Genomic DNA, 72,089 nt, shown 5'->3' with positions numbered 1-72,089 from the left:
TCTTCTATAGTACTCACAGTGAGTCCATCTGTCTTTTTGCAGGACATGATCTCCCACAACAGAAGGGAGAGAGTGAAAACTGGAGAGGGGACCTCTGACCTGCAGGACACTGAGGAGCAGGTGACAGAGCTGGCTGGTGAGGATAGAGATCGTTCCTGAGTGAAAGGCGAGATCACCTCCCCAACAAGCCACTGAGGGTCCATGCAATATACATCGGTCACATGCAGACAATGACTATGTGACCTATAATGTTGGAGCCAGCCTAGTCCATCACTAATTCTCTCTTCTCCTTATTCCAGCTACCAGCAAGAAAAGATGGAGGAAGAGCTCCAGCAAGTGCCTCAGCCCCTGCTTCCAGACCACCTCAGATGAGACAGGGGAATCATCAGATGAAGACCCGTCACTGCATTCACCTGCAGCTTCCACCAGTGTAGATACACGCACCTCGGTGGGTCCTAGTTCTAGACTAGGTTCGGATTCACAATCTTGTGATCACCTCACCGATATGTGTCCACAGCAGGCAGAGACATTGGCAGCCAAAGTCTCTGACACTCAGAGGATTGCCGGAGTCCGATGACAAGCCTCTGGAATCTCACCTGAGAGAAATGTTTTAGATGAGAGAAATATTGGAGATGCATTGTGAGGCTGGGGAGCATCAAGCAGATTTGTTAGAAGCCGTCACCAAACTGGAACTAAGGATGGAGGAGTCTGTCCAGGTTCTGTTTGATGTCGTGGATCCGGCATGACAGCGCATCAAAGGCTGCCTTGGAAGGTCCAGCAGTTTCTGCCGGATTTGTGCTTGGACCTACACACTATCACTGTGGCCATGGGTGTGTTCCAGCAGTGGCTAGATGAGAGGGGTATTGGGCACCTCGACCTCCCTCCAAGTGTCCCTTCTCCTCAAGGAATAAGGGAGGAGGCCTAAGGCACCCAAAGAGAGGAAGAGCACCGGCCAGATACCCAGGGAGCATCCACCCAGGACACTCCGTGCATGTCCTGCTGCTCCAAATCCCCTCTGCCTGTGACCCCATCAACTCCAGCAGGTCAGAGCAAGGAGGGTGCACCTGTTGCAGAGGAGGAGACCCTTAGCAGGCTGGGGCCTCCAGGACTCAGGCCATCAGAAGACACCTACCAAAATTTGTTTTATTTGTTTTTATTCATCTCAGACAACAGGGCATAGCATTCAGCAAGCTGCCCCCAGCTCTCTTGTGGATGTCAGGGCAGCACCTAGAGGTAGCAGTCAGGTTAGAAAAATTAAGAAGTTTGAATGCACAATGGTGGCACGGGTGTTCATTCACTGTATATAATCTGCACTATTGTAAATATAGTTCACATTTATCCATCTCTAAGTCTCAGGTATTGAATGGCTAATTGATGTGATACAAGGTCCCTCGTTCATTCAAGGGTACAAAATGAACCTCCCACCCTCAATGATCTCTCATCTGGTTCCTCAGTTCCATTAAGTCTCTCTCAATCATGAACAAAGGCACTTCATATGTGAAAATGATGTCTGGACAAAATCACATGTGACCCTTGCATTTCAGGCTGGCATTATTTGGCCACATGAGAATTGGTCATCAAGGTTAATGATTATCCTGATGCTGTCGCACTGAAAACTGTAGTTTGTAGATGTAACAAGTATTTGTCTTTTCTCCAAAGTGTGCTTTGCAATGGTGTTTATTTAATGACTGTGAGATTTTGGGAAAAGTAATATTCATCATTGAGCACCATAGCCTTTCATGCCTCCCTGCAACGTGTTTTAGTCTCTGTGTTTAAGGCTGAATGTTGTTCCTTTCTTAATTCCCATTCTCCCCGTGCATGATACTGTATGGTGGAAGTTGATTTCACTCGGTGATATTGGAAATGTCTGCTGGAGGGGAATGAGTTTGTGATGTCAGAGGTGTGTGCTCACCCTGATGAAGCCATTTACTTACCTATGAGGATCATACTTTGGTCTTGAATGGCTGCCTAGGGGTGCTTTATAGAATCCTTCAAAGGCACAGTATGCATATTGATATAGAATTCATTGCATGACTAAGCACACATTGACTTAGGGTATATAGAAAGTATTGGCCTTCGTGATATGGACAATGTAATGCTATGAAAGCCTTGCTTTGGCACATCTCCTGAGAGCTCAGCAGGACCTATGGAGGGAAGAAATTGTCATTCACAGCTGTGTCCGTACTGAATAGGCCACATCTCTCCCAAATGCCAAGGCAATGCAGGACGTAGACTTGGCAGGCTTCCGACGAATGCAGGGTTATGAGTGTTTGTCAATAATGAAAAAATGGTCCTGCTAAGCCACTCCCTGTGTGGACAATGCGAACATAATTCACAACTTTGGGTGCATGCTGTCAAATTGAAAAAGAGCACGGAGATTGAAAATAAAAGGAGGGGAAGCTGAAGAGGAGCGGCCAGCCTGTGAGCGGCCAGTGGGCGAGTGGCCCAGTGAAGGAGTGGAGCTTTGAGGCTTTGGCACGAGAGGCTTCGGCGAGCAGAAGCTGAGGACGAGCTTGCTCCCAGTGGGGTAGGGCCAGGTAAAGTCCTTTTAAGTAAATTAGGAGTAGGTAATGGAGACAGCAGTTAGTGCAGTCAATTGCTCCGAATGCAGCATGTGGGAAGTCAGGGTCAGCACAATTGTCCCTGATGACTACACCTGCAAAAGGTGCATCCAGCTGCAGCTCCTGAGAAGCCGAGTTAGGGAACTGGAGCTGGAGCTGGATGAACTTCGGATCATACGGGAGGCAGAGGCAGTAATAGACAGGAGTTTCAAGGAGACAGACACCCCTAAAAGTCAGGAGGCAGGCAGCTGGGTGAATGTCAGGAGAGGGAAGGGGAATAGACGGAAAGAGCAGAGCACCCCTGTGGCCGTTCCCATCAACAATAGGAATATTGTTTTGGATACTGTTGGTGGGGACGACCTACCAGGGACAAATTGTAGTGGTCGCGTCTCTGGCACCGAGGCTGGACCCTCAGCTCAGAAAGGAGGGAGGGAAAAGAGGAGAGCAGTAGTGATAGGGGATTCGATAGTTAGGGGGACAGATAGGAGGTTCTGTGGGAGAGATCGAGAATCCTGGATGGTCTGTTGCCTCCCTGGTGCCAGGGTCCGCGATATCTCGGATCGAGTTCTCAATATTCTGAGGAGGGAGGGTGAGCAGCCAGATGTCGTGGTCCATGTAGGGACCAATGACGTGGATAGGAAGGAGGAGGAGGTCCTGCAAAGAGAGTTTAGGGAGTTAGGTGCAAAGTTGAAGGACAGGACCTCCAGGCTTACGATCTCAGGAGTGCTACCCGTGCCACGTGCTAGTGAGGCTAGAAATAGGAGGATAATGCAGCTAAATACATGGCTAAGGAGATGGTGCAGGAGGGAGGGCTTCATGTTTCTGGACAATTGGGCTCTGTTCCAGGGAAGGTGGGACCTGTTCCGACGGGACGGTTTGCATCTGAACTGGAGGGGGACTAACATCCTTGCGGGTAGGTTTGCTAGTGCTGCTCCAGGGCGTTTAAACTAGATTTGCAAGGGGAGGGGAACCAGAGTGCTAGAGCAGATAGTGAGGTGGAGGAGGATAAAGGTCAAGCGAGGAATGCATGTATAGACAGAAATCAAGGGTCCGTACGTGATAGAAATGTTCTCAGGTGCATCTATTTCAATGCAAGGAGTATTGTCGGAAAGGCAGATGAGCTTAGGGCGTGGATTGGCATGTGGGATTACGACATTATTGCTATTAGTGAGACTTGGTTGCAGGTGGGGCAGGACTGGCAGCTCAATGTTCTGGGGTTCCGTTGTTTCAGATGTGATAGAGGGGGAGGGATGAAAGGGGGAGGAGTGGCAGTACTAGTCAGGGAAAATATCACAGCTGTGCATAAGCAGGACAGCCCGGAGGGCTCGTCTACAGAGGCCATATGGGTGGAGCTGAGGAACGGGAAAAGTGTGACCACACTAATAGGATTGTATTATAGACCGCCCAATAGTCAGAGAGAATTGGAGGAGCAAATCTGTAGAGAGATAGCAGACCGATGTAAGAAACAGACAGTTGTGATAGTAGGAGATTTTAACTTTCCACATATTGACTGGGACTCCCATACTGTAAAAGGGCTGGATGGCTTGGAGTTTGTCAAATGTGTTCAGGAAAGTTTTCTAAATCAATATATAGAAGTACCAACGAGAGAGGATGCAATACTTGATCTCCTATTAGGGAACCAGACAGGTCAGGTGACAGAAGTATGTGTAACTCTTTCGAGTTATCAACAGTCACAGATTATAACTCTTTCGAGTACATTCACAGTTTTTGGTTTCCGGGAGTGGGACATGAACCCACAACCTTCTGATTCAAAGGCGAGGGTGCTATGAACTGAGCCACAGCTGACACCTCCAGAAGTATGTATAGGCGAACATTTTGGGTCCAGTGACCACAATGTCATTAGTTTTAAGCTAATTATGGATAAGGATAGGTCTGGTCCTCGAGATTCTAAATTGGAGAAAGGCCAATTTTGCGGAAATGAGAAAGGATCTAGGAAGAGTAGATTGGCATAAGTTGTTTTCTGGCAAGGATGTGTTCAGTAAGTGGAAGGCATTCAAAGGCGAAATTTTGAGAGTGCAGAGTTTGCATGTTCCTGTCAGGATTAAAGGCAAAGTTAACAGGCATAGGGAACCTTGGTTTTCAAGGGATATTGGCGATCTGGTTAAGAAGAAGAGAGAGGTGTATAGCAGGTATAGGCAACAAGAAGCAAATGAGGTACTTGTAGAGTATAGAAAATGTAAGAAAATACTAAAAAAGGAAATCAGGAAGGAAAAAAGAAGACATGAGGTTGCTTTGGCAGATAATGTGAAGGTAAACCCGAAAGGTTTCTACAAGTATATTAAGAGTAAAAGGATAGTAAGGGATACAATTGGTCCCCTTGAAGATCAGAGTGGCCGTCTATGTGTGGAGCCTCATGAGATGTGGGAGATCTTAAACAGTTTTTTTGCATCAATATTTACTCAGGAAACGGGCATAGTGTATAAGGAAGGAAGGGAAACAAGCAGTAGTTTCATGGAACATATAGAGATTAAAGAGGAGTTGCTGCTTGCTGCCTTACAGTGAATAAAGGTAGATAAATCCCCCGGGCCTGACATGATATTCCCTCGGACCTTGAGGGAGACTAGTGTAGAAATTGCAGGGGCCCTGGCAGAAATATTTAAAATGTCCTTAGCCACGGGTGAGGTGCCGGAGGATTGGAGGGTAGCTCATGTTGTTCCGTTGTTTAAAAAAGGCTCCAAAAGTAGACCAGGTAATTACAGGCCAGTGAGCCTGACGTCAGTAGTAGGTAAATTATTGGAAGGTGTTCTGAGAGATCGGATATATAATTATTTGGACAGCCAAGGGCTGATTAAGGATAGTCAGCATGGCTTTGTGCGTGGTAGGTCATGTTTAACGAACCTTGTAGAGTTTTTCGAGGAGGTTACCAAGAAAGTAGATGAAGGAAAGGCTGTGGATGTTGTCTACATGGACTTTAGTAAGGCCTTTGACAGGGTCCCACATGGGAGGTTAGTTCAGAATGTTCAGACACTTGGTATCCATGGAGAGGTTGTCAACTGGATTCGAAATTGGCTGTGTGGGAGAAGACAGAGAGTGGTAGTGGATGATTGCTTCTCAGACTGGAGGTCTGTGACTAGTGGTGTGCCTCAGGGATCTGTACTGGGACCATTGTTGTTTGTTGTCTATATCAATGATTTGGATGATAATGTGGTGAATTGGATCAACAAGTTTGCTGATGACACTAAGATTGGAGGCATTGTGGACAGCAAGGAAGGCTTTCAAAGCTTGCAGAGAGATCTGGACCAACTGGAAAAATGGGCCAGAAAATGGCGGATGGAATTTAATGCGGAAAAGTGTGAGGTGTTACATTTTGGAAGGTCAAACCAAGGTAGGACATATACAGTAAATGGTAGGACACTGAGGAGTGTGGAGGAACAAAGGGATCTGGAAGTTCAGATACATAATTCCCTGAAAGTGGCGTCACAGGTAGACAAGGTTGTAAAGAAAGCTTTTGGCATACTAGCCTTCATAAATCAAAGTATTGAGTATAGGAGTTGGGATGTTATGGTGAGGTTGTATAAGACATTGGTGAGGCCAACTTTGGAGTATTGTGTGCAGTTCTGGTCACCTAAGTACAGGAAGGATATCAGTAAGATTGAGAGAGTGCAGAGAAGATTTACTAGGATGTTGCCTGGTCTTAAGGAGTTGAGTTACAGGGAAAGATTAAACAGGTTAGGACTTTATTCCTTGGAGCGTAGAAGAATGAGGGGAGATTTGATAGAAGTTTACAAAATTGTGAGGGGTATAGACAGAGTAAATGCGAGTAGGCTCTTTCCACTTAGATTAGGAGAAATAAACACGAGAGGACATGGCTTTAGGGTGAAAGGGGAAAGGTTTAGGGGGAACATTAGGGGGAACTTCTTCACTCAGAGTGGTGAGAGTGTGGAACGAGCTACAATCTGACGTGGTAAATGTGGGCTCACTCTTAAGTTTTAGGAATAAATTAGATAGATACATGGATGGGAGAGGTCTGGAGGGTTATGGACTAGGTGCAGGTCAATGGGACTAGCGGAATAATATTTCGGCACAGACTAGAAGGGCCGAATGGCCTGTTTTCTGTGCTGTAGTGTTCTATGGTTCTAAGTAGGAGGTCACTGCGTCCTGATGTTCGATGGCATCTTGGGGCTCAGTAGCAAGATGAGGCCTCTGCATTTTTCACGCATGAGAACTGACGTTTGGAGAGATGGTGCTGTCCAGATGCTGCTCCCTCTTGAGACAGCCAATGCTAATCATTAACAAGTGTTTTTTCCTGTTAACACCACCTTGCTAAGCTGCTACTCATACTGACGTGAGCCATCCATGTGTGCAATGGCATTTTAGCTGCTTGAAGGATGCCATGCTCATTGACTCGTTGACAACATGGTTGAAAGGACTGCACTATGTGAAGTTTTTAAGGAGGTGTGCTAGGGATTGCCGATCACATTTCACAGCAGCCACATGTTTCCTAGGCTACTGCGCCTTTCTTGTATGACCCCATCATTAGGGTTGACGGTGACTTATACTGCCTCTGTGATCATTGTGATTGATAACCTTTTGTGATATGTTGATGCTGACAGTGAAGGCTTTGTTGTGTCCCCTGCATCGAAGCCTAAATGGAACTTCGATTATGGAAACTTGTCTTCACCATATTCCTCTCGAAATCTTGTAGCTATGGGGTTGACACAGGCAGGTCTGTCGCATCATGCCTGTGCAATGGTATCCTCATGTAACTCGCCTGAATCATGGCCCTCTTCGGATTCATTCGCTTCCAAGTCCTCCTAGTCCGAGGAGACATCGAGCTCCTCCATGTCTCGTTCTGGCAACACCCCTCCTTTTGCAACGCTAGGTTGTGCAGGACATAGCAAACAACAATGATGTGAGACACACTCCACCTGAGTATTGATGAGCCCAGCCTGATCAGTCCAAACATCAAAAACACATCATTAAGAGGCCAATAGCATTCTTGTGCCTTGCGGCTGAATGTGCAGCGTTGTATCTCACCTATGATGCACTCTGTGGCCAATGAACAGGAGTCATTCGTCATGTCTTCTGGAGATAGCCCTTATCTCCGAGGAGCCAACCCTCTAAGTGCCAAGCCTCTCAAAGTCTCTGGCACCTGGCAGTGACTCAAAATGCACGAGTCACATGAGCTCCCTGGGTACCTGGCACAAACATGCTTGGACCTGCTTTCTGTGATCATAAATTAGCTGAACATTCAGAGAGTAAAATCCTTTTCTATTAATGAATCTCACAGGCTGCTATCAGGGAGCTCTCAAGGCCCCATGTAAGTTGCTCATGGAGAATGTGGCAAATATGAGCTACCACACCCCTAAACAAACAAAGGCGCCTGCAGCATTGTCTTTCACTTATCTCCACGTATGAGCTGCATTTTCTGTAGACCCTTGGTTGCACCAAATGTGGATTTGGCCTCTCCTTGTCAGCATCTGGGACTTCCTGGGACCCCACTAGCTCGTGTTCCTCAGGGTGATGGTTTTCCCTGAGCTGTGCCAATCAGCGACGGGCCATTCTTCTCATCATTCTAATCATGGTTATCAACAAGGAGGCATTGCCTTCAGCCTGAATTCTCCACTCCTGCTTGTCTCTGTGAACAGATACAGATAAGCAATCAATGGTAAGACCTGTTGAATGGGCTCCCTCCATATACAAGGCTGGAATGCTGTCTCTAGCCCTTGACTTGCCTTCAGTCTGTACATGGCATACCAAGGGCCACCCCTTGCAGGATGATATCATCCTGGAGTATGACAGGTGGCTGAGCTTTTCCCTCAGACGTGATTGCATATTCATTATGAAGGTATTAATTAGGGTCAAAAGACCCAAGTCCTAGGATCCCTTGTCAGGCTTCTGGTGGTTGACCTCCAGTGGCCTTGACAATAACTGTTGATGCCCAATCCTTGCATTTATGTCATGACTGCAAGCATGGTGCTTTGAGCCATGACAAGTGCACTGGGAACATGGATGCTTGGAGGGTTCATGCTGCCCCTGCGCCGCTAATGTGGCTTTTGATTGTTTGACCCTACATCCATTCTGATATGCCTCTGTAAGGATCGGATGCTAATTAAGACCATATTCACCACAGCACCTAAACTTAATGGATTCTCACCTGAATGCACACCATTAGTAAAGGGACCAAACTTGATCATTGTGCATTAGACTTCCGAGCCCAGAACTATGCTGAACCATGCTGTCCATGTTTGAGCAGGTCATTTATAGAGTGCCCCTTCAACCTGCCAAAAATTGCTGCGTTGAACTTCTCCCACACACCCAGAGAACCCTCTCTGATCATTTTTTTTTCTAGCTTGTTTTTCAGATTGCATTATTCTTAGGTGAGATTTAAAATGGTGCTGATGACTTTTGACCCTGATATATTAGCCTCCAACCTCTCCCTATCACCCACCAAGTTCCTCCCATCCTCCTCCCTTACTTACCGCCTGCTAATTCTTCTTCCTCCTGTCACTATCCAGCCTCCCCCGTTACACTTGACCCCATCATTGTCCATGTATATATTCCTGTCCTCCCCACTGAACCCTTTAATGTTGATGTCCCATGCCCTTTGTCAACCTGACCCTCCCCATCTCGAGGTCATATGCACCCTTGCTTTTTGGGACCCTCCACCCCACCATGAGACCATCCAATTTCACCCCCCCTCCCCCAATGACTTTTTCAGCTACTGACTTATAGGACCCAGTTGCCTCCCCTGGACATTACTGTGCCTTCTGCCTCACAATATCATGATTCGAACCCCCGGGACCAAATTCCTTAGGTGACTGTCCATGCCCTGCACACTATACTGTGCACGACCTTCACTGCCCAGGGAGGCCTTCCCCTGCCCAAGACTGGGTCCAAGACACGGGTGCCATGCAGAGACCTCTAACATGGCCCATACACCCCCAGGACAGTCTCTTCAATATGCCCCCGACAACAAGGCCTCAGCCCCAGGAAAATCTCTTCAATACGCCCCTGACAGCATGGCCTCAGCCCTGGCACAGTTTCTGACTCTTCCTTGGACAGCCTAGTAACTCTTGCCCCAGGACAGTCTCTCATTACTTCACCCTGTTCCATGACTACCCCCAGTCCTGCCTCTGTCTCCCCCCTCCACTGTCGTGTTCCACACCAACAGCCCCCACCCCTTGCCGTTGGTCTTGCCTCCCTTTGATGCAGCTTGTGCTTCAGGCTTCTGATACCTCGCAGCAGTGCTGTTAAAGGTAGGCGAAAGCAGGGCCTACTGACCTCCAAGTCATTGGTGAACTTAAGCTCACCAGGTGCATGCCACTTACATACAGTCAGGAAACAGACCATTCTCTTTATCCACTAGTGAGGCACTTAATTTGGAGGGGTGTTGGCCTTTTCATGAGCATTGACAAGATGCAAATGAATGTGAATTTGGTTCCCGACATAGATCAGCAGGGAACTTGACTCGCCATCAAAGTCAGGAGAACCAAATTTGAAACTAATTTCCCACCAGCGAATCCCACCATAATGAACACTGAATTCCCCCAGCCAGAGTACATTTTGTGCCTTTGCTACTCTCTCTGCTTTTTCTAAGTGATGTTCAACATGGAGGAGCTGTGACTCATTTATTGAGGGAGGTCAGTTTGTGGTAATTAATGGGGGGGGTTTCATTTCGATGTTTGACCTTATACCATGAGAAATCATGGGGTCTGGGGTCAGTGTTGAGGACTCTCAAGACCACACCCTCACATCTGTATAACATTGTGCCACCACTTCTGCCGGGTCTGTCCTGCCAGTGGGGCAGGACACACCCAGGGATGTGGATGAAATAGTCCGGCACTTTGGCTGTAAGGTATCCCTGTCAGGCTGTTGCTTGACAGCTCTTCCAGTTTTGGTATAAGTTCCTAGATGGTAAGTGAGAAGGATTTTGCAGGGTCAACTGGGCAGCGATTGCTTTTGTCATTTTCGATGCCCAGGCCAATGCCAATTGGTTTGTCCAGTTTTATTCTTCTTTGACTTTTCTGTAGCAATTCAATACAACTGAATGGATTCCTAGACTATTTCAATTTAAGAGTCAGCCAAATTGCTTTGGCTCTGGAGTCACATGTAGGCCTAACTGGTTAAGGACATTAGTGAACTAGATAGGTTTTCACAACAAACCCTAGTTTCATGATCATAATTACTGATACTAGTTTTTTAATTTCAGATTTATTAATTGAATTGAATTTAAATTGATAAATTTTTAAATTGAATTTAAATTCCCCAACTGCTTTGGTGGGATTTGAACTTGACTCCAGAGTAGTCCTGACCTCTGGATTGCTAGTTTAGTGACATCACTGTGCTATTCCTAACAGCTTGCAGAGCAGGGAGAGGGGGAGAATGTGATGTTGGGTATTCAGGAGTTGTGGGAAGGAATTGTGGTAGCAGTAGGTGGGTCTTGGGTGAGATGAATTTTGAAATGGGAAGAAACTAGAGAGAGACGGCAGGGTTTAACATTAAGGTGGATGGGGAAAGCTAGAATTGGAATTAAAAGGAAGGGGTAGAGTAATTGCATCAATAGTTTTGGACTTGGGCCATTGAGCATTGAGTCATAAGAAACATAATAATGATGCATAAGCACTTGGTGGTTTAGGTGAGGGTAGCTGAGAAGGATTGGAGGAGGAGGCTGATTGTAGAAAATAGCTTGGATGGAATGACCTAAAGAGCAGAGGATTGGACAACAACAGATGGCATAGTATAGTAGTCCCAGTGAAGAACGCTGAGCAGAGCAAGAGAATAGCTAAGTGTTAATTTTATGAATTCAAGCCTGGGATGGCATTAAGAGACAACCTAAGAATAATTTACATTTACACAGTCTTAATGTAGAAAAATGACCCAAGGAGCTTTCTAGAAGCAGAAAAATGGAGGCTGAAGAAAGAATTAAGGAGTTAAGGGTATTAAAGAAGGAGAGGAAGGTGGGATGTGGAAAGGATTTTTAGAATTTCGGGTCTAGGTGACTGATAACATTGCTGTACGTTGGGGGGGGAGGTTTACAAACAGGCCAATTTGGTAGTGAGTTGGGGTGTAGATTAGAGAGATGGGGTGGCTATGAGGCCATGAGGGGATTTAAGTACTATTGAGAATTTTAGGGTTGAGGGATTGTGTGGGACCAAGAGCCACTGTAGGTCAGCAAAGGCCAAAGTCTGAACTCAGTAGGACTTGGTATGAGATAAGTTTTGGACAGTAGAGTTTAGGATGAGATGAAGTTTATGGAGGATGGAAGGTCACCCAGGAAAGGTTTGAAATAGCTGAGGCTGCAGGTAAAAAAAATGAATGAGTGTTTCAACAGCAGATGCACTGAGACAGAGGCAGATGATGATACAGGGTAGAAGTAAATGGTCTTTATGATGGAGAGGATTTGTGATCAGAAACCCAACATATTACAAATATGCTGCCAAGATTATGAACAGTCTGGTTCAGTTGAGAAAATGGCTAGGGAGAGAGATGATATCAGTGGTGAGGATACAGGATTGGTGGCAAAGATGTTTGTTCATCATTGTTGGATGGTGGATCTACCTGGTTTTAAGAAGGAATTTGATAACATCATAAACTGATTTGTAAAGTGTGTGTCTATTGGATAGATGACAAAGTATTAGGCTGGATCGTTTCATACCTGAAAGATGGGGACAGAAAAATCGGTGCATGGGGAGGTGTCAGTGGAAATGCTTTTTATTTGAAAAGAATATATTACTTGGAATAATTATAGAAGTTACAAAAGTAAGTTAATACCGTACAAAGTTGAGAGTTTGCATCAGAATCCATTATTATATATGCTTCCTTGAGAATGCCAAATGCATCCGGCTTCAGGTAGGATGGTTTTCCATAATTCAGCAAGAATGTAGAAATACATGTATAAGCCCTTCTATCACTAAATCAAATCCAACTTTTTCAACAGAGGATGAAACAGGTGACAATATTAAAAATTACATCAGTAACAACTAAGTGAGTCAAACAAGAAGTGTTTAACCTTTGACAAAAGTTCTATTCTAGGGAATTGGAATGATAATGGACTTCCTTTTGTTTTTTTAAATTCTCAACTGTCCATGATCCCACATGTATACGTTAAATAGCAATTTACTGTTAGAACCCAACAAGGGCCCATAAATAATGGAAACAGCAAGGCAATGAGTAGATGTATGTTTCTAAGATTAACTTTTAAAAGGTTGTTATTTTGTTATGTGAAAATATGGGAAATCCCCAAAAGAAACAGTCCAAATAAATACATAGTTTACAATCTTCACAGGTGAGTAGCTCATTGCTTTCTAAATTTTTAAAGGGAATACCATATCCAAAAAATTAACAAATCAAAACAACTCATGCCTGTTATGGATAAGCCTATTTCATTAATTAAATGCATAATTGATAGCATATCCTCAAATTTTTTGATGTAATATATCCTGAATCCAAGATATGGAACAAAAAACACAAACATTATCAATATAAATGTTAGCGACTTTAGTTGGGCCCGAAAGACTTGATGGGCATGTGTCTGTGAGCCATGCTTGATGGCCAGATTTAACATTATACTTATCTGCCAGATAAGCATAATAGTAACTGTACATATTGTTGTACAGATTAAAATGTAGTTAACTATCCTTACAGGTTCTGATGAAATTTCAGCCTCAAAGTGAAAACACTGAGTTTCATTATATCCCGGCTTAACACCATAATTAGTTAGAAATATTGGAAAAATAATCACAGTTGCCACAACCCAAAGGACTACACTGAGCACTAAAGCAATCCATGGTCTGCGAGTCTTTAGATTCTCCCTCTTTTGAAAGACATTACGAAATCTTGTGATGATGATGATCACATAAAGTACAAAGGTTAAGTACATATGAATGTGTATAACAGCACTGACCAGCTTACAGAAAACTAACCCAAACATCCATTGTTTAATTATATAGTAAGAAATGCGAAATGGCACAGTTATAAGAAAAATCACATGTGCTACTGAGAGATTGATAATGATAAATGACTGAATTCTTGTCATTCTTCAGTATCCGATATAGCATAGCACTGGCTCCAATAACTCCTCCCACAAACATAATAGAGTACAATGCTATTAAAACAGACTTCTGCTCTTCATGTGAATCGTGCTGTGTTTGATTCATGCCTGTAGAGTTAGAAGGGCCTTCAATGGACATTGCAAGTTGTTCTGTCGTTTCTGTAGCTGATGAATTTAGTTTGTTGTCCAGCCTTCATTAAAACAAAAGTTCTTAAGTTTAGCAACATAGTAATAATTTCGCAATTTACTTCCTCATACCAAGAAAAATTCAGTCATAACCCAAATGTGTAGTTTCAATAGAGGTTTTAATTCACCATCATGCCTCAATCTAATTGTAACACCTGAACACATCTTTTGGGAACATCTCAAAGCATTCTACATGTATTAGAATACTTTGAAATGCAGTCACTGTTATTTAGCACTTCCAGCAGCCATTTTGTACAAGTTAAGATCTTACGGTTTTTTTAAAAATTGGTTATTCATCTCCAGTGTTTACTTGTAAATGCTGAAAACACTCAGCAGGTTAGTCAGCGGCAGGAGTGAGAAAATAAGTTAGCATCTGAAAGTTTAACTTTGCAGAATTTTCTCTATTTGTTTAGAATGGCCAAGTTGTGTTGAAACTGGAAGCACTCCCTGTTCTTAGGTGTAATGGGATTCTTGCCATCCACCTGAATTAATGGAGTAGGCAGGTAGGCTTTGCTTTTAGAGCCCCATGAATGACATTCCAGCATTCCCAGGGTATTGCCCTGGAGTTTCAGCATAGATTGTGTACTAATTTACTGGATTAGGGTATTTACAACTATCTTAAGTCAGAAGTGATGAGTTATTGATCCATCTTAGCCTCCTCTTGATGTCCTTAGCATCATAGCTACCAGACTTCAGCTAATTCGATTTACTCCATGTGATATAAAGAAACGGCTGAACACATTAGATATCACAAAGGTTTTGGGTCCTGACAACATGCTGGCTGTACTGAAGACTTGTGCTCCAGAACTAGCTGTGCCCCTAATCAAGTTGTTCCAATATAGCTACCATACTGGCATCTTAGTAACAATGCTGAAAATTGCCCAGGTATATCCTGTCCACAAAAAGCAAGACAAACCCAATCCAGCCAATTACTGCCCCATCAGTCCACTCTTATTCATTAGCAAAGTAATGGAAGGTGTCATCGACAATGCCAGCAAGTGACACTTAGCAATAATCTGCTCACTGATGCTCAGTTTGAGTTCTGTCAGGACTACTTGGCTCTGGACCTCATTACAGCTTTGGTCCAAATAAGGACAAAAAATTCAGGGGAGAGTGACTGCCCTTGACATCAAGCTGGTTTGAGATATTTTTCACCTTGGTGCAGGGTAGGCAACAAACCATGCGGGACTCTTGATCCTACTTAAAAATGATGCCATCCTCCCCCTTAAATATTGAACCCCCTACCCTTACTACTTTAGGCCTTCCAAATTTGGGAGCCTCCTGCTTCAAGGTCTCATGTCTGCATTCTGGCTGTCTTCCCAACAGTCTTTATACTTATCCTTACAGGTAGCAAGTATATTGTGCCTGTTGGATAGGACTAGTTTCTGGATGATTGACATTTTTATTAGCTTGCAGTCCAGACTTTTTTCAAGCATAGGAGAAAATTAATGATGGATTACTTATATTCAAAGCTTTTATCTACAAATCCCACTATACACAATGGGGTTCATTGGTCCTTGAAAGTGTACAGTGGGTCAGTGGGCATGGAAGTGCCATAGCTTGGTATGGTGGTTAGAGGGGCATAGGGAGCATAAGGGGACAAACAGGGTGGGTGGAAGAGCAGAGCTTGGCATAGGGGGTATGAGGGAACATAGGGGGTGGGTGGAAGGGCAGAGCATGGCATGGGGGCAAGAGGGGCCTGAGGGGGTGTGTGGAAGGGCAGAGCTTGGCATAGGGGTGTGACGAGTCTGAGGAAGTTGGGGGGGGGCATAGCTTGTCATGGGGGCATGAGGGGGACTTTCCAAACTTACCTTTCAAAAGGTCCCCATATGCATACTAGGGCTCACAACTCTTCTTGAGGGGCCGTGAACCATGACTCCTCAAAAAACTGGTCCGACTCCATGAAAATTGTGGAGGAATGGGACATGCCTATCTCCGCAGCACAGCAGGTCAGGTCAGGAGTGCTGGATGTGGACTTTCAACAGGATTCAGCCCGCACCCTTTAAAGACACTCCCTAAAATTAGATAGCCTGGGAATGTGGTTGGGAATCCCGGAATCAGGACCCGTCTGCCATTTTTAAAGGGCTTCCAAGTCAACCAGACTTGGTGAAAATCCAGGCCCTAGAATCAGACTCCGGGAACCCAAACTTCTGATAGCCACTAAAATCGGAAATGAAAGAATGAGCGAGGGTTGGGCACAGGATGGGTACAGAGCTAGGAAGAAGTGGGGTTTGGCCTAATCAGGTGAAATGCATCTGTACCCCAGGTCTGATCCCTGTTATGTGCGCTGGATTCAGAGGTAATCACTCTCATTGGAGCCCAGTATCTGTGACCTTCTGAGGCCTCAACAAACTAGCCATCCATCACTTATGAGCAGAGACAACCACTGACCAATTCATCATAATAGGCATCCTGCTGCCTACACATGCACATTTCTAGCAAGGAGGGGCACTGGCCATTTTCTCTCTTTCCCTAGCCTAAGGATGCTTGTTACAGCCCACCCCCCCACCCATCACCAGTCTCACTGGGATCAATTAATGAAGCTTACTGAGATCACATGCACCTTGTAATGTTTTATCTTTGTAGTAGAACATTACTAGCAATATTCTGTAAAATTATTTTGTTTTAATGAATCTGTTTAAAAAGTTGGGTATGTTTTTGTACAAAGTTATTTCTTTAATCATGACCTTTATCAATACAGCTTACAGATGAGAACACGGAATGAAGGACTTCAAAAAGGTCTAAAATTTCTAAAGCATTAGATGTTGAATTTATAGTTATCCAAAAACATGAAATTCAAATATCAATCAAGCTAAACACAGAGAAAAAACATTTTGACAACTTATTCACATAGTGCAGCTTCTTACCTCAGCCCCTGTCATGAAGATATTAATGTATATAATGTTATTGGAAATTATTTTAAATTGGACTTGTAGTAGGGTCTGTGTCTGTGGGTGTGAGTGTGTGTGTCTTAATTGGATTAAAACCAGCTAGTCTGGGTGCTTTGATGTATAGTAGTTTTGAGATGTTAAACAGTAAGGTAGAGGGTACATTTGCATTTTGTTGAATAAACCATTCAAAGACTGGGAGTGAAATCTTGCATCTAGCTAGGGGACACTAAACAATATGTTTATATCACTAATAAAATTGGTACTGTGAAAGGGGTTTTATTGTTAGAAGAAGTGGAGTTCAAAGGGCCTGGTGATACAATGAGAATTTACATTCAAAGGGAAGACTAGGTATATACAGAAGAGATTTGTGTGTGGAAATCATAGGCATGTAAGATCTAAGCCTGTAAGCCTACCACTGTGTCTCGAAAGGAACCAAATTGAAAGAAACCTCATTTTGAATTTGAAAGATAAAATGTGCTTTGCCTGGTGTCTGTTTAAGCCTATGGGTTGTTGTTGCCTTGGGGAAGATTACCTGAGAATGGTTAAATTGGGGATTCATATAATAGTTATTATGGTAGTAATTTGTAGACATGTATATGTGTTTAAAACCTTGTTAAATTAATAAATGTTTAATTTAATTTATATAAAAAAACCTCTTGAGGCCTGTTGGTTTTATTCCTGAATTAAGAGCTGCATCTCAAACATATCAATTGAAAATATAGGTTATGACCGTTGTTTAGAGTTTCCCTCTGGGGTTTTAAGTAACTCAGCCTTCACCAACTGTTGTGTCATAACAATTGGGGGCTCTTGGCAGGATAATATTTATAATTCCTCGATTGGTTTGGAATTGGTGAATCATAAGGTTACAAGTAGGAGAAACACTTTGAATTCAAGAGTTGGTGAGGTTTTTTAGAAGTGATGAGACTGCAAGATGGCTTTGGCAATTACTAAGAATTGACTAGGATTGGAAGATATAACTCTGATTGGGTTGCCGAAAATAACCAAGAGTAAGTTAACAGAGTTATCTGCGGGGGCTAGGAAATCGGATATAATTAAAAGTATAGTACAGCATCTACAGTTGGAAGTGATCCCTGACACTAGTGAGTCACAGCTGGAGGTAATGAGACTTCAGTTTGAAATGAAGAAGCTTGAATTTGAACAAGCGAAAGAACTGAAAAACCTTGAATTAGAATTAGAGGAAACAGAGAAAAAGAATACCTGCTTAAAAGGCTGGAAGTTAAAAAAGAGATCTCAGATTCTGGGGAGAGTTCTGATGATGAAAAAACCTTTAACCTAAAACCCAGTGGGGAGATGTTTAGATTTGTACAAGCTCTTCCAAAGTTTGAGGAAAAAGATGTTGAAGCCTTCTTTATTTCATTTGGGAAGATAGCTAAACAGATGAAATGGCCACAGGAGTACTGATGTTATTATTAGTCTAAGTTGCTGGGTAGAGCACATGAGGTACATGCTTCGCTGTCTGAAGAGGTATTGGTGAATTATGATGTGGTGAAAAAGGTTATTTTGAGTGCATATGAGTTTGTTCTTGAAGCATACAGGCAGAAATTTAGGAATATGAGAAAACAGCCTGGGCAAATTTCTATTGAGTTTGAGAGAGTAAAACAAAGTAATTTTGACGGTGGATATGGGCGTTAAAAATAGAGACAACATGTGCAGCTCTTAGGAAAGTAATTCTTTTGGAAGAATTTAAAGACTTAATAATAATGAGAACTCATGTGGAGGAATAGAGGGTTCAAACTGTAAGACAAGCAGCAGAGATAGCTGATGATTGAGTTAGTGCATTGGGCTAAACCTTTTTTCGTCACCCTTTCAATTTGGAAAAGGGTAGAAAGTGGGAAGGTGAAAGGAAGGTAGGTAGTCAGGGAAGAGAAGGAGTGGCTGGGAATTCTCAGGAAATCTTTTCTCAGAATAAAAAGGTGCTGAGTGTAGGAGTGACATTCGAAAATTGAGGTGTTTTCATTGAAATAAAGTGAGGCACACAAAGTCAGTGTGTTGTAAATTGCTGGAAAAATCTGTTGGAATTATTGGGATACAGAAAAGTTCTGGAAGTAAAAGTACTATTGGTTCTGAGATTCAGGCACAGGAAAAACCAGTGGTTTGTGCACAGGTAAAACAGGGAGAATCAATGAAAGGTAAAGAAGTGGGAATGTGTTCACAATTTACCCAAGAAAATTCGGAGGAGCAGGTTGCAGGAACGTTTAAAGACTTTGTGTGTGAAGGGAAAGTCTTTCCACGTGTACAGGATGGAGTAGGTAAACATGTTAAAATTTTAAGAGACACAGGATCTAGTCAATCTTCAGTGTTGCGGGATTGTGATATTTGTTGTTCAAAGGGAGTATTGCAGGAGCAGGTGATAAGTGGGGTTCATGGAGATGGTAAATCTAGTCCATTGTGGAAAGTAAATTTAAAGAGCAAATGGAGGACAGGTGAAGTTATTGTTGGAGTAGTGGAAAAATTGCCCATTGCAGGGGTTCAATTTATTCTGGGTAATGATATAGCTGGATCACAAATGTGTGTGATGTCTGTAATAGTTCAGCAGCTTGTAGAAGTGTTTTCAACAGTGGTGTTACAAAGGGAGCATCCTAGATTGTTTCCTGATTGTGTGATAACGAGATCAAAAGCTCATCAGCAAGAACAAGATTAACAAGAAGGGCAGGCTGTTCAAAGGCAAGAAGAAGCTGTCAAAATCCAATTAGCTGCCACTGTATTTGATAACTTTGTTCAGGAGGAAAGACTACAGGACAATTCAGCTGAAATGTTTAACTCAAGGAAATTAGTGGAGTTACAGAAAAATGATTTGCAATTAAAACAGTTATATCAGAAAGCTTATTCAGAAACAGAAGCAAACTGTATTCCAGTATGTTATTACCTTGAGGGAGATATTTTAATGAGAAAATGGAGGCCGGATCATGTCTCAGCAAATGAAAGCTGGAGTGAGGTGCATCAGATTGTTATCCCATTAGGGTATAGAAATCAGATTCTGAGGATTGCTCACAAAATTCCAATGGAGGGGGGAGATTTAGGAATTAGGAAAACACAGGAAAAGATACAGAGGTTTATTTTTGGCCAGGATTACATAGGGATGTAGTCAAATTCTGTAGAACCTGTCATACATGTCAAGTAACAGGAAAAAACCACAAGCAGTGATTAAGCCGGTGCCTTTAATCCTAATATCAGCATTTGAAGAACCTTTTACCAGGGTCATGATTGATTGTGTAGGACCCCCTCCCTAAGACGAAAAGTGAAAATCAGTATTTACTGACAATAATGGATCTGTCTGCCAGGCTTCCTGAAGCGATACCTTTAAGAAATATTACAACTAAGAAGATTGTGGAGGAGTTCATTAAATTTTTCACAATATATGGTTTTCCTAAGGAAATACAATCAGATCAGGGGTCAGATTTCATGTCACAGCTGTTTCAGGAAGTAATGAACAGTTTGGGGATATGACAGTTTAAGTCAACAGCTCATCATCCAGAGTCACAAGGAGCTTTGGAAAGATGGCATCAAACTTTAAATACTATGACGAGAGCGTACTGTCAGGATTATCCACAGGATTGGGATGGAGGAATTTCATTCTTGTTATTTGCTTATAGAGATGCTCCTATTGCATTGACTGGTTTCAGCCATTTTGAACTAGTTTATGGTTGTGAGATAAGGGGACCACTGAAATTAATTCATGAGAAATTGTTCAGTCAAAATTCAGAAACTATTCTCTTGGATTACGTAACAAATTTCAGGGAAAGATTGAACAGAGCATGGTAGTTGGCTAGGAAACATTTAAAGATATCACAGTAAGTGATGAAAGTGAAGGCAGATAAGAAAGCTAAAGCTCGCAGTTTTGTTTCTGGAAAGTATTAGTTTTGTTATCAGTAATAGGTGATTCATCAAATGCAAGATTTAGTGGGCCTTACAGGATTGAAAAAATCAGTGAAGCAAATTATTTAATAAATACTCCAGATAGAGGAAAGAAGCAGAGGGTATGTCATGTAAATATGCTTAAAAAATACTTTGACAGGGAAGAGGAACAAAAAGAGGTATTAGTGGTGGTAGATGATGAGAAAGAGGTAGAAGTGCAGGACTCTGAAATTGATTTTCCTCTAATCAAATTGGATAATGACCATGTGCTTGAAAATTTAAAAGAAATATTGAGTTACCTTCCAAGCAAGTGTTAAAGTGATTTGGAAAAGCTGTTGCAGTCACACAAACCTATTTGTGGAAATAAATTAGGAAAGACAGACTTAGCTGTACATGATGTCTCTGTACAAGTTTCATCTTCAATAAAGCAATACCCTTATAGATTAAATCCGGCAAAGTTATCACAAGTACAAAAAGAAATTGATTTCATGCTTCAAAATGATATAATTGAGTCAAGCTGCAGTAATTGTGCTGGTACCAAAACCGGATGGAACACAAAGACTGGGTGTGGACTATTGAAAGGTGAATGCGGTGACAAAAGCGGATTCATATCCTTTACCACGGTTGGAGGATTGCGTTGAGAAAGTGGGACAATCGAAATTTATCACAAAGATTGACTTGCTAAAAGGATGCTGGCAGGTACCGTTGTCAGACTGAGCAAAGGAGATATTGGCTTTTGTAATGCCAAGTGGACTATATCAGTTTAAAGTCATTCATTTGGCATGAAGAATGCACCTGCAACATTTCAAAGACTGACAATCAGTGTAATTGCAAGTCTGAGCAATTGTGCGGTTTATATTGATGATCTAATCATTTTCAGTCAGGCGTGGGAGGAGCATTTACAGCATCTGGTTTATTTTTTCGGTTACACAAAGCTAATTTGGTGATGAATTTGGCTAAAAGTGAATTTGCAAAAGCGCAAGTTACGTATGTAGGCCATACCATTGGACATGGTAAGGTGGCTCTGAGAGATGTGAAAGTCAAGTCTATCATGGATTTCCCAGTGCCTACAATAAAACGAGAAGTTTTGAGATTTCTGGGCATGAGTGAGTTTTACTGAAAATTTGTACTAAATTTTAGCCAAGTGGTTGCTCCACTGACTGAACTATTAAAAAAGAACAAGAAGTTTCAATGGACACTGGAGTGTCAGAAGTCATTTGATAGTTTGAAAACTATATTAACTGTGACACCAGTGTTGTCAGTACCCATTATGTCAAGCAGTTCAAGTTGGCTGTTGACACAAGTGACATAAGCATTGGGGCCGTACTGTTACAAGATGACGACACTGGAATTGAAAAACTGATAGGGTATTTTTCATGGAAGTTGAATGTACAACAGAGAAGATATTCAATGATCGACAAAGAGACCTAGGGTTTGGTGTTAGCATTGCAGCATTTTGAAATTTATGTTGCCAACAATTCATCGGAAACAATTGTTTATACAGACCACAATCCTTTGAAGTTTTCGTACAAATTTTGAGACAAAACTGCAAGACTTTACAGATAGAGTCTATTATTACAACCATTTAATCTGATTATACATGTTGCTGGTAGAGAGAATCTGTTCACAGATGCATTATCAAGAGTTTGAAGCTTAAAGGAACATTGGACATTAAAAAAGAACCTGGACACCGAATTGGAGTGATTTCTGTTGATACCAAGGACTTGTATGTATGCATCTGGTAATGTAATCGTGTGAGACGGGTTATTAAAAAATGAAGCCGTCTTTTAGAATTATTACGATTAATTTTTCGATAGGGAGGGAGATGCCGTGAAGATATTAATGTATATAATGTTATTAGAAATTATTTTAAATTGGACTTGTAGTAGGGTCTGTGGGTGTGAGTGTGTGTGTCTTAATTGGATTAAAACCAGCTAGTCTGGGTGCTTTGATGTATAGTAGTTTTGAGATGTTAACCAGTAAGGTAGAGGGTACGTTTGCATTTTGTTGAATAAACCATTCTAAGACTGTGGTGAAATCTTACACCCAGCTAGGAGACACTAAGCAATATGTTTATATTACTAGTAAAACTGGTACTATGAAAGGGGTTTTATTCTTAGAAGAGGTGGAGTTCAAAGGACCTGGTGATACAATGAGAATTTACATTCAAAGGGAAGATTAGGTATATACAAAAGAGTTTTGTGTGTGGAAGTCATAGGCATGTAAGATCTAAGCCTACCACTGTGTCTCCAAAGGAACCAAATTGAAAGGAACCTCATTTTGAATTTGAAAGATAAGATGTGCTTTGCCTGGTGTCTGTTTAAATCTATGGATTATTGTTGCCTTGGGAATGATTAATCACATGGGAATGATTAAATTGGGGATTTATTTAATAGTAGTTATGGTAGTAATTTGTAGAATTGTGTATGTGTTTAAAATCTTGTTAACTTAATAAATGGATGAGGTTTCACAAAAAATCAAAGGCCGCTTGGCATTTTCACCTGCCCGCCAACTGTAAGGTTGGACACGCAGCAAAAAGTTTAATTCAATAGCTTTTTAATGGCCTTAATAGGCCTGTTAATTGTCGGCTGGCGCGCTGCTGACTCCTGTGTGCGCCTGCCGACCGAAATATCCGTCAGGACACTCGCCCAATGTCATTGCGCACGCCTGCCCAACAAGCAGAAGATTCTGCCCCATGATGTAGCTGAATTCCCTCTCCCCACTCACAGTAGTCTAGGTATATCCCTTGGGGCTCTGTCAGTTAATCTAACCTCTATAATTGTAATAATGTAGTCATGACCATAGCAGAGAGGAATTTAACTCTGACAACACAGCATAATCTGTGGAGTGTATGCATAGTTCCATATGGTTTTGGCAGCAGTGAAACAATGTAAAGATCATGTCAGGAGCTCCACTCAGCACTAATAGAGCAAACATTGGAAAGCACATGTCCAACTGCACTGCTCATCACTGTGGATTCTGCTCAGAAACAATGGAAAGAATATTACAGCCCCTCGCTGGCGTATTTGCAGGTGGGGGCCACGTAAATAAAACTGGTGGATATTTCAGCCCCAGAACTTTACTCCAGAAACTCCTCGGGGTATTGTACTAGCTGCTTTATCAATGCCCCTTCTCCATCATATTTGTCAGAATTGGAAGTGTTCACTGCACATTGTTCAGATCCATTTGCAATTCCTCACATAATGAAGCAGCCACGTCCATATACAACAAGACCTGGACAACATTCAGGCTTGGGCTGATAAGTGGCAAGTAAAATGCACACTTCACAATTGCCAGACGATGACCATCTCCAAAAAGAGCCTAACCACCTTGCCTTGACATTCCATGACGTTACCATTGCTAAATCCCCCATCATCAATATTCTGGATGTCACCATGGGTCAGAAACCTAACTGACCTAGCTACAGAAATAGTGTGGTGATAAGCGCAGGTCAGAGATTGGGAATTCTGTGGGGAGTGACTCCACCTTCTGACTCCCAAAGCCTTTCTGTGCTCTACAAGGCACAAGTCAGGAATGTGATGGAATACTCTCCGCTTGCCTGAAAGAGTGCAGCTCCAACAACACTGAAGAAGCATAACACTTCAGGAGAAAGCAGCCCGTTAATTGACATCCCATCTAATACCTTAAAGGTCCCATGTGTCAAACTGGTTATATAAGTAAAAGCCTATGGTATCCAAGGGAAAGAGGCAAGTTAGATCCAAAATTGGCTCCGTGACAGGAAACAAAAGGTAATGATAGATGGGTATTTTTGTGACTAGATGATTGTTTACTGTGGGGTTCCAAAGAGCTCAGTACTATGTCCCTTGCTTTTCATGATTTAATTCAGTGATTTAGACTTTAATGTAGGAGGTATGAATTAAAAGATTACGGATGACAAAATATGGCCGTACAATTGATGTTGAGGAAGAAAGCTAAAGACTGCAGAAAGACATCAATGGACCGGTTAAGTGGTAGAAGGTGACAAATGGAATTCAACCTGGAGAAATGTGAGGTAATGCATTTGGCAAAGGAATACGCAGTAAATGACAGGATATAGAGAAGAGTAGAGGAACGGAGAGACACTGAAGTGCATTTAGAAACATAGAAAATAGGAGTAGCTCCACCATTCAGTATGCTCATGGCTGTTCCTCTATCTCAACTCCGTAATACCGCGCACTCCCCATACCCCTTGACGTCATCAGAGTCCAGAAATCTATTTCCTTCCTTACCTGCTAATTTCAGATCCATGAAGGTAGCAGGTGAGGTAAATAAGGTAGTTAAGAAGGTTACCAGCGGTCGGCCACCAAAGTCATCCCAGGCCATGGGGCAGCTAGGTAAGCAGCCTGCCTCTATGCAACTAACGGCGAAGGGAGAACACCACATGGGAGGACTTGTAAAATAATGAAGAAAACACACTCGATACACTTGGGCTCCACGGTTGAATAGATAGTTAAGGTGTCACTGCTGGTGTATGCCAGTGTTTGTAATAAAGGTGTTATTCATTTTGTCAGCATTTCCATCTATTGTTGGAGGCCCGCTGGAAGCATAGGAATACCATAGCTTGCCCCAAGGGTGAGGACCCATAACATTTGTTGTTGTTTTGATCATGTGCAAGCACCAGGTGATACTGGGCCCAGGAGCCTGGGTTTTCAACTGGAGGATGAAGGGGATCTTTATTTGACTGGAAGGATTATGTGGCCACAGTCATTTGGAGCTTGTTTATATGAGTGCCTCGTAAGCTTCCCTTGCACCTCTGTCATTGAGCCTTCCAGGTGGCTTCTGCTGTATATCAGTTTGTTCTGACCATCAACTTCCTCATCATCCTCTTTGTCCGAGGATGCCTCAAGCTGCACTATATCCTCATCGGCCAGGGCCTCCCACCTTTGCAGTACCAGGTTGTGTAGAACATAACAAACCACCATGTTCTGGGAGACCCTTGCTGGGTCATATTGTACTTCTCCATCAGAACGATTCAGACACCTAAATCTCATCTCGGGAGACCTAAGGGCTGATTGATGGTGCTCAGGTCGCTGCATGGCTGGTATTGTGTTCCTCCCCTGCTTCTCTCCTAGGGTTTTTCATTAGAGTCAGTAGCCATCTCCTTAGTGGGTAGCTTCTTGTCACCAAGAAGCCAAACTTAAAAGTACGTAGGGGATGAAAAGCTCGGGCACCTGAGAGTGGATGAGTAGGTAGTTTTAAGCCAATAAGACACGAAAAGAAAACCAAAATGTATATTTATCAAAACTTGATTGTTTTTTACTGTTTTTAAAATTGGTTTTCTGATGAACCACAAGATGGCTGCTATAAGTCACATGACCACAGGATGGCCTTTTGTTCTGGAAACTACCTACAGCAGTTACGAGAACAAATGAATTCCTCTCAGCCAGTAGAATCCCACACCTCATTGTACAGACTCCTTGTAATTGCAAAGCATCGTTATGCTTGCAGAGCTGGTAACAGACTCATCTCAAACCTGGGACTGTCCAGTTCCATTTCAAAAGAGGGCAATAGGCATTATTTGCATCTTGATAAGATTACCCCTCTAGCGGAATCAGAGGGTCTGCCTAGACAATGGCTTCCCAACACAAGAACCTCAATATGGTTGGTAACTCCTTCAACGACTGGTGTCTGAGACATTATCAGTCCTGAAATCAAAGCAAGTTCCGGACACTGGATAAACATCCCTTTTGAAATCATTGTGGAGAAAGAAGGTCATATGACTTGAGTGATCATTTTGAAATCTCTATATTCCTTTGAGAACTGAGAAACCTTCAGAATACTGTTTTAACACCAACTGGAAAGGACATTAGCAGCCTGATTGTTAATAATAACTGACTGAAGCAGTCAGTTATCATTCTCAACTTCTCGAAGCCTGCTTGATTTTAAAAGTCTCTGATCAATGCCTGCCAAGCTGTCTAAGCACAGAAAGTCCATTGTACTGCAGCATCATTCATTTCAAGGATTTTTATATTGTTGTTTCTAACCAGAAACTCATCAGGACTGAACTCTGCTATGAAGGAAACACTCTCTGGACTTTGATTTCTCAGACTCTGGAAATCACATGAACTAATATTCATTTCTGTGGTTCTTGTACTGTTACTAACCATAGTTGTAAAACTCTTTTTTATCCCCCCACCCCCCACTCGTGTGCGTGCGTGTGTGCGTATTAATGTAGTAGGGCATTATGAACACTCCTCTCCACCTCAGGTTGAATGTGAAATTAACTAACCTTTTGAGTTAATTATAATGCCAGTTTGCTGCGCATGATGAATAAATTGGATCATACAAACTGAGGGTTTGGGAAAACACGCCACAGCATTCTTTAAAAATAATTATGGACAGTTGGTGTGAGGAAAGATGTACAGTTTGCCTGTCTCTATCCTGTCTGTAGCAGTAGGCAACATAGCTGCTTCCAGTATTCTGTGCAAATACCTGCAGGATCCTTTGGCAGTGATTGCAGACCATTTGGACATTGAGGGAATGGACTCCCTTCCTGTTAATGAAGACAGTCGACTGGCCTGTAGGAGCCTTGATGGCCACAAGTATGCAGTTTATCACACCTGGAGCTATCGAGTGATGCCACAAATCCTTTTGCTCTCACAGGTTGATGTCCACATCAGTGCAACAATGGATGTATTGGCTGGCCCTCATGATGAGGACATTGATCACCACCTTGATGTAATGATGTGCCTCTGATTGGAAAATTCCATATATGTCTCCAGTGGGTCCCTGGAATGAACCAGAGGTGTAGAAGGGCCATGGTGACCTTCTCCAGCATTGGCATTGGGTGACTGCCAATGTCAATGGCCTTAGCTCATCTGTCATCATGGCACAAAGACCTGTCAGGGCCTCTTGGGAGAGGCACAGCCTTTGGCAACATTGCTGGCCCGACATCTGAAGCTAGCTCATCCCCAGACTCTACACCCTTGCTACAGGATACCTCCACCTCTGTGCTGCAGCCTGCTCACAGTTCCCTTTGCAGCCTTCTGCCACTTCTCCACTCTGAGGTTGCCTCTGCAGGTATCCATGTGTGGATGATGCCCATGGAAGATGGGCGCTACCAGTCTCAAAGGCCACACTCTCTGATGCTTTCGGCAACTTTCCCATCCCATCTCAGCTCCCTTTCAATGCACTCAAGTGCCAACAGGCAGGTGACACTATAGAGGCTCAACCCCAATGCCCCAGCATCTGAACACCCCGCCTTTTGCTGCAAAATGTTATGGCTGTACTACCCCAGCTTTCCTATGAAGGCACGCTAACTCACCTGATTGTTGTTGAATGATCCGAACTTCTGCCTTGTTGCCCTTATATACCTGGGGGCTCTGATGCCCTGTGGCCCTAGTGCACCTTTCACAAAATTGGAACGGGCTGTAAAAATACTGATCAGTTGCCACCTAAACTGAATTAAGTACCATTTTTCAGAGCCACATGCCATTCCCATTAGACTTGCCGTGTCCTGGCGTGATGACATTGGAACTCTGTTTTAATGACACTTCATGTGATTTTCCGCTCCCTTGGTTCCAAGGCCATCTGCAAAAGGACTGAAAAGTCGCAGCCATTAACACTTGTTTCTCTCTCTGCAGTGGGGCCTGACCCACTAAGTATTTCCAGCACTTTCTGTTTCTATTTCTCATTCCCAGCATCTGCAATATTTTGCTTTTGTAATAATCAGTAAGCTCTCTTCATCAACCCACAATCTGTAAAATAAAGCAAAAGGTTATACTCTATTGCTACTGAAGTTAGCACAAGCCAAATAATAACTGCAATGTGCATTTGTATAGTGCCATTAACATAGGAAAACATCCCAAGCTGCTAGAATCAAAAGGGGGTATGCTGATGGGGTCTTATTTTAAGAACCTAAAGTCTAAAGTTTGAATTTTATATTATTTAGGAATGTGAGTGCAATATTTTAAATGGAAGTCTTCAGCAGTATTATAATCAGTACATGTAGTTCTCCAGAAATATTGGTGTTTATGACTGTGCATCATATATGAAAGATGCTTGACTATTATTCAGGTAATTTTCATAAAGTTTGTAATCATATTTAATTGTGCCTTTTGTTTTCTATCTCATTCATTTTGGAATTCAATTTGATTGAGTCCTAACTTCACAAGATAAATTGTTTGAACGAAGTGTGGCTTGGCTACGGTATAGCGTTATCTGTAAATTGACATTAGAAAATGCACTGGAGGAAGATCGCATGTCCAGATAGTGTAAGAACAGTATTTGAATAGGATAAACTAACCTCTTATGAACATTGTTGATTCTAAAGGTTACTTGTGTATTCAAATCAAGAGCATTTGCAAGAGAGAATTGGATGGCATATTGAGCTGAAGTCTCCTCTCACCAGGGATTGGTCTCAAGTCTGGGTCAGATGCTGAAATGAGTGTCCTCTGTTTGGTGGCTTGTAATGACCCCAGCTGCAATACATTTCCATAGCTTCATTCCATTCCCTCATGGATGTGAAACCGCATCATAAAATTTACTGCTAATTTCTGACAAATTGGCAGTTCATTCCTGGGCTTCTCACTTCTCTGGCTTATTGTTTTCCATCCATTTTGGCCATTTGTTTTTCCTTCCTCACAAGATTTTCCTGTAAATGCTTTCTCTTAACCAAGCATCCCCACCCCCGCAACCCCAAATTCCCCCATAATGCACAGGTATAAAAGTCAAGACAGGTAATATTCTACATTTATGGCTAGCTGCTCCTGCTTGAATAAGATAGTGACTTCCATCACAGATATCCTCAACAAGGTCAACTTGTTATAAATGACTTGGATGAAGGACTGAAGAGCTGTGTAACCCAAGTTTAGGGAGAACCCTAAGTGTTAGGTGGTACAGTAAGTAGTGTAGTTGAGTGCAGAAAGTTGCAAAATGACATTGATAGATTGAGTGGGCAAAACTATGGTAGCTGGAATTCAATGTTGATAAGTGTGAGGTTATCCAGTTTATACCTAAGAAAGATAGATCAGAGCATTTTCTAAATGGTAAGAAACTAGGAACTGTAGATGAGCTGAGAGATTTAGGGCATGTACAAGAATCACAAAACTACTGGACAGATCCAAAAAATAATTTAAAGTGCTAATGGAATTTTAACCTTTATCTCAAAGGGACTGGATTGCACAAAGATGAAAGTTATGCTACAGTGTATAGAACTCTGGTTTCACTCCTCCAGAGTACTGCATTCAGTTCTGGGCACCACACCTCAGGAAGGATACATTGGTTTTAGATGGGGTGCGGCATAGATTCACCAGAATAACACCAGAGATAAAAAGATTAAATTATGAGGGCAGGTTGCACAGCCTAGGCTTGTGTTCCTTTGACTATAGAAAATTAAGGGGTGATCTAATTGAGGTGTTACAAATGATTAAAGAGTTTGATATGGTAAATAGAAACTATTTCCTGTAGTGGACGAATCCAATTCTGGAGAACATAGCAAGTAACATTTGAGCTACACAATTGCAAGGCAATGACCATTATTACGATCCCCATAGAGACCAATAACCTGAATTGAATCCCCAAACTATAAGACAAAAGGAATTGATGGACAAGATTTCACTTAAAAATCTTTTCTGTAACAATCGAACCAAAAATCAACGTAAAATTAAGCATGCCTTAACAGACAAATGGTATTTCAATAGAAATGATAAAATTCATTTTAAATAGTCAATACAACAAAAATCAATCTTGCAACTTCTGTGGCAGTCCCCACACAAATGTGGCCGCATGCAGTTTCAAAGTTCTTTAATTCAGCCTCCAGTATGTAGGAGCCCAGTATGTAGGAGCTCTCATTTTTGCCATTCAATGGATTCAGCCCTCAAGCCACTTTCACTGACAAAGCGGAACTCTACAAATTCTCTCTCTCTCAAGTCATGACAAGTCCTGATGATGTAGCTTTTCAGAGTTCCTTTTCAACCAACCAATCAATCACTTCTTGCTCTCGTTCTCTGGTACAAACATTCAGCTTTTAGCATGCCTGAACTATTCACGGTTATTTTAGGTTTCAGTCCCTTCACTCATTCATTGCTCCCCCGAGAGCTCGTGGATTTCTATTCTTCTTACTGCCAAACAGAAAACCGACCTTTTCATAGAGCGCTTTGCTTGCTTCCCCTCACGGGAATTCTGTTGTACTGCTGTTGTAGGGAAGTCCAAGTTTAACAGTTAACTTTAGTTTGGTTATGTGTAATGATCAAGTAATCAAAGTATATTAATCAATTAACCTAATATTATGTTCAGTTTAATTGCAATCCATGCATTGTACATCATGTGATTGGCTCTTTGTTTGCAGTCACATCCTCACTTGACAAGTGTGAAATACCACATGGCCCTAAGTCATGTAAAGCTATACTTTTATGGTTTAATTACAGGACAAATGCTGTGAGACCCACTGCTTTATCTTTATATTCTATTACAAAGCAAGTGTTGTGAAGTCAGTCAAGATTGATCAGATCAGAGTATAGAAAGACCTAGCAATCAACACTTATCAATTTGTCGTCCTTAAGATTCAAAAGCCTATTGTGTGATGTAAAATGTCTGTAAGGCTTCAAACAATTAGCCCTATTTTCTGAGAATTAGCTTAGTCTTTTTAACTTGTAGTACTTCAAAAAAAAGAAGCAGCCACTTTCCTTCACAATATGTAACCATCTTTGGTTCTGTAAGCTTAGTGTTAAGTTCTGTAATCACTTTTTGCAATCCAGAGTAAGAATAATTAACTGGGGGAGAGCTGACTTCAATAGGGCAAGAATGGAATAGACAGGATATACTGGAACCAAAGGTTGACCGGAAAAACTGTAGCTGAACAATGGGCACAGTTAAGGTATGTTCCCTCAAAAGGGGAAGGTAGGGCAAACAAATCCAGAGCTCCCTGGATAAAAAAGGATTTAGAAATTAAGATAAAGAAGAAAACTCGTGCTTATGACAGGTGTTAGATAGAAAATACAACTGTGAACCAAGCTGAATACAGAAGGTTCAGAGGAGAGGTGGAGAAGCAAATAAGGGAAGCAAAGAGGGATTATGAGAAAAGACTGGCAGCCAACATAAAGGGGAATCCCAAAGTCTCCCAATCGGCACATAAATAGTAAGAGGGTGGTAAAAGGAGGAGTAGGGCTGATTAGGGACCAAAAAGGGGATTTACACTTGGAGACAGGGGGCATGGCTGAGGCGTTAAATTAATTCTTTGCAACTGTCTTTACCAAAGAAGCAGATGCTCCCGAGGCCACAGTAACAGAGGAGGAAGCTCTGTCACTCGAAGGGTTCAAAATTGATAAGTAGGATGTGTTGTATAAACTGTCAGTACTTAAGGTTGACAGGGCATCGGGACCGGATGAGATGTATCCAAGGGTATTGAAGAAAGTGGAAATTGCAGGGGCACTGGCCATAATCTTTCAGCCTTCCCTAGACTCAGGGGAGGTGCCAGAGGACTTGATAATTGCAAACATTACGCCCTTGTTCAAAAAGATTGTAAGGATAAGCCTAGCAATTACAGACCTGTCAGTTTAACTTCAGTGGTGGGGAAGCTCCTGGAAACAATTATTTGGGATAGAATTAGTAGTCACATGGAAAAATGTGGGTTGATTAGGAAGAGCCAGTATGGATTTCGAAAGGGAAAATCATGTTTAACTAACTTGTTGGAGTTTTTTGAAGAGGTAATAGAAAGGGTAGATGAGGGTAATGCTGTTGATGTGGCGTACATGGACTTAGAAAAGGCATTCGATACAGTGCCACACAACAGACTTGTGAGAAAAGTTATAGCTCATGGAATAAAAGGGACAGTAGCAACCTAGATAAAAAAATTGGCTGAATGATAGGAAACAGAGGGTAATGGTCAATGGATATTTTTCAGGCTGGAGGAAGGTTTTTAGTGGAGTTTCCCGGGGGTCAGTATTGGGACCCTTGCTTTTCCTGATATATATTAATAATCTAGATCTTGGTGTGCAGGAGACGATTTCAAAGTTTGTGGATAATACGAAACTTGGTAGCATTGTAAACTGTAAGGAGGACAGTGCAGAACTTCAAAAGGATATAGGCAAGTTGGTGGAGTGGGCAGATAGGTGGTAGATGAAGTTCAATGTGGAGAAGTGTGAGGTGATGCATTTGGTAGGGAGAACATGGAGAGACAATATAAAATAAGGGGTACAATTCTTAAGGGGGTGCAGGATCAGAGGGATCCAGGTGTATGTGTGCATAGAACATGGAATGTGGCAGGACAGGTGGAAAGAGCAGTTAATAAAGCTTACAGTATCATGGGCTTTATTAATAGGAGTATAGGTTACAAGAGCAAGGAAGTTATGCTGAGCTTATATAAGACATTAGTTAGACCTCAGCTGGAGTATTGTGTGCAGTTCTGGGAGCCACACTTTAGAAAGGATGGGAATACATTGGAGAGGTCAGAAGAGATTTACAAGAATGGTTCCAGGGATGAGAAACTTCAGTTATGAAGATAAATTGGAGAGGTTGGGACTGTTCTGCTTGGAGAGGAGAAAGCTAAGAGGAGATTTGATAGAGGTGTTCAAAATCATGACGGGGCTGGATAGAGTAGGTAGGGAGAAACTGTTCCTGCTTGTAAAAGGATCGAGAACGAGAGGGCACAGATTTAAAGTGATTTGCAAAAGAAGCAAATGTGATGGGAGAATTTTTTTTTTCACACAAGTAGTTCGGGTCTGGAACGCACTCCCTGGAAGTGTGGTGGAGACAGGTTCAATCGAGGCATTCAGGAGGGCATTAGATGATTATCTGAATAGGAACAATGTGCAAGGGTATGGGGGAAAGGCAGGGCAATAGCGCTAGGTCAAAATGCTCTTTTGGAGAGCTGGTGCAAACACGATGGGCCAAATGGCCTCCTTCTGCACCATAACACTTCTGGTGATTCTGTGAACTCTGCAATTCTCTTGACTTTTATTATTTAGGAACATGTATTAATTGAATGTGTCTTACATTTTATAAGTGTATCTTGCTACCTCAACTTCAATACACTAATCATCTCTATGGACGATTTTATATGTACTTTGTATGGATCTTATTTATGTAGTAACTAAGTAGTTTCTATATTAGTTTAAGGCTGTGTACCACTCGTACTCTTTTACTATTTTTAATTAACTTGTACCAAGTACTAGCAGTCACTTTAGAAATTCACACCAACAAGCAGTTCCTGTAACCAAAATATAGTGATAGGCGCCTGCCCTAATGAGAATTCTACAGGATATCTATACACCAATTAGACATTTGGGACGATGAGTCCAAATGTTAAATTATTGGAGCTTGACATCACACATTTTCTTATCTCAAATAAGCAGACAATGGAAATATCTTAAGGTACCCCAGTATTTCAGTAGATAGCATAAAATTTAATGAAATAACAGGAAAGCTATAATGAGGGGGATGGGCACACAAGTAACTGATACATTGGAGGGCAAGACAGGAGACAACAAGAAATTACATCAATAGATGACCATCACCCTTAAGAAACCAATCAGAAACTGATTACGAACCATCCAAACCAATCGGGGACCGATCATGCACTGCCCATGCCAATCAGAGTTCAGGAATGCAACTGATCATGCACGTGAGCAGTGTCCAAAAAAGAGTTAAAAAGCACCAGCTTTCAGCTGCCAGGCGTGTGCTAAATTTGAAACTGAGGATGAGAGATTTTTTTCCATTTGGGAGCAGAGGACCACAGAACTGACCCAGAGAGAAAGAAAACCACTTGTCGCTTTGCGCCCTCGGCTCAATCGGGAAGCAAGAGCCACGTTGTGTCAGTAAAGTCACACCTAGCTTTGTTAAGTATTATTTCTTGTTGCTTAATAAACAACAAGAAGTAATAGGGAGACAATGGCATAGTGGTATTGTCGCTGGGCCAGTAATTCTGGGACCCAGGGCAATGCTGTGGGGGCCTGGGTTCGAATCCTGCCATGGCAGATTGTGGACTTTGAAGTCTAATGATGACCATGAAACCATTGTCGATTGTTGTAAAAACCCATCTGGTTCACTAATGTCCTTTGGGGAAGGAAATCTGCTGTCCTTATCTGGCCTGGCCTACATGTGACTCCAGGCCCAAATCAATGTGGTTAACTCTTACATGTCCTCTTTTTTAGAAATTCATTCATGGGATGTGGGCTTCACTGGCTGGGCCAGCATTTATTGCCCATCCCTAGTTGCCCCTGAGAAGGTGGTGGTGAGCTGCCTTCTTGAATGGCTGCAGTCCATATGGTGTGGGTGCACCCACAGTGCTGTTAGGAATGGAGTTCCAACACTTTGACCCAGGGACAGTGAAGGAATGGCGATATATTTCCAAGTCAGGATGGTGAGTGACTTGGAAGGGAACATCCAGGTGGTGGTGTTCCCATCTATTTGCTGCCCTTGTCCTTATAGATGGTAGTGGTCGTGGGTTTGGAAGGTGCTGTCAAAGGAGCCTTGGTGAATTCCTGCAGTGCATCTTGTAGATGGTACACACTGCTGCTACTGTGCGTTGGTGGTGGAGGGAATGAATGTTTATGGATGTGGCGCCAATCAAGCGGGCTGCTTTGTCCTGGACGGTATCGAGCTTCTTGAGTGTTGTGGGAGCTGCACTCATCCAAGCAAGTGGAGAGTATTCCATCATAACCCTGACTTGTGCCTTGTAAATGGTGGACAGGCTTTGGGGAGTCAGAAAGTGAGTTACTTACCACAGAATTTCTAGCCTCTGACCTGCTCTTGTAGCCGCAGTATTTATATGCCTATTCCAATTCAGTTTCTGGTCAATGGTAACCCCCAGAATGTTACTGGTGGGAGATTCAGTGATGGTTATTCCATTGAATGTCAAGGGGTGATGGTTCGATTCTCTCTTGTCGGAGATGGTCATTGCCTGGCACTTGCTGCATTTGGACATGAACTGCTTCAGTATCTGAGGAGTCGTGAATGGTGCTGAACATTGTGCAATCATCAGCGAACATCCCCACTTGTGATCTTATGTTGGAAGGAAAGTCATTGATGAAGCAGCTGAAGATGGTTGGCCCAAGGACACTACCCTGAGGAACACCTGCAGTGATGTCCTACAGCTGATATGACACACCTCCAACAACCACAATTATCTTCCCTTGTGCTAGGTATGACTCAACCAGCAGAGAGTTTTCCCACTGATTCCCATTGACTCCAGTTTTGCTAGGGCTCCTTAATGCCACACTCTGTCAAATGCCGCCTTGATGTCAAGGACAGTCACAGTCAAGGACAGTGTCCGACTAGGCACTTTACAGCCTTCCGGACTGAATATTGAGTTCAACAATTTTAGATCATGTCTCCTCCATCCCCACCCCCTTTCCGATCCCCCCTTTTTTTTTATAATTTATATAGATTTTTCTTTTCCCACCTATTTCCATTATTTTTAAATGTATTTCCATCCATTGTTTTATCTCTGCCTTTTAGCCTATTTCGATTCCTTCCCCCCACCCCACCCCACAGGGCTATCTGTACCTTGCTTGTCCTGCTTTCTACCCTTAATTAGCACATTCCTTAGATAATATCATCACCTTCAACACCTCTTTGTCCTTCTGTCTGTGACATCTTTTGGTTATCTCCACCTATCACTGGCCCTCTTTCCAGCTCTACCTGTCCCACCCACCCCTTAAACCAGCTTATATTTCACCTCTCTTCTATTTTTACTTAGTTCTGTTGAAGAGTCATACGGACTCGAAACATTAACTGTGTTCCTCTCCGCAGATGCTGCCAGACCTGCTGAGTTTTTCCAGGTATTTTTATTTTTGTTTTACAGTCACTCTCACTTCACCTTGGGTGTTCTGCTCTCTTGTCCATGTTTGAACCAAGGCTGTAATGAGGTCAGGGGCTGAGTGGACCTGGCAGAACCCAAACTGGGCGTCAGTGAGCAGGTTATTGCTAAGCAAGTGCCTCATGATAGCACTGTTGATGACCCCTTCCATTACTTTCCTGATGATCGAGAGTAGACTGATGGGGCAGTAATTGGCCGGGTTGGATTTGTCCTGCTTTTTGTGTACAGGACATACCTGGGCAATTTTGCACATAGCCGGGTAGATGCCAGTGTGGTAGCTGTACTGGAACAGCTTGGCTAGGAGCGCGGCAAGTTCTGGAGTACAAGACTTCAATACTATGGCCAGAATATTGACCGGGTCCATAGCCTTTGCAGTATCCAGTGCCTTCAGCCGTTTCTTGATATCAATTGGAGTGAGTTGAATTGTCTGAAGACTGGCATCTGTGATGCCGGGGACCTCCGGAGGTCCCCTAAATTGCGGTGTAACTGTCTCTCTGAATGTTCTATCCACGTAGTTCTCTGCCTCACAGATGCACCTCACTGACTCCAGCTGCTGCTCAAGCTCTGAAATACAGAGCTCAAGCTTGAACAAGGGCAATTAGGGATGGGCAATAAATGCTGGCCTAGCCAATGATGCCCACATCCCATGAATGAATAAAAAAAATTCCTGAGTTACATCGTTAGATTGTCTCCTATTGCCTGAATTGTTGAAGTCTCAATAGAACAAATTAATATTGAGTTGCGTGCAAGCTCACAAATTTGGAGGTTAAACACCCCTAAAAAATCTTACACTGCTAAACACAAGCTGCAACTCAAAACTCCAATTAGTTTGTCCTTTTTTTAAAGCTTTCATCCCCATAGCAACCTCAGCCAGAGTCTAACTTCTCAGATGTCTAATGACCTCATAGCCATGGATTCTAATTATCCTTCTTTCCACAAATCTCTAGTTTTACTTTGGATTTAAAGGAATGTCTCAGTATAAGCTTTTTGTCAAGTACAAAGTTCATCATACCATCTCCAACAAGAGAGAATCTAACTATCTCCCCTTGACATTCAACAGTATTACCATCACTGAATCCTCAACCACCAACATGCTGTGGGTTACTGTTGACCAGAAACTTAATAGACCAGTTTTATAAATAACGTGGCTACAAGGGCAGGTCATCTCTGCAAGATCATTAATGTCCTCCTGTAATTTTTTGCAGTCCTCCTCAGTATTGACCATCTTCTCAGTTTGGTGTCATCTGCAAATTTTGAAATCGTGTTTTTGATTCCAAAGTCGAAATCATTAATGTAAATTGTGAACACGAAAATACGCCGCTTCTGGCAAGCAACCAATTTAAGATGATCAGTCAAGCTCATTTACACTTTCTAGAAATGACATACATTCATATGCAGGGCCCTGTTCACAGCAAACAAAAGGAATATGTTCAAGCCTTCACCTTTTTTGAATTATCCAGGAGCCTGTAGAACCAATGGCAACAACTTAGCCCATCAGAGTCGAATTGCCAACCAAACAGCCCCCTTTTCTCCTGTAATATAAATTGTGATTGTTTAAAATTTTGCATTCTTGTGTCTGTCCTGATGAGTGTAAGAGGAAAGCTTTGGCAACATGTATCTTTTTCTGCAATGTTCGAATATGAAACTAGAGTGGGTAAATGAAGTTAAGATATGGATCAGCCTTGATCTAATTTAGTGGTGAAACAGACTCAAGGGACTAAATGGCTACCATCTCGTTCCTGAACTCACAAATATAAAAGTGAATCAGACTCTAGTTCCCAATAGCTCAATTTGGGAAGAACATTGCTGGTAGGATACTGAGCAAGAGCTGCTACTCTTGACCACTGTTTAGCAACCTCCACTGGGGAGCTTCATGTATGGATGGAGGGAGGGGTGGGGTCCGACATGGTTATAATTGAGTAGCAGAACATCATTCACCGTCCAAACTCACACAAGAAGAATAGCTATTAGAATATCTGAGCCAGCTATGTCAATATTTTTCATTAAAGCAGAAGCAAATGCAATTGCACAAGAGTGTGCAAGTTATACATATAGGGAGCACAGGGCAAAACCACAGTAACACGCAGAACATGGCACTCTATTTGTCTGTTTAAGAATCTAATTCATCTGCACTGAAATCACAAAGTATTTATAATGAGTAAAGGCAAGTCAAATTCAAAATGAAAGTTGTTCTCGAAATACATTGATATAATTTAAAATAATTTAACCTACCAAAATTCTGTCAAAGAAGATCTTGGTACTTCAAATCAAAATGAGTTGATGCTGGTTTTTATCTGCGAATTAAAATATTTAGTGAAGAAAGTCAATGCTGAAATATGGAAGCAGCAGACTGAGGACATTCAGGAAGAGGTGGGGCAAACAATCACCGTACATCAGATAGTTCTTTTGGATTCATGCACCAAAATTACGTCTGTGACTACAGGCTAACAATGGAAGTTAAAAATAGACACAGCCCAGCAGGACATTTGCAGGTTAACCACAAAGTTTATCACTGTGAAATATACAGCTGTACATATGTCTGAAAGCTTCTCAAAAACTTCTGCAAAGCAGAAAACTTAAACATGACCTTTTAGGGGAGTATTTTGATTGCAAGCATACCTTAAGATCTTATACACTGGGTTGTATTTCTGAACAAAATATTAGAGTTAACTATCAGTTGAAAAAGAAAAAAAATACAAATGGTGGAAACTTTAAATAAAACCAGAAAATACTGGAAACACTCAGGTCAAATAGCATCTAAAAAGGGAAATGATAGGTTAACATTTTAATTTTTGGCCATTCAAGACAATGAAAGTTAGATAAAAGGAACATTTTTAGGGGCAAATGTAGCAAAAGAAAAGGAAAAACAACCAATGCAAGCAAAGTTGGGATTGCTGAGCTCTGGGAAGCTGTGAAAGGGCTGACAACAAGTTTTCAGGAACTGATGGATGATATGCAAAGATCATATCTTTCAGGAAGTGAAAAGAACAAATAGGAAGTTCACAGCAAAGGTGCCTGCAACAGAACCTCCAAAGTGGAGCTGAATAAAGACTGGTTGAAAGAGGCAAGGGAATGGGGGAATGTTTTGTTGATCAAACAAAGTGAGACAGCGATCTACATTCTCTCCAATGCAATATATTGCTCAGAATAGTAACGATTTTACTGAACCTATCCACTCCATTTTCATTTGTTCAAGGATGTGGGCAGTGCTGACAAGGCCAGGGTTTATTGTCAATCCTTAATTGCCCTTGAAAAGGTGGTGGTGAGCCACCTTTATGTACAGTTGCAAGTTCATCTGGTGTAGGTACATCCACTGTGCTGTTAGGATGGGAATTCCAGGATTTTAACCCAGCAACAGGATGGTGAGTCAGGATGGTGAATGACTTGCAGATGTTGGTATTTGCATTTACTACCCTAGTTCTTCTAGATGGTATACCATATGGGTTTGGAAGGTGCTGTTGAAAGAGCCTTGTTATTGCACTGCACCTTGCAGACGATATGCACTGCTGTCACTGTGGAGGGAGTGAATATTTAAGGTCATGAATGGAATGCCAATCAAGTGGTCTGCTTTGTCTGGACGGTGTCAAGCTTCTTCAGTGCTGTTGGAGCTATAGTCATCCAGACAAGTTGCAAGTGTTCCATCACACTCCTACCTTGCGTATGTAAATGGCGTATAGGCTTTGAGGAATCAGTAGGTGAGTTGCTCGCCCAAGAATTCCCAGCCTCTGAAGTGCCCTTGTAGCCATAGTATTTATGTGGCTAGTCCAGTTAAGTTTCTGAATATGTGACTCTGGGCACTGCTCCCACACCCCCTGTTGTGGAACACTCCACTTAACTTCCTTTTCCATTCCCACTCTTGGTTCCTCTGACTCCCCCCCTTTAATACTAATATATTGCTAACTGCAATATGTTATTAAAATTGTATTACTAAATGCAACATCAAAATATTGGACCTGTTGCCTATTGGTAATCAATGGTAGAAGATCTGACTTGAGCAAAGATATTATGAAATCTGACCAAAAGTTTTGAGGAGTGTCTTAAAGGAGGAGGAGCCAGGCAGAGTCCAGGAGATAAAGCAGTGAGGGAGAGAGTGCAAGACTCGAATGAGGGAGAGTCCAGGGGGTGAAAGAGTGAGAGACAACACGAGATTTGAACATGGGAGAGCCTGGGAGGTGAAACATCAAGAGAGAGCATGGGTGGAATGATCCCAGATTTGCAGTAAGTGTGGTAGCGGGCATGAAAAGAGACACTTTACCTGCCGGCCGCAATGGCGGGTTGTCGCGCCCTATTGTCTCCTTCCCGCTGCGTCCCGCCTTATTAATATGCATTCACAGGAAACACGCCGGATCGCTGGCGGGCAGCTTCGAATTTGCCTGCCATGTTGTGATCTCAGAGCTTCCTCACTCCGGGCCCCATTTTTAAAGTGCAGCAGAGTGCTGCTTATTCCATATCTACAGGCCAGGACTGCTCCAGGCGAAAGATGGCCCCAAAAGCAAAGAAGACAGCAGCCCCCAAATTTAGTGATGCCTCTCTGGGGCGGCTGCTGGATGCAGTGGAAGACCACCGCAATGTCTTCTACCCCCGCTCTGGCCACAGGAGATCCACCAGAGTGACCAATCCGGCCTGGGAGGTGGTGGCAGTGGTGGTCAGCACCACTGGAGCACAGAGGAGGTCAGTCATCCAGTGCAGGAAGAGGATGAATGATCTCATCCGTTCCCCAGGGTAAGTCAACCACCTCATCACTCTCAACTCACACACTCACCAACCCATCACACATCCACAGGGATCTCACACCTCAAGGGACAACACCACTCACACTCACACACACCCTCACATCTCCATCAGGCTCATATCCTCTCAAGCTCACATGCTCATTTCATCCATGGCTCCACTCACCACACAAACATTCCACACAGTGCCATGTGTCCTGCTCTCACTCTCTCCATTTGTTTTCATGCAGGAGAAGCTGGCTCACGGCAGCAGGGAGAGGTCCCAGACCGGGGGGAGGGGGGGGGGAGAGGGGGGAGGGGGAGTGGGGGGGGAGGGAAAGGTGGAGGGGAGGGGAAGAGGTGGGGGGGGAGGTGGGAGGGGGGAGGAGGTGGGGAGTGGTGGAGTGGCCCACGTTAGGTGTCTCACTCACTTTGGTGAGTGTGCCATCGCACTGACTGGTGAGGACATGGACCGTGCCTGAAATGACGGTGAGGTCAGAGGTGAACACCCACGTGAGGATCCTGCACCGCATTATCCCTCTCTCAACTCAACTGTGAGTGCTCTCTCCTGCTTTTGACTTTACTGCCATGCACTAATTATTTCTACTTTGGTTCACAGGGAGCTCTGCCAAGCGAGCGATGCCCTCAGCCAGCCAGTCCCTCAGGTCCTCACCTCCCGCCAAGAGCTCTCCATTGAAGGGCTGGAAATAAGCAGCCTGGAAGACCCGTCATAGCGCTTACCCACACCCTCCACCAGCGCAGAGAGACACATCTTGGTGGGACCTAGATCTAGAGCAGGCTCGGGTTGATAATCTGGTGGTCACCACACGGACATGTGTCTGCAGCAGGAGGAGGCAGGTTCAGCTGAGCTCGCCGGCATTCGGAGGACTGCTGGATAAGGGGCGTCTGTAAGGTCTAAAATGATGGTCCTCTGGATTCTGCCTTCCAACTCATCGTGGAGAGTCAGCAGAAGGCAGGGAGAACATCATGCAGAGCTGTGGAAGCCCTCAACAGAGTGGCATGTGAGTGGAGGAGTGCGTCCGCCTGCTTTCTGATGAAGTGGTGCCCACATGTGTGCACATGGAGGTCTCCATGGGAACGATGGCAGATGCCATGGAGAGCCTGGTCCAGCAGAATGCAGAGGTGCGCACTGACCCACACTCCATCACAGTAGCCATGGGTGAGTTCCTGCAGTGGCAACGCGAGAGGGAAACAGGGCACCTCGATGTCCATCCAGGTGCTCCTTACCCTCAAGGAGTCAGGCTGAGGTTCTTGGGCACCCAAGGGGAGGAGGAACGGCAGCTGGACACCCCTAGGTCATCCACTCAGGAATCTGAGGCTGTACATTCCCTCAGAGTCCGTTTGCCTGTGACCCCCTCAACCTCATCTTCCGTTATTGCAGAGGGAGCAGCTGGCCCACAAGAGGGCAGCCAGAGCAAGCCGGGGCCCCTCAAGGACACACACGCCAAAGTCATCAGAGGCAACAGGGCCAATCATTGTACAGGCTGTCGCCACCCCTGCTACAGATGTCAGGGCAGCACCTAGAAGAGGTGGTAGGCCTGGAAAAGTTAAGAAATTCTGATCACAGGTGGTTGCATCGGTGAACGTGTTTTGTCACTTTTTAATCTGAAAATCTATTCACTTTCACTGATTAATATGTAATGTTGTCTTTCAGCTTTATTGACAGGCTTCGCAAGTCCTTCCATTGCATCTCCCGGCCCCTCCCAACCAACTATTAGCAGTTCAACTGCATGCAGCCATAACACAAATGATTCTGGAGGGAGAAATGTGGGTGTGGCAGAGCCTGTCAGAGCCTTGTGCAAGCACTCTCCAATATACACGGAGCCTTCATCCATCACACCCATCTTACTGTCCTGAGCATTTTCAGTGCTGCCTGTTGAGGTTCTCTTTCACTTGTCCATCTGAGCTGACCTGCATCTCCGCCCACCCACTGATCGCATTCCCAGGCAGAACCTGTGCTCGTCCAGCAGGAGGCTCCACTCACGATCTCGACAACCATGATCGTAGTGAAGTTTTTGATCAGCTTCCCCATCCTTTCTCCACCCCCAGTCACTCATGCCCTTTCCCCCATCACTGTCGACCCACCTGGCATCATCACCTTCCACTACTCCACCGTCACCTACCAACCCGTACCCTTGTCTTTCCAAGATGTCCAGGTGAAAGTGCATGTCCCCTACATTCCTGAGGATCCCACCCCGCACCACTTTGACCTCCCTGCCTTCCCCCTTCCTTTGTGTTTGTGTCTGCTTCTGAATCCCCAACAACACACCCTCACCCTCCCACCCTGCCTGCTACCTCTGCCCCCTCTCACACTCACCATTCTCTCCTGCCTCGCCCACCCTCAGTTTGCTGTCTGCACTGGAGTTCTGCTTTGGGCTGCATTAGAGTGCTTCAGTTGGAGCTTGGTGAGTGAGGGAAGGAGATGATCCTTCCATTTTCTATCTTTTCTCAGTAAGAAGAGCAGTGGCCTTGGTAAGTAGGACCTGGTAAGTATTTCTTCTTCTGTCCTTCATATTCTCTAAACTGGAGGAAGTAAAAGTAAAGGGAGTAATTTAAGGGTAAGTCATGGCAGGGTAGCTCAGTCGCATGGAACGCTCCTCCTGTGCAACGTGGGAAGTCAGGGATACATCCAATGTCCATGGTGACCATGTGTGCAAAGAGGTGTCTCAGCTGCAGCTACTTGAAATCTGCATTTCGGATCTGGAACAGGGACTGGAGTCACTGTAGAGCTGAGATTTGCAGCGCTGAGATCTTTGTGGATAGCATGTGCAGTAAGGTGATCACACCGCAGGTAAAGGGTGCACAGGCAGAAAGGGAATGGGTGACCGCCAGGCAGAGTAAAAGCACAAGGCAGGTAGTGCAGGAGTCCCTTGGGTTCATCTCCCTCTCTAACAGATTTTCCGTTTTGGATACTCTTGGGGCAGATAGTTTCTTAGGGGAGTGCGGCGAGAGCCAAGTCTGTGGCACCACGAGTGGCTCAGCTGCACAGTGGGGGGAGAAAAAAGAGTGGGAGAGCTATAGTGATAAGGGATTCTATCGCAAGGGGAACAGAGGGACATTTCTGCAGCCGCAGATGTGACACCAGAATGGTATGATGCCCCCCTGGTCAAGGATGTCATTGAGTGGCTGGAGGACATTATGAAGAGAGAGGGTGGTCCATATTGATACCAACGACATAGGTAAAAAGAGGGATGAGGTCCTGCAAGCGGAATATAAGGAGCTAGGAAATAAATTAAAAAGCAGAACCACAAAGGTAGTAATCTCAGGATTATTCCCAGTGCCACGTGCTAGTGAGATCAGAAATAGAAGAATAGACCAGATGAATGCATGGCTGGAGAGATGGTGTAGGAGGGAGGGATTTAGATTCCTGAGGCATTGTGCCCAATTCTGGGGAAGATGGGACCTGTACAAGCTCGACAGGTTGTACCCCAGCAGGACCGAGACTAGGAGTATCCTTGCAGGGGTATTCACTAGTACTGTGGGGGAGGGTTTAAACTAGAGTGGCAGAGGTATCGGAACCTGAGTAAGGAGACACAAAAGAGGGAAACAAAGAAAGAAATGAAAGTCAGAAAAGTAAAAAGCAAAAGTGGAAGGCAGAAGAAACAGGGGCTTGCAGCAAATAGGGCCATTGGACAAAAAAATGTGTAAAAATGTTAAAAAGACAAATCTAAAGGCACTGTATCTGAATGCACGGAGCATTTGCAATAAAGCAGCTGAATTAACAGTGTAAATAGATGTAAATTGGTACAACATGATTGCAATTACGCAGACATGGCCACAGGGTGACCAAGGCTGGAAACTGAATATTCAAGGCTATTCGATATTTAGGAAGGACAGGCAAAAAGGAAAATGAGGTGCAGTGGCATTGTTAGTTAAGGATGAAATCAGTGCGATAGTGAGAGAGGATATTGGCTCAAAAAATCTAGATGTAGAATCAGTCTGGGTGGAGCTAAGAAGCAACAAGGGGCGGAAAACATTAGTGGGAGTTATATAGGCCTCCAAACAGTAGTGGTAAGGTGGGAGACAGTATTAAGCTGGAAATTAGAGATGCATGTAACAAGGTTGCTACAGTAATCATGGGTGACTTTAATCTATGTATAGCCTGAGCAAACCAAATGGGCAATAATACTGTGGCGGATGAATTCCTGGAGTGTGTAGATGGTTTTTTTAGACCAGTACTTCGAGGAACCAACTAGGGAACAGGCTATCCTAGATTTGGCTTTGTGCAATGAGAAGGGGTTAATTAATAATCATGTTGTGCGGGGTCCTTTAGGGAACAGTGACCATAACATGATAGAATTCTTCCTTAGGCTGGCAAGTGAAGTAGTCCAATCCAAAACTAGGGTCCTAAATCTAAGCAAAGGGAACTATGAAGCTATGAGGCGTGAGTTGGCTAAGATAGATTGGGGAACTTCATTAAAAGGCACAAAAACAGAAAATGCTGGAAAAACTCAGCAAGTTAATGTTTCAAGTCCGTATGACCCTTCTTCATAGTTTTTCCAGTATTTTCTGTTTTTGTTTCAGGTTTCCACCATCCGCAGTATTTTGCTTCTAACTTCATTAAAAGGCATGATGGTGGATAGGCAATGGCTAATATTTAAGTAACGAATGTATGCATTTCAACAGTTGTATATTCCTTTCTGGTGCAAAAACGCAACAGGAAAAGTGGCCCAACCACAGCAATCAGAAGAAATTGAGGATAGCATTAGATCCTAAGGGGAGTCATAAAGGTGCTAGAAAAAGTAGCAAGCCTGAGGATTGGGAGCAGTTTAGAATTCAGCAAAGGAGGACCAAGAGGTTGATTGAGGGGAAAAATAAAATATGAGAGTAAACTTGCAAGGAACATAAAAGAGGACTGTAAAAGCTTCTATAAGTATGTAAGATGAAAAAGATTAGACAAGACAAATGTAGGTCCCTTACAGTCCAAAACATGAGAACTTATAATTGAGAACGAGGATATGGCAGAGTAATTAAACAACTACTTTAGTTTTGCCTTCACAGTGCAAGACACAGATAACTTCCTAGAAATACTAGGGAGTCAAAGGTCTAGTGAAAAGGAGGAATTGAAAGAAATTAGTATTACTGAAAAAACAGTGCTGGAGAAATTAATGGGACTGAAAGCTGATAAATTCCCCGGGCTTGATAATCTACATCCCAGGGTGCTAAAGGAGTTGGCCATGAAAATAGTGGATGCATTGGTTGTCATCTTCCAAAACTCTGTAGATTCTGGAACAGCCCCAGCAGATTGGAGGGTGGCAAATGTAACCCCACTATTTAAAAAAGGAGGGAGGGAGAAAACAGGGAATTACAGAGAGGTTCACCTAACATCAGTGGTAGGGAAAAAGTTAAATTTTATTATAAAAGATGTGATAACAGGACACTTAGAAAATATCAATGGGATTAGACAAAGTCAACATGGATTTATGAAAGGGAAATCATGTTTGACAAACCTACTGAAGTTTTTTGAGGACGTAACTAGCAGAATAGATAAGGGAGAACTAGTGGATATGGTGTATTTGGATTTTCAGAAAGTTTTTTTAAGAGGTCAGTGTGCAAAATTAAAGCACATGAGATTGGGGGTAATATATTGGCATGGATTGAGAATTGGTTAGCAGACAGGAAACAAAGGGTAGGAGTAAATGGTTCTTTTTTGGAGTGGCAGACAGTGGCTAGTGGTGTACCGCAGGGATCAGTGCTTGGGCCCAGGTATTCACAATATATATCAATGATTTGGATGAGGGAACCAAATGTAATATTTCCAAGTTTGCTGATGACACAAAACTAGGGTGGGAATGTGAGTGGTGAGGAGGATGTTAAGAGGTTTCAAGGTGATTTAGACAAGTTAGTGAGTGGGCAAATACATGGCTGATGCAGTGTAATCTGGATAAGTGTGAAGTTATACACTTTGGAAGGAAAAACAGAATGGCAGAGTATTATTTAAATGATGATAGACTGGGAAATATTGATGTACAAAGGGGCCTGGGTGTCCTTGTACACCAATCACTGAAAGCAAGCATGCAGGTGCAGCAAGCAGTTAAGAAGGCAAATGGTATGCTGGTATGCTGGCCTTCATTGCGAGAGGACTGAGTACAGGAGCAAGGATGTCTTACTGCAGCTGTACAGGGCCTTGCTGAGACCATACATGGAGTATTGTGTGCAGTTTTGCTCTCCTAACCTAAGAAAGGATATACTTGCCGTAGAGAGATTACAGCGAAGGTTCACCAGACTGATTCCTGGGATGGCAGGATTGTCGTATGAGAGATTGGGTTGACCAGGCCTGCATTCAGTGGAGTTTAGAAGAATGAGAGGGGATCTCATTGAAACGTATAAAATTCTGACAGGGCTGGACAGACTGGGTGCAGGGATAATGTTTCCTCTGGCTGGGGGCGGTTAGAACAAGTGGTCACAGTCTCAGGATATAAGGAAGGCCATTTTGGACTGAGATGAGGAGAAACTTCTTCACTCAGAGGTTGGTGAACATGCGGAATTCTCTACCACAGAAGGCTGTGGAGGCCAAGTCATTAAATATATTTAAGGAGGAAAAAGATAAGATTTCTAGACTCTAAAGGCGTCAAGGGATAAGGGGAGAGAGCGGGAGTATGGCATTGAGATAGAGGATCAGCCATGCTGATATTGAATGGCAGAGCAGGCTCGAAGGGCTGAATGACCTACTGCTTCTATTTTTCTATGGCCAGGATTTTGCCCTCATCGAGCAGACTTGGCGTGGTCGAGTGGGAACAGTCAGGAAGCCGACCACCGCCTGCTATTGGGCTGCAACCGCGATTTCACGCTGGCAGACCAATTAAGGCCCACCCAGCATGAAATGCCCGCTGCAGCACTCAGCGCTGCCTATGTGGGGGGTAGGAGGACGAGCGGGGAACTTTGCACATGCGTGCAGGTGCACAGAGGAGAAACTCCCTGAGGCACAGAGCTGCCTCAGGGAGATGAAGATTTTCAAAAATTAAAAACAAAGAATTTAAAAATGCTAAGAAACATGTCCCCTCACGTGACTCTGTCACATGAGTAGGGACATGTTATTAATGAAATGTTAAATTTTATATTTAGCTTTTAATTGCTGTTAGAAACCTAAACACACCCGTGGATGAGGTTTCCTAAAAAATCCAAAGGCCTCTTGGTCTTTTTGCCTGTCCACAAGCCATAAGGTTGGATGGGCAGTGAAACATTGACCTTAATAATTTCTTTAATGACCTTAATAGGCCTTTTAATTCTCGGTGGGCGCACTGCCAACTCCCACATGTGCCCGCCAACCAAAATATTGCACCAGTGCGCAATGACGTCAGGACGCTTGCTTGACATCATTCCACCTAATTTTACGCTCGTTGGGGTCAGGCACACGCCCGACCAACAAGTGAAAAATTCTGGCCTATGTTTCTATGCTCCCCAGGATGCAGTCACTGAGTCTATAGACTCCTCCCTTGTACATTCACTTGCGCATCCCCAACCCCCATACTCCCTCCTACACCTGGACAGCTTCCCCCCCTCCAAACTCCTTCCTCCCCCAGACAGCTGCCTTATTCCGAACTCCTTTCTCCCCCGGGCACCTCCCTCCTCCGTACTCCCTCCTCCCACGGACACCTCCCCCCTCCGTACTCCCTCCTCCCTCGGACACCTTCCCCCCTCTGAACTCTCTCCCTTACACCTTCCTTCCCCTTTACATCTACCTCCCCACTTGCTGCATTCTCCCCATTACACTCTGCTCCCCCATACTCCCGCCTCCCAACCTCACCCCCCCACACCTGCGTGGCCCCCCCACTAACCTCACCCCCAACACCTTTGTCCCCCACCTCTCAACCTCAGCCCCTGGTACACCTTCCTCTCTCAGTCACTGCTGGACCTTTCTCTCCCCATCCACCCCCCCCAATCATGTCTAGCAGCCCATGGCCGAGACCATGATGTTTAGAAGCAGACCCAAAGCATCAGCAGAGACCTTCCACGTTCTGAGAGCTTCATGGCAGAGCCATGTTCATGAGGATCCACCCAACATTCGATGCACATGTTCCTCCAAAGTCCGGTAGCTGTAGTCTGTGATCTGAGGGAGGCCCTAACGTTAAGCCCTGACTTCTGCATGTCACACTTGTTCAGACATATTCTGGGAAGGCGTGTTTTCCCACCAGCATAATGGTAAATAGGGCTTGGGGGGCCAATTCCAGTCGGGCCTCACTTTGCATCCCATTAGCAGGCTAACGCTGGCCTCCAGAAAGAGTTGCATTCTGCCATGGCGGACATCATCGGATGACCTCGCTGTGATTTCATGTCAGTGTGAAATCAATTTCTGCCTCTCACGCCAAATTGTCCCACCACCCCCACCCGCCATGACTCCCGCCGCCAACAGGACTGGACGATTCAGCCCCACGAGACTCAAATCAGGGAGACTCCAGGAATCAAACCAGAGAGAGTCTGGGAGCCAGTCAGAGCTGCGTTTGGAATCAAAAATCAATGTGTGACATCACAAGGAAACAGGTAAATGATTGGCTGGCGAGCATTTCCTATTTTTCCTATTGATTTTAACGAGTGAATTTCAACCGGGGTAAGTAGAACATTTATTGAATTAATTAGAATATAAGCACCGGCAGGGCTAGAGACATTATATGTATTCCATATATGAAGCTACATATATTAATATACAGGGCCTTGTTCTTTGTAGACAGAAAGAACATGTACACACATTGCGCCTATTTCAGCTAAACAAAATAAATGACAGCCATTTGCTGACTCATTCCTCAGGGCAGTGTCTTGACCAATCAGGGTCAAGTTGCCTGGTTTAACTTTCAAACAATGCTTGGCAGTTAACTGTCAGTCACCATCACTGTGCATTCTCCATGGCAACACCTCTACCAATCAGAGTTGACTTGCCAACCAACCAGCACTCTCTTCTCACCAAGGTTCCTTATACAGCATCTTCCAAACCCACGACTACTACCATCTAGAAGGACAAGGGCAGCAGATAGATGGGAACACCACCACTCACCATCCTTACTTGGAAATATATCACCGTTCCTTCACTGTCACTGGGTCAAAATCCTGGAACTCCCTTCCTAACAGCACTGTGGCTTTGACTCACCTGCGGGAAGAGCAGTCAGAAAGGCGGACATGTGGAAGATACATGGAACGAGGAGAGAATACATGCAGCCCAGAGAGCGCGGCCTACATCACTCACCTGCAGGAAGAGCAGTCAGCGAGACGGACCTGCCAGCTGCTCAGAACTGGATCACGCTAAGTTCGAAAGGAGAGTGCAAAAAAAAACAAATTGTCACAGCACAGGAAAGAAGCAATTTGATTGGTTGGAGAAGATACCTGGTGAGTATCTCATAAGTGTTTAACGTTTATTCTGTTCATAAGGTTTAGAATAAAGTACAAACTGTACTTTTTGGTAAGGTTTATTAAGTAGGGCCAACTAAAATAATTTTCTACTTGGATAAAACAGCGAGAGTTCAGGAGATAAAACAGCGAGAGTTCAGGAGATAAAACAGTGAGAGTTCGGGAAGTAAAACAGCAAGAGTTCAGGAGATAAAACAGCGAGAGTTCAGGAGATAAAACAGTGAGAGTTTGGGAGGTAAAACAGCGAGAGTTCAGGAGATAAAACAGCGAGAGTTCAGGAGATAAAACAGTGAGAGTTCAGGAGGTAAAACAGCGAGAGTTCAGGAGATAAAACAGCGAGAGTTCAGGAGATAAAACAGTGAGAGTTCAGGAGGTAAAACAGCGAGAGTTCAGGAGATAAAACAGCGAGAGTTCAGGAGATAAAACAGTGAGAGTTCAGGAGGTAAAACAGCGAGAGTTCGGGAGATAAAACAGCGAGAGTTCGGGAGATAAAACAGCGAGAGTTCAGGAGATAAAACAGTGAGAGTTCAGGAGGTAAAACAGCGAGAGTTCAGGAGATAAAACAGCGAGAGTTCAGGAGATAAAACAGTGAGAGTTCAGGAGGTAAAACAGCGAGAGTTCGGGAGATAAAACAGTGAGAGTTCGGGAGATAAAACAGCGAGAGTTCAGGAGATAAAACAGCGAGAGTTCAGGAGATAAAACAGTGAGAGTTCAGGAGGTAAAACAGCGAGAGTTCGGGAGGTAAAACAGCAAGAGTGGAGAGCCAGTTGGGAATTGAAAACAGTGCGAGCATAGAACCGTAAATTTCTAAACAAGCACACAGAAAGTAAGAATTTATAGGCACAGGAGAGGGAGCTGATTTGTGAGTAAGGGCGAAGAATGTCTACATTCTACTAATCTCCAGTTTATAATTAATATACAAGAGTAAGGTTAAAGTAAGTAAAAGTAACTAAAGTTTAAACAAGAAAGTGATTTTAAAGTTTAAGGTTAAGGCATGGCAGGACAGCTCAGCCAAGCGGAATGCCCGTCCTGTGGCATGCGGGGAGTCGTGGACATTCCTCGTGACCCAGACGAGCCCATGTGCAGGAAGTGTCACCGGCTGCACAAGCTTGAGCTCCACGTTTCAGAGCTTCAGCAGCAGCTGGAGTCACTGAGGTGTATCTGTGAGGCAGAGAACTATGTGGATAGCACATTCAGAGAGGTGGTCACAATTTAGGGGCAAGGAGGCAGATAGGGAATGGGTGACTACAGACAGTCCAAGAGAAACAGGCAGGTAGTGCAGGAGTCCCCAGAGGTCCTGTTTACTAACCGGTTTTCCATTCTGGATATCAGTGAGGGCAATAGATCCTTGGAGGAGTGCAGCAAGAGCTAAACCTGTGGCACCACGGGTAGCCCAGCTGTACAGGAGGGGAGGAAGAAGAGTGGAAAGGCTATACTGATAGGGGATTCTTTAGTTAGGGGAGCAGACAGGTGCTTCTGTGGCCATTAACGTGACTCCAGGATGGTTTATTGCCTCCCTGGTGCTAGGGTCAAGGATGTCACAGAACGGCTGCAGGACATTCTTGTGGGGAGGACAAACAGCCAGAGGTCGTGGTCCACATTGGTATTAACGACATAGGTAGGAAGGGGGAATGTGGTCCTGCAACCAGAATTTAGGGAGCTAGGTAGAAAATTAGCAAGCAGGACCCCTAAAGTAGTAATCTCCGGGTTACTCCCAGTGCCACGTGCAAGTGAGTACAGAAATAGGAAGATAAGACATGAATCCTTGACTGGAAAGATGGTGGAGAAGGGAGGGCTTTAGATTCCTGGGATACTGGGACTGGCTCTGGGGGAGATGGCACTTGTACAAGCTGGATGGGTTGCATCTGAACAGAGCTGGGACCGAGTTCCTTGCGGGTTGTTTTGCTAGTGCTGTTGGGGAAGATTTAAGCTAACTCAGCAGGGGTGTTGGAACCAGGAGAGAATATTAGAAAGTAATACCAGGGCGCACAGAATGTTGGGAGAGGCAGATAGCACTAAAATAGAGAATAGTAAGTTAATAGATGGAGTCGGAGTAAGGGAGCAAATAATGAAGTCTAAATCAGGGTTACACTGCATGTATGTGAATGGACAGAGTATAGTTAATAAAATTGGGGAGTTACAGGCACAGATTGCCTTGTGGGATTATGATGTTGTGGCGATAACAGGGACCTGACTTAAGGAAGGGCATATCTGGGGTGCTAAATATCCCTGGTTACAAAGTGTTCAGAAAAGATAGGAAAGGTAAAAAAGGAGGAGGGCTGGCGTTTTTGGTTAAGGAAAATATTGCAGTACCGGAGAAAGAGGATGTGTCAGAAGATTCAAGGACAGAATGGATTTGACTAGAGCTAAGGAACAAGAAGGGTGAAATTACATTGCTCGGTGTAATATATAGACCACCAGCTAGTGGGAAGGATATAGAGGAACAAATTTGCAAAGAAATTACAGACAGGTGTAAACATCATAGAGTAGTTATAAAGGGGGACTTTAATTACCCGTATATAGACTGGGATAGTGGTAGTGTAAGGGGCAGTGAGGGACAAGTGTTCCTAGATTGTGTTCAGGAGAATTTCATACAGCAGTATGTGTCCAGTCCAACAAGAAAGGAGGCACTGCTAGACCTGGTTCTTGGGAATGAGGTGGGCCAAGTAGACCAAGTGACAGTGGAGGAACATTTAGGGCACAGTGATCATTGTATCATAAGGTTTAGGATGTTGTTGGAAAAGGATATTGGTCAATCCAGAGTAAGAATAATTAACTGGCACAGAGCAGACTTCAATGGGGCAAGAACGGAGCTGGGCTGGATAGGCTGGAACCAAAGGTTGGCGGGATAAACAAGAGCTAAACAATGGGCTACCTTCAAAGAGGAGATGGTTTGGGCACAGCCAAAATATGTTCCCTCAAAAGGGAAAGGTAGGACAAATAAATCTAGAGCTTCCTGGATGACTAAGGAGATAGAAATTAAGTTGAAGAAGAAAAGGTATGCTTACGACAGGTGTCAGGTAGCAAATACAATTGAGAACCAAGCTGAATACAGAAGGTTCAGAAGGGATGTGAAAAAGCAAATATGAGAAGCAAAGAGGGTTTATGAAAAAAGACTGCCAACTAACATAAAAGTATTTTTTAAGCACATCAATAGTAAAAGAGTGGTAAAAGGAGTAGCGCTGATTAGGGACAAAAAATGGGATTTACACATAGAGGCAAGAGGCACAGCTGAAGTGTTAAATGAATACTTTGCATCTGTGTTGACCTACGAGGTAGATGCTGCCCAGGCCATGGTGACAAAGGAGGAAACTCAGTCACTAGAAGGGTTTAAAATTGATAAGGAGGAGGCATTGGATAAGCTGTCGGTACTTAAAGTTGATAACCGTAGCAACGGGCTATTGGAAATCAAGGGTGTTTTCTGATGTTTTAAGCTGCTGCCCAGGAGTCGAAGGGAGGCCTGTGCTTGAGCTGTGGAATCCAGAGTTGTGAGGTCACTAAAGAAATTGGAGGGTTACTTAGCCAAAAGCTAATGGAAGGACCCCTATGAAGTCTTTTACCTTGGCGAATAACTGGATGATTGAAGGGAACTCAGAGTGAATTCCAGAGAACAGCAAAATACCTTTCGAGTTGGTTCCAGGAAAAGTGAATGAATCTTAAAGATTTAGTAAGATAAGGCAACTCCTGGGGGAAATAGAAAGTAGAACTGAGTTTATAGCTTAAATCCTTGTAAACTAAAGTGTTAAATTAATAGTAGTTACTTTATTTAATTCTTTGATAAAGAATAAATTTTGTTTTTGTTTTAAACATGAAACCTTGTGGCGTAGTTCTGTTGCTTTTCGGATTTATTCCTTAAACATTAACAGTTCCTAACAGGATCCTAACAATGTTCTCAGTCCACTAGGAAGGAGGCATTGCTGGATCTGATGCTGGGTAATGAAGTGGGTCAGGTGCATCAAATGCCTGCGGGGAAATACTTAGTAAGAGTGATCATTATACCATGTTTTGATTCGTAATGGAGAAGAGCAAGTAACAATCTGAGGTAGAATTTCTACATTAGAGAGGGCTAACTTCACTGATATGAGAGGGGATCTAGATAGGTAAAATGTAACCAGAGACTGGAAGGAAATAACTGTAAAAGAACAATGGTTGAATTTTAAGGAGGAGATGGTTCAGGTCCAGGTAGATTGCAACAAGGATGAAATGTAAGGGAACCAAAGCCATTTCTCCTTAGAATACTAGAATACTTAACTTATATTGGTATTGGGTCAAAATCCTGGAACTCCCTCCCTAGCAGCACTGTACCTACACCACAAGGAGTGCAGATGTTCAAGAAGGCAGCTCACCACCTCCCTCTCAAGGGCAACTAGGGATGGGCAATAAATGCTGGCCCAACCAGCGAAGCTCACATCCCATGAATAATTTTTTTTAAATTAAGGCAGAGGACACTGACATAATATTGATGGAAGCAGAGATGGGCAGGTGAAAATTGATAGGAAGGATGTACTGCAAAAGCTGGCCTACACTTAGAGTGGATGGGTCCCCCTAGTCTGGATGGCTTCCATCCCACATTGCTGAAGGAAGTGGGAGTGAAGATAGTGGAAGGTCTTGCCAGAATTTTCCAATCTTCCTAAGATACGGTGGGGGGAGGGTATGTGTCAGAGGATTAGTGTTGACAAATATGACACCCTTAGACAAGAAAGGGTGTGATGTTCCAAATAACTACAGGCTGGTCAGTTTAACATCAATAGTGGGTAAGCATTTAGAAACAATGCCTTCTTGAACATCTGCATTCCCTGTGGTGTAGGTACACCCAGAGTGCTGCTAGGGAGGGAGTTCCAGGATTTTATCAACAGCGTGCCATTTCCAACATCAACTGGAACAGTGTGCCACTTCCGCTTTCTCTCTTTTTGCCTTTTTCCACACGATTATAATTAAAATTCGAAGTGCCAACAATGTGCCTGCAAAACACATTCGATTTAGCAGCTGGGGCAGCTTTTCATTAGTGAAACCCATCATCAGTAGACAATGCTGCATCTACAGGCGGCCTATTAAAGAGCTTCCTGGTTAACCAGGGAGGCTGGGTATCATGGCCACAACTTCCCCATTCAACTCCATTTCCATTAGCGTAAGACTTGAGAGCACAAAGTGGGCACGGGTGTTTTTCAAAATGATATTTCACTTGTAAATGTTTTATGTTACATTGCTGTTATTTTATTCATGTGTGCATCATTGTTATTTGTTGAGGCTTGCTTAACCAGAGAGCTAAATGTACTGGCATGCATCATGGCTGGCACACATTGATGGTTGCAGGGGTGTCAGGGACATTTCCTTTATTGTGAGTGTTGTGTTTTTGCATTCACTCTTTATTAAATGTTGATATTAGTGTCCAGTGTTGTACTTGCCACTGGGACATGGCTGACCTTGCAAGGTTCAGCTGGCCTGCCCTGCTATGCATTGTAAAGGACATTGTCCAAGATCAATCTTAGCAAGGGTATTTGAATTGTTGTAGATGACCTCAAAGCCCTGTAAAGACTCTGCCAGACAACACCCTGAGATGGACACATTTGGATAGTACTGCCATCACCCTTTAGGCTTCTCATTTTCTTACCTTGACTGACTATCCCCTCCACCACATCCAGGATCCCAGGCCCTTCCCACTTCACTCCTCCATGCCCTTGACCCCACTCTCTGTGGTTCCCTGGATCCCTCTTCCAATCATGCCCCTGATCACACTCCACAAACCCCCTCACCACTGACTCACCCTTGCCAGCTCCGCGCCTCCATACAAGCGTACATTCTCCTGCTCCCCTCTCTTGTGCTGTAGAGTTAAACAAGGAAAGCCGCTGACTTTACACACAACTGCACAAAGCCGATAGGTACACACCACCTTTAAACAATTGGTGAACCTGGTACCACGAGATTCTCATGTGCCACTGACTTTATCTTGAAGGCAGGAATTTATTGAAAACTGTTTCACGTTAATAAGTATTCATGGCGTGCGAGTGTATTATAAGAATGAAACCAGCCCAGGCCAGCCTAATGCTCAATACACTGCAAAAACATAGCTGACTTTATATCTATCTCGACCTGCTGTCAGGAAATCAAAATTTTGCATTCCACCTAATTAAGTTACTCCGCAAGCTACATTTCCCACCCTTGTAGGCCCAATAAAATCTCCCACCACCCCTTACCCAAACAATCAGGGAGAAAAATCAACAGATATTTAGAGAGGTTTGAGTGAATTAAGGAGAGCATGCATGGATTTGTAAAAGTCAGATCACATTTAACTAATTTGATTTAATTCTTTGATGAAGTAACGGAGAGGTTGATGAAGTGAATTCAGTGGATTTAGTCTATATGAATTTTAACAAAGTGTTTGACAAAGTACCACATAAAAGGCTGGTTAACAAAATTGAGGCTCATGGAATAGAAGGGCTAGTGTCAGCTTGGATAAAAAATGGGCTTAAGGACATAAAACAGCAAATTGTGGAAAATGGTTATTTTTCAAATTGGAAGGGAGGTAGACAGCAGTGTCCCTAAGGATCAGTACTGGGACCACTGCTTTATTTGATAAATATATATAAATGACTTAGATATTGGAATACAGAGTAAAATGTCAAAATTTGAGGATGATACAAAACTTGGGAGGTGTAGCAACAGTGAAGATGGCACCAATTGACTGCAGCAGGATTTGAATAGATTAGGAGAATGGGCAGACAATGGCAGATACAATTTTACACAGAGAGCTGTGAGGTGATGCACTTTGGAAGAAGGGTTAGAGAGAAGCAATGCAGAATCAATGGCACAGTTCTAAAAAGTGTAGGGATAGAGACTCTGAGGATCCAAATGTATAGATCTTTTAAGGTGGCAGGACATATTGAGAGGTAGTTAGCAAAGCATATGGGATCTTATGCTTCATAAATAGAGGTACTAAATTGAGTACAAAAACAGGAAGTTATACTGAACCTGTATAAAGCTTTGGTTAGGCCACACAGCGAGTATCGCATCCAGTTCAAGTCGCCAGCTGAGATGGTCCTTGAGGGGTTATAGAGGAAATTTACCAGAATAGTTCCAGGAATGAAAGGTTACTTTGGAAATGCTGGATTTTTATCCTTGGAGCAGAGGAGATTTGAAAGAGCTGCACAACATTATGACAGGTTTGGATATGGTAGACAAAGAAAAACTGTTTCCATCAGCTAATGGTATAAGAACATAAGAAATTGCAGCAGGAGTAGGCCATTCAGCCCCTCAAGCCTGCCAGCTATTCAATAAAATTATGGCTGATCTGCCCCAGGCCTCAACTCCTCTTTCGTGCCAGATCCTCATAGCCCTCAACTCCCCGATATTTCAAAAATCTATCTACCTCCTCTTTAAATACTTTCAGTGATCTATCCTCCACAATCTCTGGGGTAGAGAATTCCAGACATTCACTACCCTCTGAGAGAAGAAATTCCTTCACATCACAGTTTTAAATGAGTGTCCCCTTATTCTGTAACTATTTCCCCGAGTTCAGGATTCCCCCACTAGTGGAAACATCTTCTCAACATCTATCCTGTCAAGCACCTTAAGAATCTTGTGCATTTCAATAAGATCACCCTTCATTCCTCTAAACTCTGATGAATAAAGGTCTAACCTGTTTATCCGTTCTTGAAAAGTCAACCCCTTCATCTCAAGAATCAGCCTAATGAATCTCTTTTGAACTGCCTCCAATGCCAGTATATCCTTCCTTAAATACAAGGACCAAAACTGTACACAGTACTCCAGGTGCGGCCTCACCAACACAATGTACAGTTCCCTATTTTTAAACTCCAAACCTCTAGCAATACAGGCCAAAATTCCATTTGCCTTCTCAATTACTTGCTGCACCTGCATGCTAACTTTGTGTTTCATGCACAAGGACTACAGATTTAAGATTTTGGAGAAGAGATGCAGGTGAAATTATAGAATCATAGAATGGTTTGAGCAGGGAAGGAGGCCATTCAGCCCATCATGTATATGCTGGATCTCATGTTATGACTGATGCAGTTGGTAAAGCAGAGTTATTTAAAAATCCCATAGGGAAACTTTAAACAACTGTCATAATCAACAATTTTAAGTGTTATGTTTGAGATGCGACTCTAAATTCAGGAATCAGACCACTAGTCTTCGAGGCTTTACATTAACTAATTGAAACATTTTATTAATTTACACCAGTTAAAATATATGTACACATGGCTACAAATTACTACTATCATAACTTCTAATAAATTCCCAAACTAATCTTCAAAAGGCAACAGCAACCCATAGACTTAACCAAAACACCAGGCAAAGCATTTTTACCGTACAAATTCTAAATGAGATTCTTTTCACTGTGGAGCTGGTTGGAGGTTTGCAGCTGCCTTTTGATCTTACATTGCCTCTGCTCTGCACACCCGAAAACTACTGAAGATATACCTACCACCACTGATTGAATGTTAATTCTCATTAGATCAACAACCTCTTTGAACTTCACCATTTAACAATGAAACCCCTTTCACTTTACCAATTTTATTAGTAATATAAACATATTGCTTGGTATCTGTTAGAAAGGTGTCAAGTTTACATCCCACTTCTTGAATGCCCTTTTCAAAAAAATGCAAATGCATGCTATCTCTCTTCCATATCAAAACTAGTACCTATCAAAGCACCCAGACTAGTTGGTTTTAACCCAATTAAGACAGACCTGCAGCCCAAACCTCTACTTTAAAAGAAAAAATATTTTCCAAAATATTGTATACATTAATGGCTTCATGACACTCTGAAGGAGCAATTTATCTGGTACCGCTCCCCTACACACTCCCCATAGCTCAGTACCTTCTTCCTTTTCAGATAATCCAATTCTCTTTTGAAAGCCTCGATTGAACCTGCCTCCACCACATTCTCACACAGTGCATTACAGATCCTAACCACTTTCTGAGTGAAAAAGTTTTTCCTCATGTCACCATTGCTTCTTTTGCCAATTACCTTAAATCTGTGTCCTCTAGTTCTCAATCCTTTCATGAGTGGGAACAGTTTCTCTCTATCCACTCTGTCCAGACCTCTCATGATTTTGAATACCTCTATCAAATCTCCTCTCGACCTTCTCTTCTCCAAAGATTACAGTCCCAAATTCTCCAATCTATCTACATAACTAAAATTCCTCATCCCTGGAACCAAGCTCGTGAATCTTGGCTACACCCTCTCCAACACCTTCATACTTCAGTTGAGGCCAAACCAATGTTTTACATAGGTCTGTCATATCTTACTTGCTTTTGTGCTCTATGCTCCAATTGATAAAGCCTAGGATGTTGTATACTTTATTAACCAGTTTCTCAACATGCTCTGTGACCTTCAATGATTTATGCACATATTCACTCAGATCCCTCTGCTCCTGCATCCCCTTTAGAATTATGCTTGTGATGTGTTACAGATCACTCGGGGCATCTGATTTGCTGTCGAAACGTGCACGTTTACGTGCATATTGTAATCTGGAGCTATGAATGGTGATGGTAGAGGCTCCAACTTCTTTTCCATCACATGGTTGACCGGGAATCTCTCCCGCTCTTCCCGCCTGCCATTGGCGTGGGTTGGAAGAATTTGTAAGTTGATTATCAATCTGTTTGGCCACATTATGAACGCAGCTCCCTTGGCCATCAAGTCCTGGGGTGTGACTCAAATCTGGAGCTTCTGGCTGAGAGGCAGAGGGTTCTACCCATTGCAGCACAAGACCTTCTTCTTTAGAATTGTGCCTTTTGTTTTATATTGTCTCTCTGCATTCTTTCTACCAAAGTGAATCACATCACACTTCTCTGCATCAAATTTCATCTCCCATTCGCCCTCCAATTCCATCAACCTGTCTATGTCCTTTTTAAGTTCTACACAGTCCTCCTCACAGTTCACAGTACTTCCAACTTTTTGTACTATATGCAAATTTTGAAACACGGAGCACTCACCATAAACCTTCCTCCGTGCAAAAAAACAACCATTAACCAGTACTGTATTCTGTCTACTGTATTCGCGGCTCCCAATGCGGTGTCCTCTACATTGGGAAGACTAAACGCAGATTGGGTGACCGCTATGTGGAACACCTAGTCTTAGTCCGTAAGCATGACCTAGACCTTCCTGTTACTTGCCTTTTCAACACACCACCCTGCTCTCATGCCAAATGCCCATCCTCGGCCTGCTGCAATGTTCCAGTGAAGCCCAATGTCAACTGGAGGAACAGCGCCTCATCTTCTGTATAGCCACTTTACAGCCTTCCGGACGTAACATTGAGTTCAACAACTTCAGACCATAAACTGTCTCCTCCCACTTGACCCCATTTGTAATCCAATTTTTATTTTTTTTTTTGTTTTTTCAAAAAAATTATTTTATTATTTTGTTTATTTGTTTATTTTTAAAAATCTTCTTCCCCCAACGCCAACCCCGGGCCATCTGTAACTTATTTCTATGTTGTTCTTTCACAGAGTGCTGACCCTTGTTCTGCTATTAACACCTTCTGTTGTATTACCTTTATACCGCTATCAGCACCTTCTTTACTTTTCACCACTACCATTAGCACTCCCTTTGTCTTATGTCCATGACACCTTTGTCAATCTCTCCTTAGCTTTCACCTATCCCTGACCTTCTATCTCATTCCATCTGCTCCACCCCCTCTTAAACAGTATAAAATCCATCATATTTTTACTTCTCTTTAGCTCTGAAGAAGAGTCATACAGACTCGAAACATTAACTCTGTTTCTCTCTCCACAGATGCTGCCAGACCTGCTGAGTTTTTCAAGCATTTTGTTTTTATTACATTAACCACTACTCTCTGTTTCCTGTTACTCAGTCAATTTTGTTTCCATTTTGCAACTGTCCCTTTTATTCCTTGAGCTCTAACTTTGCTCACATCTGTTGTGTGGCACTTAATCAAATACCATGACAACAGCATTACTCTCATTAATGCTCTCTGTTATCTCATCAAAAAACCTAAGTGAGTTAAACACAATTTGCGTTTAACAAATCCATGCTGGCTTTTTTTTACAGCATGTAATAAGGACCGGGAACTTGCTGCCTACAAGAGTGTGGGAGCAGAAACGATTAATGATTTCAAAAGGAAATTGAATGGGTACTTTAGGAAAATAAACTTGCAGGGTCACGAGGATAAAGCGGGGAATTGGACTGACCGGATTGCTCTAGAGAGAGCTGGAATGGACTCGATGGCTTCCTTCTGTGCTGTTGTGACACTGTGACTGATTAAGGAGTTGCAATGTGCCAACTCTACCAGGAGATTGAGATGTGCAAACTATGGCATGATATTAGGCTGTGGCAACTGTGCCAAGAGATTGGAGAATGCCAACTCTGCCAGGAGGTTAGGCAGTGCAACTACCAGCAGATTGGGCTGTGCTAATTGTGCTGAGGTTGGGTTATGCCAACTATAGCAGGCAATTGGATTGTGCCAACTGTACTCATACAAGATTGTACCATTTATACTGAAGTTGAGCAGAGCCAGCTGTGCCATAAAACTGTGGTAACTGTATCAAAAGCTTGGATTATGCCAACTGTACCAGAAGTTTGGGCTTTGCCAACTGCACTCCGAGATTAAGCTGTGCCAACAGTGCTATGAGATTCAAAATAAAAACAGAATATGCTGGTAAAACTCAACAGATCTGGCAGGACCTGTGGAGAGAAAAACAGAGTTAACATTTTGAGTCAAATATGATGCTTCTTTGGAACCATGAGATTCAGTTGTACCAATTTTACCAGAGAATGCATTATTCCAATTGTATAAGACGATTGGGCTGTGCCAACTCTCCTTGCCCCTTAGTTGTGAGGAGGTGGTCCACCCAAAGTGGACAAAAATTAAGAGTCTTCTGTTTTTCTCCATCATTGTATTGACATTTTCAATCTCTGCCTTTGGGATAGAGCACTGTGGCCCTTATTTATAGCCGCTATATGACAAGCATGCTGGCATTTTGCAGCTTTAATCTTCATTGTCCAGATGATGGGTGAAACTGCAGGAATATGACTGGGGCAGAAGAAATGGGCAGAATGTCACAGAGTGGTGTGAAACACACAGAAATTGCTACCACCAACTGCTGTCTAGATTATGCCAATTTCAGCAACATAACAGCAACTTGCATTTATATAATGTCTTTAATGTAGTAAAATATCCCAAGGCACTTTGCAGGAGTGATCATCAAATAAAAATGGACACTGAGCCAAAAATGGAGATATTGGGACAGGTGACCAAAAGCTTGGTCAAGGCAGCAGAAAGAGAGGCAGAGGGATTCAGGGAGAACATTCCAGAGCTTAGAAATTACAATTTCTAAATTAATAGCTGCAAATATCTACTACTTTACAGGGAAAGTGAGAATAGATAGAACCATTAAACTAAGTAATCAGTGGTGTAACAGCAGGTGAGCCAATACTCTGCTGTATTTTTCCTTTGTACACTAATATTCTGGCAGCTCCAGTAACTGCATCCAACACCACATGCATGAATCTAGGTCAATGTCATTGCCTTTGCAAACATAGTAAATCCTCATTTAAAGTTGTAGCTGCGTTCCCGAAAATTGCGGCTTTAAGGGCAGAATTTTTCTGTCGGCGTGCAGGGGGACAGGACCCGCTCGCCGACGCATAAAGTGATGCGGGGTGACATCGGGTGGAACTCCCGACGTCACCCTGCATCATTTACATTTTCAGCTCAGCGGGCACACAGCTGACTTGGCTGCGCGCCTGCCGACCTGTCAACAGCCTATTGAGGCCATTAAGAAACCAATTCAGCTTATTAATGGACCTGCCCGTCCAACCTTAAGGTTGGCGGGCAGGCCGGGAGCCCAGGTGGGCTTGTGAAAAAGCATGAAACCTCCACTGGCAGGATGAGGCTTCATGAGGGTTAATAAATGTTAATGAAAGGTTGCAATAAAAGTTATGGACATGTCCCAACTCATGTGACTGTGTCACATGAGGGAACATGGCAGGGAAAATTTTTTAACTCCTTTATTAAAAGTTTCAAAACGGAGCGGATTTCCCTGAGGCAGCTCTTAGACTCAGGGAGATCTGTGCGCTCTCTCGTGCGCATGCGTGAAAGAGCGCACTCCTGGCTGAGGGAATCCCCCCCCCCAACCCGCAAAGGGAGTGTATAGCGCTTCCTGGCAGACATCACGCTGGGCCGGCCTTAATTAGCCCACCCACGTAAAATGGCAGCGCACCCCCGACTGGGGCCGCCAATCAGGAGCCCGCCCGCTCCCACTCTTCCCCCACAACGGGGGGAAAATTTTTCCCTAAGTGAAATGACTTTATGTGAATCAGATTTTTCCATTAAAACAAATGTAAAAGATGTACATACGTTCTGTAGGACTTTGCTCATTAAAAAAAAATTAAAATGTTATACCCTGTAAGTTGAAGTACTTTACATTGCTAAATTCCTCAATTGCTAAATGATATAACTTTTAAAATAAAATTTAAAAAAAACTAAAGATATATGATAATTTCCTACTTACCTCCCACTTGCTGCCGATCCTGCTTTCTGAATCTCCCATTTGCCACAGATCCTACTCCCTGACCCTGCTGGTCGCTGTGGGCCCTTCCTTTCGCCAATCCTCCCTCTCCCTGACACACCCGCTTGCTGCTGACCCTCCAACTTGTGGCCTCTGCCACTCCCTGGTTCAACCTCTCGCCAAATCTCCCGCTCCCCTCTCCTGAATCTACGTTCCCATTCATCGTCCGGATCCAATCCGAAACCGGAGCCTGGGATTGTACAAGTGCAGGTCCATCCCGATGGTGCAGAGGCTGTTATAATCCATGGTTTTTTTTGAATGCTCCCTTGCGCCACTTGCCTTTCCTGGACCCTCGCTGTGAGAGAGAGGCAAGAGGAGCAGCTATGACTAAAGCCTTTGACTCAAATCATTTTAAAAAAAGAACTCTGTGATGTATTTGGCCTTGAATATTGAAAGGAGGAAGGTGAATTATACGGGACTAGTGGCTTTTTGAGAGGTGACCTTCGAAATAAGTAGCTGCAGCAACGCTAAGACCCAGGGGACGCGAATGCAATGAGTGGTGGAAATGCGCACAGCAGTTAGCAAGAGTCATCTCAATATTAAAGCAAAATACTGCAGATGCTCAAAATCTGAAACAAAAACAGAAAATGCTGGAAAAACTCAGCAGGGGTCTAGCAGCATCTGTGGAGAGAGAAACAGAGCCAATGTTTCAAGTCCGCATGACCCTTCTTCAGACTGAAGAGAAGTGGAGATTACACTGTTAAAGTCAGGTGGAGCTGGATAAAAGGCCAGCAATAGGTCGGCACAAAGGAGGGATCAAGGAGTCACCTCAATCTTGGTTTCACATTGTACTGGGGTTGGGTGGGAACAAAGGGAATTGAGAGAGAGTTAGGAGGAGGACAGTGGGTGGGGTCAGGGTATGGAAGTGTGCATTGGGAAGGGCCGGGTGTGCAGTGTGTTTCCAGTCTGGAGTGGGGATATTCAAAGGTCTCATAGGGCAGCTCGTAGGATCTAACAGAGACTCTAAGGATGATATGGGGAGGGTCTATGCCCTCAACAGGGATGGGGATAGGCTCAGGGGAGAGAGTTGGCATATCCAGTTCCATGATGACAGGGTCCAGAGTGAGGGGGAGGGGAGGGGGGAGGTTCAAGGGTTAAAGAGAAAAACCAAACAGCGATAAAAGCAAAAAACTGCAGATGCTGGAAATCCAAAATAAAAATACCTGGAAAAACTCAGCAGGTCTGGCAGCATCTGCGGAGAGGAACACAGTTAACGTTTCGAGTCCGTATGACTTCAACAGAACTAAACAAAAATAGAAGAGAGGTGAAATATAAGCTGGTTTAAGGAGGGTGGGACAGGTAGAGCTGGGATGTTGGGTGGGTCAAGGGTAATGAGGACAAAGTGGAAGGTGACAAGGTGAGGGTATAGGCTCATGGGTTACAATTCGACAGTCATTTGCACACATGTCCAAAAACTTACTTGCAGCTGCCAGGGGTGCAGATTCAAGTGGGAGGAGGCCAGTGTGGGTTGGGTGAAGTTTTGGGTGTGGACACTGGGAGGAGTAGAAAACCTCACTGCTCAGCTGCTGTACGGATGGACACACAGGTTCTCATCTCACTGCCTTTCTCACACAGTTCACTTGGTGGAATACCTATGGGTGTCACACACCCAATATTCCTACAACCTCTGGAGCAAGAGTAGAGGATGCAACATAGGAGTGCTCTTGCCAGTCAACAGCTGAGGCCACAAGCCTGCAGGAAGCAACACCAGAGGGAGAAGGTGATCAGGAGGCAGCCATCCAGGGAAGGTCACTGGCACGTCAGCACATCTTCAGGACACGGGCAAACTACCTCCAGATTTTTTTTGTTCGTTTACAACATGTGGGTGTTGCTGGCTGGACCAGCATTTATTGCCCATCCCTAGTTGCCCTTGAGAAGGTGGTGGTGAGCTGCCTTCTTGAACCACTGCAGTCCATATGGTGTAGGTACACCCACAGTGCTGTTAGGGAGGGAGTTTCATGATTTTGACCCAGCAACAGTGAAGGAATGGCGATATATTTCCAAGTCAGGATAGTGTGTGACTTGGAGGGGAACTTCCAGGTGGTCGTGTTCCCATGCATCTGCTGCCCTTGTCATTGTCTAGGCGCTAGATATCACGGGTTTGGAAGGTGCTGTTGAAGGAACTTTGGTGAGTACTGCGGTATATTTTGTAGATATTACACACTAGTGCCACTGTGCATCGCTGGTGGAGGGAATGAATGTTTAAGGTGGTGTTTGGGCTGCCAATCAAGTTGGCTGCCTTATCCTGGGTGTTGTCAAACTTCTTGAATGTTGTGGGAGCTGCACTCATCCAAACAAGTGGAGAGTATTCCATCACACTCCTGACTTGTGCCTTGTAGATGGTGAACAGGCTTTGGAGGGTCAGGAGGCGAGTTCCTTGCTGTAGAATACCCAGGCTCTGATCTGCTCTTGTAGCCACAACGTCCGGGAGACACTGCCAGAGATGCCTAAGGCTGTCCTGGGAAGCAGTCACCAAAATTTTCCAGATCCTGCAGCATGACCTGTAGCCATATGGATTTGGCAGCAACCCCATGCCTGTGGCACTCAAAGTGACTGCAGCACTCCACTTTTTTGTCACTGGCTGCTTCCAGGACTCCTAGGCTGATTTGTGGCATTTTTCAGGCTGCAATACACAGCTACATCAAAGAGGTAACCAGCTCCCTCTCTGTTATGCCAATGAGTTCATCAGGTTCATCACAGATGATGACAGCCAGATGGCCAGTGAATGAGCTTCGCTGTTATCACTCAGTTCCCTAGAGTGCAAAGGGCAATTGACTGCACTCGTGTTGCCATTAGAACTTCCTATTAACAGCCAGTGGCAAATGTGAACCGCAGGGGATTTAACTCTGCAAAGGTCTCACTGGTTTGTGACCACAGGCAATGAATCATGCAAGTCTGTGCTTGCTTCTCAGGGAGCTCTCATAACTCGCCTATCATGCGGAACTCACAACTTCCTGAGCTTTTTGCAGCCCCTGCCCAGATTGAAGGTGGAATTTTCCAATGGAAATACACCCCTGCCATGTAATTGCTTGTGTTTCACGTGCCCACCACCACCATTTAAAATTTTCATATGAATTGCGTAGGTGCCAGTTCCTGACACAAAAACCGTGGTGGCACCCACTTATGGCTCCACTGTTGGGAACAACACACCACGCCTTAAATTCCGTCCTATGCCTCTGGATTATTAATCCAGCAAAATTACCGTTATGCTACTGTACTCTATCAGAGCATCTGCTGTGAGCACTACCAGAGAAGTAGTGAATAAAGGACACAGCACCTGTATGTTGTGCACCGTTTTTGCACACTATCTTCCTCAGCCTTATGGTACTTCCTGTTTCAGTCCCTTCACTAACTGCATCTGCAACAAAGTAAAGAAGGGAGTGAACTAAAGCTAGTGAAATGTCTGCCAAAAAACTTAGAATGGAGTTTATCCAGCTACACCACAATGAAGGTGATGGTACAGGAATTGGTCATTCAGTTCCTCAAGCTTATTATGGGATTCAATAGATCCTATCGAACCAAGAATGTTATCAAATGGGAATTCACTTTTCTTTATACTTTTAGTGCATAACTGAAGGACCAAGCAGGCTCAGAAGGGAAGCAGCTGGAAACTGCATTCTGGGAATATTACCTACTGGTAGAGTAATAGTTGGGGAAAGGTGGGGTAGAGTAGATGATGCTGGGGCTACTGGACCAATGGTGCAGTGGTTATCAGTTGTAGCAGCTGGTGGTGTGTGTGTCAGCTTCACCTCTGACTTCTGAATGATCCGAATCGCTCCCACTCCCTGGGTTCTAGACCTTGGACTTATTTGGGGGTTGTGACAAAGTGCAGCAGACAACTGGTTTTGGTGCAAAAAAAAAACTGGGTTTATTGAAGGCACAAATGAACTTATAACATTAGGATTACACTGAGATTACACAGACCTACAAAGTACACTTAGTTAAGAATGGGGAACACACGGCATAATGAGGGAGACTCACGCTACTATTCCCCTTACCCCTGTCCCACCCCCAAAACCTAACTAAATTGAACTAGGAAAGGTCAAGGATCATGCTCACCAACCAGGGTTCCTTGACAGTTTGAAAATCCAGCCAGGTAAGCCGGTTGCAGTTTTGGGGTACGCTCTTTGTGTCCTCTGGGGCCTGCCGTCCCCTTGTGGTCCTGATCTGTGGAATCTGCGAAGGTTCTTCAGTTGGGTGGAGGGCGCGGTTGTGGGTAGTCGATCTTCGTGGAGGGCTGCAGCTGCGGCCTTGTTGTCTTCGGTTGAGCCTGCCACCCCGTTCCCCTCGCCGCGATGTTGCCTGCGGGCCTGCAAACCTCCTGATCTCCTTCCTCCGCTTGGCTCAGCTCCCTGCTTAAACTCTGTTTAAACTGCTCCAAAAACTGCTCACCCTCCTGTGTCAGCTTCCCCTTCGTAACTGGTGGCCCAGTTATACTTTTTTTTTTAAAATTTCTTATCTCAATCCAAATCAAGGTTAGTTCTTTGTCTGATTTTGGTGGGCTTCCTCAGGTGATTGTTGTCTCATTGTTTTTAATGGGCTCGCATGATGTTTATCGTTGTCTTCCTGTTCCTGTAACTAGTCTTGAACTGAAAGCCATTGTACATGTGGAGTATTGATAGGTTTGCATAATCGCATTGATTGCTGACTTCCTGCCTTAGTACTTAGTAGCGATTCTTCATGCAAGATCTTGATGGGCTTTAGTTTCGTGTAAGATTAAGTCTTTTTCTGGGTTGATTGTTTTAAAGGGAAAAATGCGTATTCTGTCTCCTCTCGTTGTCTGGTTCCAGGCAACAATCCACACTGTACTCAACAAGCCCGGGCATGTCCAGTCCCAGGCCTTCATGGGCCTAGCTTCCTGTCTGCAGGGTTCTACACTTGACTCAGCAGTTGGGTCCTCTGCTATAAAAGTCCAAAAGTCATGTCCTTGTTGATGATATGAAAAATGTGGGAACTTTGAGAACCATTCAGCCCCCCCTGTGATACTTAAACCTTGCTTCAAGTATCATACTGGAAAAAAAAACAAAATTCCTGACCCTCCATAGTCAATCTTCCCCTGTAATGACCTAAGATCTCATGACACATACATTACCCATTCTTTAAAATGTGGTGTACGTAAGCATGCATAGGCAAAATACAGTTATTTCCATACATCCAAACATTTAGGGGGTTCAACACCCCACTTGGTGCACATACATCTTTATTAAAAAGCACAACATGTAAAAGTCTTTCTTAGAAATAACCGAACACAAAAAAAACAATCTTTATTCAGGAACACAAAAAAAAAGATGAAAGGTTCAAACAGGTGTATGTCTCTCCACCTTGGCATAATGCTTCTTCCAGGTCCTTTCTTTTTGGAACTCTAGGATTTAGCCTTTTCTCTTGCACTGAGAGCACAACAGGTACAACACTATTCCCAGCTGGCAAACCACGAGGATGTGGGAAGCCATTCTGACCCATGAAGGGACCTCTATGTTCTCGAAAATGTCCCACCAGGGTGGGATTGTGATACCTTGAATCTCTCCCTCTATCTCGTGTGTTTTCTGTTCCAAAGTATAGAAATACTTTTGTGATAACTCTGCAGCTTTTAGTAGTTTAGTGAGATGTTCTGGTAGAGGGGGAATTTCATAACCGAAATGTGTGACAGAGCTCTGCAGGTTGGTAATGTTTTGCCTAACAGTGAGGTGAACAGTGGAGGGTTCAGGAATGGGGACAATCCATTTCTGGGCCACTTGAATTTCTGCCTCGGGTTTAAAACAAAAACTGCTGTCACTTACCGGACACCAGATGTGCTGTCCAAGCTGGTAGTGGGGCGCACTTGTGGTGACACAATATGTCCCAACCCCTATATATGCTACCTGTGGGGGAACAGGGCCTTGTGCCATTACCTCCATGGTACAGTTTATAGGCCGTGCACCAGCAGTTTTAAACCCGCACTGTGGTCTGGAATAGGCGTTCAAGTGCTGGGAACGCAGTACTACGCGTGCACCCCCTTGAATGACTCCAATGTTCTCCACCCTATATACCGGTGCAGGTCGGGCTGTCCCACCCATGACCAGCATCCTCACTACTATACCCATGATGGTGTGGTTGGAGCGCCCACAATCTACTGGGACAGGGTAGGCTTCAGAGGCTAGGCGGAACTGACACGGGCTTAGTGAATTCTCAAATAGGTGGAGGGCTGCAAGGTGCTTGATGCTGATCCAGGAGGGGACTAAACCTTGCTTTAAATCCTCCAGGTTGCTGTGGCCCTCGTCCAGCAACCATGCCCCGTACAGCACGCACACCTCATTCTGTGCCGCCTGGTCGGATGCATTCCTATCTTCTCGAATGAGTGCATTCACTGTTTTGGCATGCCTCTCCAACTCAGCAATAATCTCCTTTAAATGGACCGTCATGGCTTGGTCCTCATGTAGCTCTGAGCCTAACACTGTGTTCGCCTCTGTTAAGATTTTTCGTAATTGTGTTTTTAAACCGTTTATTTGTGTCTGCAATTCTATGTCATCCAGACTGTTTCTTAGAGAGGATCCTGTATTATATGCTGTGAAAACATCATTCCAGGTTCCCCTTCTTTGTCTCCCCGCATTGCTAAAGTACTCAGTGTGGGTAGTGTATAGTTCTGTTTTGTCTACATTGGCAAAATTGAACTCGTAGAATGTCCTGAACATTTCTCTTAATAGGGCCTGGTATAGCTGTTCTCTCTCCTTGGGGCACCACTCAGGTAAGTGTACCTCTGTGAGGTTTAGAATCACAGAAGCTACCGCATAGTGTACCCCCTGGTTTAGCACCTTTTCGGTCGGCACTAGTACCAGCCCATTCCCTGGTCCCTTGGCGGTAGCAGGACATTTCTCCATATATGTCCTTACTGTCAGGGCCGTGGGCAGGGGCTTTTGGGCGCGTGTCACGAGTTCAGTGGCCTTAACTGAGGCTGGAGAGGCTGGAGTTATGCAAGTGTGTAGGTGGGAATCCCATTCCACCCCTCTCCCCTTGTCCAGCCATGCTGCGGAAAAGATAATGGATATGCCCGTGGGCCAGGTCTTCTGCGATCCCCACATGCAGACATAGACTCCCTGTTCCGATTTCCACCACTTGTCCCAGCACACGCTCACCCCCCCATGGTTCCCGCTAATGGACCAATGGGTGTTGTTCCCCAGTCGCTCCCAGTCGGATGTACCGTCTCCCATGTGTCTGCTCAGCTTCCTGAGCCACCACCACCTTCCCAGGGGAATCTATCCTCTGCAGGTCCGGCACACGCGTTTCCCCTCAGTGACCCCGACCCGTGTGGCCACAGCCTGTATGCTGGGGCAGGGGAGGGAGGCCTCCCTGTAGGTGAACCCGGTCTGACTGGAGTATCGGGTGGAGTTAGATCCCAGCCACCCTGGCCATCTTCCCACATGGGAATAGGTAGTGATCTCCTCCACGTTACCTTCGCTGCCCCTCACAGTCACAACCGGTGCTCTCTCCCCCGAGCATCCAAAAATGTGGGAGTCCTCCATGTCACCTCGCCTCCCAGCGGCCATTCCCATCAGGGCGAGTAGGAGTATGCCCCCCATCCTATCAAAATCCTTTCTGTAGGGAGACATAAGAGCACATAGCCAGGCCCCAAACAGATTCGCTGGCTTGGGTAAAGCATAGTCGAGTCTTGCAACCTCGACTCAATACAAACACTTTTAAACAATAATACTTAAACTACCAACCACCTTATTTAAAATTTAACTAAAACACCCAAACTTAACAATCTCAAAATTAAATAACAGAAGCTATGTACATCCACTGCCTGTCCCCGGGCGGCCAGGTTAATCCCTGTTCGGGCTACAGCACACTACTCCCTTCGGTGTGGCCGCCCTTCCTGTACCTTTGGTCCCTCGCAACCTGCGGCTGCTGGCTGGGGACCTCTGACCTCAGATCGATCCCTGACTTGAGGGGCTGCCCTCTTAAACTGGGGAGCTGGTGACCGTGGTTTCTTTGGCCGTGGCGTTCATGGGGACCTTCTAGGGACTCTGGCCGCTGATGGTTTTCTGGCTGGTGGGTCTTCAACCCAAGCCACTGTCCCCTCTTGTGCGGTCTGTGGAATCTCCACTGCCGCTGACTGGGGATTTCTATCCTCAGGCTGTACCTCTTCTAAACCTGTGTCAGGGGCAAGTAACTCTCTGCCCTCAGGTCCCACCTCGTCTGAGTCCCAGATGAGTGG

At 43.9% G+C, this 72,089-nt stretch overlaps 1 protein-coding gene across 1 annotated transcript; it reads right to left on the bottom strand.

Moving 5' to 3' along the window:
- Positions 1-12,218: 12,218 nt before the first annotated feature.
- Positions 12,219-38,627, bottom strand: LOC144679433 (putative G-protein coupled receptor 141). Its single transcript, XM_078539804.1, is given in 3 exon segments — positions 12,219-13,546; positions 13,548-13,766; positions 38,547-38,627. Coding segments are annotated over 2 exon segments (876 nt in total). The 5' UTR covers positions 13,715-13,766; positions 38,547-38,627; the 3' UTR covers positions 12,219-12,837.
- Between the last annotated feature and the right edge of the window lie 33,462 nt (positions 38,628-72,089).

The sequence above is a fragment of the Cetorhinus maximus genome, chromosome 4 (assembly GCF_964194155.1).
Source record: "Cetorhinus maximus chromosome 4, sCetMax3.hap1.1, whole genome shotgun sequence".
In the NCBI taxonomy this organism is placed as follows: Eukaryota; Metazoa; Chordata; class Chondrichthyes; order Lamniformes; family Cetorhinidae; genus Cetorhinus; species Cetorhinus maximus.
Note: the sequence above shows the minus strand (reverse complement) of the source record. Positions and strands in the feature narration are given on the sequence as shown.